We start from the raw sequence: 72089 nt of genomic DNA, 5'->3' as shown, positions 1-72089 counted from the left end.
CCCAGACTCAAGTCGGACCCGCGCAAGCCTCTCTCCCAACTGGGAATCACAACTTTGAGGGGCTCATCAGGCTCCCCTGCTTGTTTCCACTGAGGCAATGTTAATTCCAGAGCTGGGAGACAGCCGTCCTCAGACACGGAGAAGGCTGGTGCAGAAAGGCGGGAGATGAAGCAGATGCCAACGGGGCAGCAGTGACAAGAAACCCTAAGACCCAACAGCTCTGCACCGGGGGAGGCCCCTGCCCAGAGGAGGCCTTCACCTCTTTCAAAGGCCCCTCTTCCAGTCACAGGAGAAGGGCCGTCTGTTACCTGGAACCCTCATCACGCTCTGATGTTATCAAGTTTCTGCAGAAGGGGCTCACTCAGCCAGTCTCTGACAGGGGAAGTCCTTGGTTGTGCTTCGTGCAGAAGGAACCACACTCCAGAAGGGGGGCATGTGGTTGAAGAGGGGGAACTTTCTTCTCTTTCTCAAAGGGAGACCCTTGGCCTGGTGGTCTCAATTTGACTCAAGTTCCAGAAGGAATGGGACTCTGGAGAAGACCTTTTTTTTTTGGCTAAGTCCGTGGTGTGAATGGGAGAAGAAAGACCCCCAGTGGTCACTTCAGCCATTGGGCTAGGTCCTGGAGACCACAGACCAAATAAGAACTTCCAGCCTTGTGGTTAGTGACTGAGGCGGACATGTGAACAGAATTTCATAGCAATGGGAAGAGATGTCAATGCCGTGATAAAGAAATGTAACCGGGCAGGGACGGTCCTCCAAGAATAGCCAACACGGGGCATCAGAGAGGGTTTCCGGGCAGGGATGACAGCCAAACAGATGCCTAGGGGTGTGTAGGAGTTGGCCAGGTCAGCGGGGTAAGGGACAACCCAGAGGAAGCAACAAGAATAGAAGAGCAGAGTCGAGAAAGACAATGATGTCTGCCGAGAAGTACCAGTGAAGTACAGCTGGAAGGTGAAGTCCCCAGATTCTGGCCAGAAAGCTTGCTGGAAGGAGAATGACTTTTCAGGGGGAGCTGGGGCTTTGTTCTGCAGAACTGTGATCTCTGAACCTTCTTGCCACTGTGCTTCATCTGTTGATTTTTTTTTTGAACACCCAAAAAGTTTTATTTAGACAATTAGCTTATGTTAAATGGTTTGCAAAGTGATATTGTATATTTATTTACAAAAGAGATACTTGCTCTGGTACTAATATGTTAAAGATGACTGTAGCCAATTTCCTTCTGACCTTTTTTGGGGGGTAAAAATAAATAGACGTAGAAATTCTAAACTCCTCTCCACACCTGGGAGCGCACATGGGAGAACGGCTCTGCAGATGTGACCAGGAGCCCGTGGAGGGCTTCTCCTCAGAACCAGCCAGATGTGTGCCTGTGGCCGTCGCGGCCAGAGCTGACCACCTCTGTGCCAGGTGACTCAGATCAGGAAACCTTAGCCGTAGGCCCCAGCTCTGTGGTGCAGTCTAGACTTCTAGAAACCCTTGTGCCTGGATTTCCCAGTCTGAATTTCTGGACGTGCACACCACCATGACAGCCTTGTTTTCTTTTTTGAAAGCTAACTGAAAGCTGAACTTTACAGCTTGAGGGCTGACGGCAGAGAAGTGTGGAGGTCACCCGGCCTGCTGTCTTCCTGTCTGTGCTGTGCTGTTTGGTCGCTCTGTGTTGTGGGTGCTTAATTGCTCAGTCATGTCTGACTCTTTGCGACCCCATGGCCTGTAGCCCCCCAGGCTTCTCCGTCCATGGGCATTTCCCAGGCAAGAATACTGGAGTGGGTTGCCATGCCCTCCTCCAGGGGATCTTCCCAACTCAGGGATCTAAGTCAGGTCTCCCACATTGCAAGTGGATTCTTCACCTATTGAGCCATCTTTCATTAGCTTTTCTTGCCTCTGAGAGTAAAGGCTTTTTAAAAAATTTTTTTATGTATTTATTTGCTATTTCTATATTGTTTCTTGGTGAAATATTATTTCAAAACCTCAACTGCCACCTCTCTTTTATTTATTTATTTTTAGTATTTTTAATAATCAGTTTATTTTAATTGGAGAATAATTACTTTACAATATTGTGATGGGTTTTGCCATACATCAGTGAGAATCGGCCACAGGTATACACGTGTCCCCCCATCCTGAATCTCCCTCCCACCTTATCCCTCTGGGTTGGCCTAGAGCACTGTCTTTGGGTGCATCGAACTTACACTGGTCATCTACTTTACATATGGTAATGTACATGTTTCAATGCTATTCTCTCAAATCATCCCACCCTTGCCTTCTCCCACTGAGTCCAAAAGTCCATTCTTTACATCTGTGTCTCCTTTGCTGCCCTGCATGTAGGGTTGTTGGTACCATCTGTCTAAATTCCATATATATGTGTTAATATACAGTATTTGTTTTTCTCTTTCTGACTTAGTTCACTCTGTATAATAGGCTCCAGGTTCATCCACCTCTTTAGAACTGACTCAAATGTATTCCTTTTTATAGCTGAGTAATATTCCGTTGTGTGTGTGTACCACAACTTCCTTATCCATTCATCTGCTGATGGACATTGGGACCTCACTTTTTATTTGGGGTTGAGCTCCTTCATATGCAGAATGGCATCTCCCTGAGTTCTTTCTGGGGCTTCCCTGGTAGCTCAGCTGGTAAAGAATACATCTGCAATGCAGGAAACCCCGGTTTGATTCCTGGGTCGAGAATATCCACTGGAGAAGGGATAGGCTACCCACTCCAGTATTCTTGGGCTTCCATTGTGGTTCAGCTGGTAAAGAATCTGCCTGCAATGTGGGAGACCTGGGTTCGATCCTTGGGTTGGAAGATCCCCTGGAGAAGGGAAAGGCTATCCTCTCTGGTGTTATGGCCTAGAGAATTCCATGGACGGTACAGTCCATGGGGTTGCAAAGAGGCAGACACCACTGAGCAACTTTCACTTTGGGTTCTTTCTGAGGACTCCAGGAACAGCTGTGACAGCTAAACAAGAGCCTAGAGAAACCAACACCACCAACACAGGTGGCGTGCTGACCACGTGCGCGGTATGAATGCCTCTTTATGTGGCCATCATCTCATCTGCCTCTCCCACTAAATCTGCAAGTGGCTACTCTGACGAGCCCCACTCTGCAGACGAAGCAATGGGCCTGGGAGTGGCTGACTCCTTGAGTCTCTGTCTGTGGGGACCTGGGATAGTCAAGGTTCCTGACTCCCAGGCTCTGGGCACTCTTCCTATTGACAGGAAGTTCAAAGGGCTGGGCTTGGGAATCCTTGTTTTCTGTCCTCATGCTTTTACAAGTTCCTATCGTTTCAGGTTCTGCTAATCAAGCCAGGACTAAACCAAGTCAGATGAAAAGAGAACTCAGAAAAGGATGGTGATGGTATTTACTCAGAGCTATAGAACAAAATATTGTTAAATAAATTTAAAAATGAAATAGTAAATAGTTTTTAATTATAGATTTATTGTGGTATACTGATACACAAAATCGTACACATTTAAGATAAACATTTGAATGACTTTGGACATGTACCAACACCCATAGTACCATCAACCACAATCAAGATAATAAACATATGCATCACCTTCAAAAGACTCCTTGTGTCCATTGGCTTTGTGTGGTCTGTGTGTATGTTACGAACAATTAACATAAGACAACCTCTCAACAAGCTTTAAGTTCCCAGCACCCACTGTATCTTGTATCTTTCCCTATAAACTCTGGGTGGTACAGCAGGTTTCAGGAATCATTCATTGCATCTAGCTGTGACTTTATATCCACTGAACAACTCTCCATCCCACCATCCCTCTTCCCCTGACATCAATCTATCTTCATCTTAAGGAAATAAACAAATAAATAAAAAATTAAATTTAAAAAAGATTTTAAACTGAGGGCACCTTGTAAAGCCTGGTCATTGTATGCTTCCCTGGCAGTACCTTCTGACCAGGAAGGATGTGGGAGAGGCCACAGGATCAGTTCAACTGTTGGAAGGAGGTAAACAGAGAAACTTTTCCCTTGCAGTTCCTAAGGTAGGGTTAGAGGTTCCTATGGTGGAGTTTTTGCCCAGTCGCTCCTGTTTTTAATTACCATAAAAATGGCTCATATACGGGGTCATAACGTTTCAAACAATTTTAAAAAGGGTAAAGAAAACGTGCAAGTTCTCCACTTCTCCACGCCTATCCCTAGGCCTACTCTCTGGAGGTCAACATTTGAAATCACGAACAGGTTTTGTGCTGCCAGTGGTTACATTCAGAATTCAAAAATATGCTTATACTTCTCTTCCTCAATGTTATCTACTTTAAACATTACTTAAAGAGCCCCTCACTTTCAATAATGTGGATATTGAATATTGAAGAATTTAATTTGGTAACATATCACCTCATTTTTCCCCCTTCCAATTTTTACTTACATTTTTGTTTTTAGTCTGTTGGTAACCTTTAACACCTGAAACAATTTACTTAAATCTGTATTTCTTGGTCTGTCACCTTTTATAGTGTCCTTTTCACAATATCTCCCACTGATACTTAAAAGTCACTTAAAATTCATTTCAATGGGATTTTCCTGTCAAGCATCTGGGCTCAGTTCATCTTGGACCAGAGGTGTAAGGGCGTTTTGAAAGTAATCTTTAGATAATAACTGACTTGGAAAGCCCACTGGTACATCTATTTTATCAGCCCCTAAGCCTGACCCTACCATGTGGCCACATGGCCCTACTGACCAGTAGAATGAGAGAGAAATCATACTTTGTATCTTCATGGATGGATCCTTGAGGGTGATACGAGCACAGAGGGGCTGTTACATATTCGTTTTTAATCTTTTTGTGCACTTCTTTAATATTTTATCGCATGTTGCCTGTGGGGGTTAATTTTGGATGTCAACTTGACTGGATAGTGGGATTGGAGGGTGGGGGAGAATCTGATACCCAGTCAAACAATATTCTGGGTGGTTTTGTGAGGGTATGTCTGCGTGGGTTTAACAATTAAACCAATAGACTGAATAAAGCAGATTGCCCTCTGTTGAGAGTTTAGGTAAGTGTCTCCATAAAATTGCTGCCTCAACATTCTTGGCCAAGTGGCCTGTGGGGGCCTGGAACTAACACTAGCCCCTCAGGCAAGCGCATGCCCTAGAGAATAGCCCACCGAGTCAGAAGTAAATGTGAATTCCTGATATGACTCAACAGCCCTGTGAGTAACAGTCCCTCTCAACCCACCCCTACCCAGCAGCTTCCCTTTGTGTGCCCCCTTAGATAAGACCCCCATGCAGCTTACCAAAACCCTGCTCTTTTTGGTTTAAGTTGACCAATCAAGCATTAGCCTGGGGGCCCCAAAGCACTGCACCCAAGGACTCTAATATAGGCATGGGCACCAAGTTCTGCCACTGTCTGCTTGCACCTGCCTTGACCTCCCCTCCAGGTGTGCCCTGTGCTTCCTCCTGGACCTGTGAGTAATGAACTTCCCTATTTCAATTTCTCTTGTGGTCTTTTGTTGAACCAGGGCTAACCATCCTGCCCCCAGTGCTTCATTTAACAAATGTGAATTTAATAAAGTCCTAACACCTCCCTAGAGGCTTCCCAGGTGGCTCAGTGGCAAAGAATCTGTTTGTCAATGATGGAGATGTGGGTTCGATCCCTGGGTTGGGAAGATCCCCTGGAGTAGGAAATGGCAACCCTTTCTAGTATTCTCGCCTGGAAAATCCCATGAACAGAAAAGCCTGGTGGGCTACAGCCCCTGGGGCCTGAAAGAGTAGGACATGGACTGAGCCTTTGAGCATGCACGCATACAACACCTCCCTAATCTGGTGGCCCTCACCCAATCAGTTGAAAGCCTGAACAAATCCAAAATGTCGACCCATCATGAGTATGAGGAGTTCTTACTTGATTGCCTTCAAGTTAAGTCTTCCCCCGCCCCCCGCTTTCAGACTCACACTGAAATATCAGATTTTCCTGGGTCTGAGGCCTGCTGGCCTTTTGGCTGGAACCCTATCATTGGCTCTCTTAGATCTCCAACTTGCCAAATGCAGATTTTGAAACTTGGTGTCTATGATTGCGTGAGTCAGTTTCCTAATAATAATTCTCTCTCCCCTATATATATATATATATATATATATATATACACATATATATATATGTGTGTATATATATATATTGGTTCTGTTCTGTTTCTTTGACTAATACATTGTCCTCTTCCTTAAAAAAGAGATACAGACTGGAAAAGTGAAAGTGCTGGTACTAATCACAAGAAATGTAAATCTAACATACAGTAACTGAGATTAAAAAGTGAAAATCAAAAAAAAAAAAAAAGTGAAAATCACTGAGCATGCTGAGAGCAGCAAGTCTTTACCCAGTTAATGTAAATCAGTCCAGTGGATATTCCGTTATAAAGGGGGAAATACAAATAATTGAAGAATAGGATTGGAATGCTAGACATATAATGTTGAAGATATGCATAACAATCCAAAATTCTGTCAAGAATCAATGGATAAATAAATTAATGATACACATTCATTGGAACAGCAACCTCAGTTAGAAGGGTCAAACTACAACTACACTCAACAGACAAACAAACAGAGAAAATGAACAAAGAATAGAGAAAATCAATAAAGTTAAAAGATTATTCTTTTAAAAGACCAAATAGATCAACAAATAGGGACATCTATAGAGAAAGTAGACTAGCGGTTGCCTGGGCTTGAAGTGATGGAGGCATATGAGAGATTTGGGGAGTGATGGCTAAAGGGTACAAGGTTTCTTTCTGGAGTAAGGAAAATATTCTAAAGTTTACTATGGTGGTGGATGCACAGCTCTGTGAGCATGGTAAACATAATTTACTGTACATTTTAAATGGGTGGATTGTAGGTATGTAAAGTGAAACTGAAACTGGCTCAGTCATGTCCAACTCATTTCGACCCCATGGATTATACAGTCCATGGAATTCACCAGGCCAGAATACTGGAGTGGATAGCCTTTCCCTTTTCCAGGGGATCCTCCCAATCCAGGGATCAAACCCAGGTCTCCCACATTGCAGGTGAATTCTTTACCAGTTGAGCCTCAAGGGGAGTCCAAGAATTCTGGAGTGGATAGCCTAGCCCTTCTCCATGGAATCTTCCTGACCCAGGAATTGAAACAGGGTCTCCTGCATTGCAGGCAGGAGCTATCTGCCTACTAAGCTATCAGGGAATGTAAACTACATCTCAATAAAGCAGTTAAAATATAATGGCAAAATTAAGATAGTCACAGATAAACAAACACTGACACAACTTATTATTTGCAGACCTAACCTATAAGAAATACTAAAGTGAGTCCTTCAGGCTGAACTGAAAGGATGCGAGAGAGAGTGCCTGGAATCCATGTGAAGAAAATAAAGAACACTGGTAATGGTAACTACATAGGTTAAAAGAAAAAGGAAATTAAAATGGTATGTTAGAAAATGTCTATTTAACCCCAAAGCAGGAAATAATAAAGGAATAGAGGCACAAAAAAGACAGAAGAACATAAGATATGTAGAAAACAAGTAGCAAAATAGTAGACATAAATTCTACTTTATTGGCAATTCCATTAAATGCAAATGGATTAAACACTGCGGTCAAAAGGTAGCAATCGGCAGAATTGATTTTTTAAAATGTGATCCAACTGCATATGGTTTCTTAGAAATTCACTTTAGATTCAAAGAAATAAATAGATTGTATGTAAAAAGATGGGCAAACGTATGCCATGTAAACAATACCAAAAGAAAGCCAGAATAGTTGTGCTAATATCAGAAGGAGAAAAAAAAAAAGAATAACTCAAGACAAATACTAGCACAGGGGCAAACAAAGAAGGATATTTTACAATAATAATAGGATCAATCCCTCGAGAAGACAAGACAATTACAAACATATATGCACTAACAGCATACTCCTTAAAATACATGAAGCAAAACTGACAGAATTGAAGGGAGAAATAGACAATTCAACAATAATAGTTGAAGACTTTAACACCCCACTTTCATTAATAGATAGACCAACTGGACATAAGATTAGCAAGGAAATAGAAAATCTGAATAACATTCTAAACCGAGTAAACCAGACATTGACAGAAAATTCCACTCAAAAGCAGACGCACATTCTCTCAAGTATGTTCTCCAGGATAGATCATTTATTAGGCCATAAAACAAATCTCCGTAAAGCTATAAGGACTGAAATCATACAAAGTATGTTCTCCAACCACAATGGATGAAATTAGAAATATGTAAAAGAAAAAGAGGAAAATTCACATTCATGTTGATACTGAATAACACACTCCTAGAAGTGTTTAGATCAAAGAAGAAATCACAAGGGAAACTAAAAGCTAATTTAAGATGAATGAGGGAGAAGGCAATGGCACCCCACTCCAGTACTGTTGCCTGGAAAATCCCATGGATGGAGGAGCCTGGTAGGCTGCAGTCCATGGGGTCGCTAAGAGTCAGACACGACTGAGCGACTTCACTTTCACTTTCCACTTTCATGCATTGGAGAAGGAAATGGCAACCCACTCCAGTGTTCTTGCCTGGAGAATCCCAGGGACGGAGAAGCCTGGTAGGCTGCAGTCCATGGGGTTGCACAGAGTTGGACATTACTGAAGCGATGCAGCAGCAGCAGCAAGATGAATGAAAACAAAAACACAACATACCAAAACTTACTGGATGCAGCTAAATCATTACTTAGAGGGAATTTTCTAGCTGGATAATGTCTATATTGGGCTTCCCTGGTAGTAGCTAATCAAGAATCTATCCATCCCAGTATTCTTGGGCTTCCATGGTGGCTCAGACAGTAAAGAATCTGCCTGCAATGCAGGAGACCTTGGTTCAATCCCTGGGCTAGGAAGATCCCCTGGAGGAGGGCATGACAACCTACTTCAGTATTCTTGCCTGAAGAATCCCCATGGACAGAGAAGCCTGGCAGGCTACAGTCCATGGGTCACAAAGAGTCAGATAAAACTGAGCAATTAAGCACACACAGTACAGAGTAGGAGGTCTCCAAAATGCTGCTGGAGAAGAGCAGAGAAATAGCTCCAGAAGGAATGAAGAGACTAAGCCAAAGGGGAAACAATGCCCACTTGTGGATGTGACTGGTGGTGAAAGTAAAGTCCAATGCTGTAAAGAACCATATTGCATAGAAACCTGGAATGTTAGGTCCATGAATCAAGGTAAATTGGGAGTGGTCAAACAGGAGATGGCAAGAGTGAACATTGATATTTTAGGAATCAGTGAACTAAAAATGGACAAGAATGGGCAAATATAATTCAGATGACCATTGTATCTACTACTGTGGGCAAGTAACAGTAGCTGGTAAGAACTGGACATGGAACAACAGTCTGGTTCCAAATAGGAAAAGGAGTATGTCAAGGCTGTATAGTGTCACCCTGCTTATTTAACTTATATGCAGAGTACATCATGTGAAATACCAGGCTGGATGAAGCACGAGCTGGAATCAAGATTGCTGGGAGAAATATCAGTAACCTCAGATATACAGATGACACCATCCTCATGACAGAAAGTGAAGAATTAAAGAGCCTCTTGATGAAAGTGAAAGAAGAGAGTGAAAAAGTTGGCTTAAAACTCAACATTCAGAAAACTAAGATCATGACATCCAATTCCATCACTTCATGGCAAATAGATGGGGAAACAATGGAAACAGTGAGAGACTTTATTTTGGGGGGGGGGCGGCCTCCAAAATCACTGCAGATGGTGACTGCAGCCATGAAATTAAAAGACGCTTGCTCCTTGGAAGAAAAGCTATGACTAACCTAGACAGCATATTAAAAAGCAGAGACATTACTTTGCTGACAAAGATCTGTCTCGTCAAAGCTATTGTATTTCCAGTAGTCATGTACAGATGTGAGAGCTGGACACTAAAAAAGGTTGAGTGCCGAAGAATTGATGACTTTGAACTGTGGTATTGGAGAAAACTCTTGAGAGCCCCTTGGACAGCAAGGATATCAAAACAGTCAATTGTAAAGGAAATCAGTCCTGAATATTCATTGGAAGGACTGATGCTGAAGCTGAAGTTCCAATACTTTATCCACCTGATGCGAAGAGCCAACTCATTGGAAAAGACCCTGATGCTGGGAAAGATTGAAGGCAGGAGGAGAAGGGGATGACAGAGGATGATATGGTTAGATGGCATCACCGACCCAATGGACATGAGTTTGAGTGGACTCTGGGAGACGGTGAAGGACAGGGAAGCCTGGTGTTGCTGCAGTCCATGGGGTTGCAGAGAGTCAGACATGACTGAGTGACTGAATAACAACAATAGAGCAGAAGTAAACTATACAGAGAATAGAAAATAATAGAAAAATTCAAGAAAGCAAAAGTTGGTCCTTTGAAAAGATCAGCATAGTTGTATAACTTTTAACTGGTCTGACCAAGAAAAAAGAGAGAGAAGACTCAAATTACTAAAATCAGAAATGAAAGGGGCTTTACTATTGATCTTCAGTTCAGTTCTGTTCAGTTCAGCTGCTCAATCAGGTCCAGCTCTTTGCAACCCCATGGACTATAGCACGCCAGGCTTCCCTGTTCATCACCAACTCCCAGAGCTTGGTCAAACTCATGTTCATTGAGTTGGTGATGCCATCCAACTATCCAACTATTGATCTTACAAAAATAAAAAGGTTTAAAGAGAATACTAATATAATTTTTATAAAAACAAATTGGATAATCTAGATAAAATAGAAAATTCCTAGAAAGATACAAACTACCGAAACTTAATCAAGAAGAAATTTAAAAATCTGAATAGAATGAAAGCAAATAGAGAGATTGAATTAGTAGTCAAGAACTTGCCACCCAGAAAAGCCTAGGACTTAGGTTTCACTGGTGAATACAATACAATCAAATGTTTAAAGGGAATTAATATCAATCCTTTTCAAAACCTTCCAAAAATAGAACAACATATGAAAAGGATTATACACCATGACCAAGTGGAATTTAGTTCAGGAATGCAAGACTTGTTCAGCTTATAAAAATTAATCAACGTAACACATCATATTAGAATGTGGGCTTCCCTGGTGACTCAGTGGTAAAGACTGCCTACCAGTACAGGAGACGGGGGTTCAATCCCCAGATCGGGAAGATCTCTGGAGAAGGAAATGACACCCCACTCCAGTATTCTTGCCTGGGAAATCCCATAGACAAACGAACTTGGCTACGGTCTATGGGGTCGCTAAGTCGGATGAGACTTAGCGAATGAGCACCAGCATGGTTATTAGAATAATGAAAAAAACCCACAAGATCATCTCAGTAGATGCAGAGAAAGCATTTGACGAAATCCAACAGCTTTCTATGATAAACTCAACAAGCTAAGAGTAGAACTTCCCCAACATGATAAAACATATCTATTAAAAACCCATAGCTAATATTATGCTTAATCATGAAAGACTGATGGAAGGCTTTCCCACTAAGATCAGGAACAAGAAAAAGACATCTACTCTCACCATTACTATTCAACATTGGAATTTCTAGCAGTCAAATTAGGCTCAAAAGAGGAATAAAGGACATCCAGATTGGAAGGAAAAAAAAAATGATGTCTACAAAAGACATGATCACGTATATAGAAAATTCTAAGGAATTCACATACAGATACAAAATTGTTAGAGCTAATAAGTGAGTTCAGCAAGGCTGCAGGATACAAAATCAATTTATAAAAATCAGTTATATTGTTACACATCAGCAATGAATGATACAAAAATAAAATTAAGAAAATTCTACCTTTAGTTGCATCAAAGAGACATGTAAAAATTAACTCAAAATGGATCACAGACTTGAATGTAAGATCTGCAACTATAAAACTCTTATAAGAAAATGTACATGTAAATCTTTTTGACCTTGGTTTAGGCAATAGTTTCTTAGATATGACACCAAAAGCACAAGCAACTAAAAGGAAAAAAAAGGCAGGACTTGGACTTCATTAAAATTTTTGTGCTTAAAAAGACCCTATCAAGAAAGTAAAAGACATTAATTCAATAGAAAAGTAAGTCATCATCCAGGTTCAGTTTTAATGTCAACAAAAACACAGTAGTAGTTATAATTAAATTTGGAAGACAAGTTCAATTTATCTTTCTACAGATATGTGAACAAAACCACTCATTCCAAATTATTCCATAATCTTGTCCCAGCTAACATAAAAGGATTATGTCCTATTCAAGAACTCCCCAAACTGCACTAAAAATCCAGTCTAGAGTAAAGAACATTAACTGGGCAGGTCTTCTATACCCAAATTTGTAAGAATATAACATGTAACATAAATTAAAAGAAGAAAATGAAAGACAACTCACAAAAATATTTGCAAATCATATACCTAAGAAAGATCTAGTACCTGGAATATATAAAGAAGTTTCACTTGTAAATATTTTTTTAATCCATTCCTTAAATGAGTAAAGGATTGGAATGGGCACTTCTCCAAAGAAAATATGTAAATATTCAGTAAGTATATGAAAAGAAGGTTGACATCATTAGTCACGGGCAAATACAAATCAAAACCACATTGAGACACCACTTCATACCCAGTAGGATGACTATAATAAAGAAGATGATTAAACGAGTGTTGATGAAAATGTAGAGAAACTGAAGCCTTCATATGTGGCTGGAGAATGTAAAATGGGGAGCTGTTGTGGAAAACAGTATAGCAGTTTCTCAAAAGTTAAAAGTAGCATATGGCTCAGCAATCCCCTTCCAAGAGACTTGAATGTTCACACAAAAACATGTACACAGATGTTCCTAGCCACATTGTTTATAAAAGCCAAAATATAGAAACAATCCACATGCCCATCGACATGAATGATGAATGGACAAACAGCATGTAGCTTATCTACACAATGGGATTTTATTGGGTCGTAGAAAGGAATGAAATAGCAATACATGCTGCAGCATGGATGAACCTTGAAGAGACTGTGCCAAATGAAAGAAGCCAGTCATAAGGCTGCCTATTGTACAACTCCATCTATATAAAATGTCCAGTACAGGCAAATCCACAGAGATAGAAAGTGTATTAGTGATTGCCAGAAAACGGCGGGAGGAGGGAATGGACAGTGACTGCTAATAGGTACAGAGTTTCTTTTTGAGATGAGGAAAATGTTCTGCAATTAGATAGTGGTAATAGTTGCACGACTCTATGAATACAATGAATTTTGCACTTTAAAAGGGTAAATTTCATGCTGTGTGAATTATATCTCAATTTTAAAATATGCTAAGGAAATTCCCTGGCAGTCCAGTGGTTAAGACTCTACCTGCCAACGCAGGAGGTGCAAGTTCAATCCCTGGTCAGGGAACTAAGATCCCATGTGCACAGGCTGTGGTCAAAAAGTTAAAATCAATAAATAAATATGCTAAGAAGTATGAGCAAATAAAGTATATCCCAGGAATGCAAGGTTGGCTTAACATTCAAAAATCAATTAATGTAAATATTATAAAATGAAATAATGGGGACAGATCATGGAATTATATCAATAGATTAAGAAAAACCAAAATTCAAGAAACAGAAATTCAAGATGAAGGCTCTCAACAGGCTAGAAATAGAAGAGAATTTCCTCAACCTGATAGAAGAAAATCTATAAAATACAAAACCCTATAGCTTACTTTCTACTTGATGATAATAGATGTTTATTTCTTCAGATTAGAAACAAGGCAAGGATGTCAACTCTCAGTACTTTTATTTTACACAAAGACACTTGCAATAAGGCAAAACAACAAAAAAAAAGCAAATGGGTTGGAAAGGAAAATGTAAAACTGTATTCACAAAAATCATTATCATCGAAGAAAAGCCTAAGAAATCTACATAAAGTCTACTTGAATGAATAAGTGACTATAGCAAGGTTTCAGATATCCTCATTTATGTAGTCACCCAAGAAAAATGAAAGTATACACCCACCATTCATATGTATATTAATATGCAGAGACATTTTACTCAATAGTCAAAACTTGAGGACAGCTCAAATGTCCAACAGCAGGTGAATAAATAACAAACCGCCTGTGGAGGAGATATCTTTGTTCAGGGGCCAGTGGCTACTGAACCTTTGCCCTATGGATCCAGGAGAGAGTGAAGAGGAAGACAATGGGGCAAAAAGGTAAGTGATACGGACCTGGCCTGGAGATGTCTAGTCCAGGATCAAAGAACACTTGGTTGGGAGGTAGAGAGGAGAGTTGCTTAGCAAGAAAAGAGTGAAGGTCACAGAAAGCATGTGAGATTTGAGTAGAAACCTCAGAAAAGAAAGGTGAGCCTGGCACAGTAGCTTTGAGGAGGGTGACTTTGGGGAGAAACTGTGTCAGGAAGACTTCAGAAAGCTGACACGTGATTGCTTCCCTCTTCTTAATGCTTCTTGTGGATGAGACTGTTCCAAAATAAGACCAGATCTACTGGGGGCTATATAAAATGAGAATAACAACAGTACCAGCACAAAATGCTTACTAGGCACAATCACTGTGCTAAGTTATTTAAATATGTCCACTATTATGTGAAAGTCATTCAGTCATGTCCAACTCTTCATAGTCCATGGAGTTCTCTGGGCCAGAATACTGGAGTGGGTAGCTGCTTCCTTCTCCAGGGGTGTTCCCTTCTCCAGGGAATCTTCCCAACCCAGGAATCGAGCCCTGGTCTTCTGCATTGCAGGCAGATTCTTTACTATCTGAGCTACCAGGGAAGCCCATTAAGAAGCGGGTACTGTAATTCCCATTACGTAGATGAGGAAACCGAGGCACAGAGTTTTAAGTGCTCTGCCCAAGATCACATGGTTACTAAGCAACAGAGTCAGAACATTTGATTGTATATTCAAATTCAAAGCTAAGTAGCATTTCCCTTTTCTCATCTTCTTCCAAGGAACTCTCTCCACATCCTTTCAGGATTTGGTGGATGAGGCTGGTGGTGCTGAAAAGTGATTTGATAGGTCTCACGTTCTCAAAGCACCTTATGTCCAAGTGAACTCGTATATCCAGACAGAAGGACTCAGCCAGGCCAGAAAACAAGGGATCCACCCATTGTTGAAGTTACTTTCCACTGTCTGTCAGTACCACCTCCAGGGAGCCATGAACCAATAGTGTATAAACTCCATAATTATCTGATTTTAGTGCAAACATGCTGCTTTAAAAATACAACATTATTGGGACTTCCCTGGTGGTTAAGAGTCTGCCTTGCAGTGCATTGGGTGCAGGTTTGATCCCTGCTCAGGGAACTATGGGCTTCCCTGGTGGCTCAGACAGTAAAGCGTCTGAGCAACGTGGGGGACCTGGGTTCGATCCCTGGGTTGGGAAGATCCCCTGGAAAAGGAAATGGCAACCCACTCCAGTACTCTTGTCTGGAAAATCCCATGGACGGAGGAGCCTAGCAGGCTACAGTCCATGGGGTCGCAAAGAGTCGGACACAACTGAGACACTTCATTTTCTTTCTTTCTTTCAGGGAACTAAGATCCCACATGCCACAGAGCAACTAAGCTTGTGCACTTTGGAGTCCACGTGCCACAACTGGAGAGTCCGTGGGTCACACTGAAAGATTTTGCAGCCAAACAATTTTTTTTTTTTTAAAAGCAGCACTGTATTTGTTATCTTATCCTGATATAGCTGCATTTTTAAATATAGTCACCAACTAAAAACTGGAGTGGCCTCTCTCTTGACCTTGAGAGGTCATGCTCCTTTTTCACTGGTCTGCAAGGGGCAGGAAAGAAGGGAGCCTATCTGGAGCAGCTCTGATGCTCAGCTGCCCAAGGCTCTGAAGTCAGTATGGCTACACCCACTGGCTGAAGGAAGTCCAAAACCTAGGGACTGAGAAGTTGCATGGAATAGAGCAGATCTGTCTAGAGGTTTCCTGAACTTTGAAGGGTTTTTAAGGAAGTCTTCAGGTCCAGACTGATGGGGGGAATCATTGCCACGTTAAGGTGCATGGTCTTTAATTCAGTGGTTCTTATCTGGGGTAATTTTGATCCTCCTCCCAGGGGACATCTGGCAAGGTCTAGAAACTTTTTTAAAAATTTTATTTTATTGAGGGAATTCCCTGGCACTCCAGAGATTAGGATTCTGAACTCTCACACCCAGGTTTAATCCCTGTTGGGGAACTAAAAATCCCATAAGTTAATTAGCAAGGACAAAAAACATTGTTTTAAAATTCTATTTTATTGAAGTATAGTTGGTTTACAATGTGTTAATTTCTGCTGTATAGCAAAGTGATTCAGTTATACATTTATGTACATGCTTTTTCATATTCTTTTCTGTTGTGGTTTTCACAGAAAATTGAATATAGTTCCCTGTGCTATTCAGTAAGATCTTGTTATATATCCATTCTGTATATGCTATTAATAAGCTAGTGGATGCAATGGAATTCCAGTAGAGCTATTCAAAACCCTAAAGGATGATGCTATCAAAGTGTTGCACTTAATAGATCAGCAAATCTGGAAGACCCCAGCAGTGGCTACAGGACTAGAAAAGGTCAATCCTCATCCCAATTCCCAAGAATGGTAGTACTAAAGAATGTTCTAACCACTGGACAATTGAACTCATCTCCCATGCTAGTAAGATCATGCTTAAAATCTTGTATGATAGGTTTCAGCATTATGCAAACGAAGAACTTCCAGAAATCCAAGCTGGGTTTAGAAAGGGCAGAGGAACCAGAGATCAAATTGCCAACATTTGTTGGATCATAGAGAAGGCAAGGGAATTCCAAAAAAAATCTATCTCTGTTTCATTGACTACACTAAAGCCTTTGACTGTGTGGATCATAACAAACTGTGGAAAGCTCTTAAAGAGATAGGAATACCAGACCATCTTACCTGTCCCCTAAGAAACCTGTAGGCAGGCCAACAAGCAACAGTTAGAATAAGAACAGTTAGAACAGTATGGAACAACTGATTGGTTCAGGACTGAGAACGGAGTATGACAGAGCTGTCTGCTGTCACCCTGTTTATTTAGCCTATACGCTGAGCACATCATGAGAAATACAGGACTGGATGAGTTACAAGCTGGAATCAAGATAGGCAGGAGAAATATCAACAATCTCAGATATGCGGATGTGAAGTGAAGTGAAAGTTGCTCAGTCGTGCCTGTACTCTTTTCGATCCCATGAACTGTATATAGTCCATGGAATTCTCCAGGCCAGAATACTGGAGTGGGTAGCCTTTCCCTTCTCCAGGGGATCTTTCCAACCCAGGGATCGAACCCAGGTCCCCTTTATTGCAGGTGGATTCTTTACCAGCTGAGCCACAAGGGAAACCCCAGATACGTGAATGATACCACTCTAATGGCGGAAAGTGAAGAGGAACTAAAGAGTCTCTTGATGAGGGTGAAGGAGGAGAGTGAAAGAGCCAGCTTAAAATTAAATATTAAAAAAACTAAGATCATGGCATCCAGTCCCATTACTTCATGACAAATAAAAGGAGAAAAGGTGGAAGGAGTGACAGATTTCCTCTTCTTGGGCTCTGAAATCACTGCAGATGATGACTACAGTGAAATCAGATTACTGCTTCTTGGCAGGAAAGTTGTAACAAACCTAGACAGTGTGTTGAAAAGCAAAGACATTACTCTGCCAACAAAGGTCCATATAGTCAAGGCCATGGGCTTCCCAGTGGTCACATACGGTTGTGAGAGCTAGACCATAAAGAAGGCAGAGCGCCAAAAAATTGATGCCTTCGAACTGTGCTGGAGAGGACTCCTGAGAGTCCCTTGGCTAGCAAGGAGATCAAACAAGTCAATCTTAAGGGAAATCAACCCTGAACACTCATTGGAATGACTGATGCTGAAGCTCCAGTATTTTGGTTACTTGATGCAAACAGCTGACTCATTGGAAAAGTCCCTGATGCTGGGAAAGGTAGAAGGCAGAAGGAGAAGAGGGTGTCAAAGGATGAGATGGCTGGATGGAATCACCGATGCAATGGACATGAACTTGGGCAAACTTCAGGAGATGGTGAGGAGGGACAGGGAGGCCTTGCATGCTGCAGTCCATGGGGTCGCAAAGAGTCAGATAGGACTGGGTGACTGAACATATAATAGTTTACATCTGCTTAGCAAGATCTGCCAGCAAATTTGGAAAACTCAGCTGTAGCCACAGGACTGGAAAAGGTCAGTTTTCATTCCAATCCCAAAGAAAGGCAATGCCAAAGAATGCTCAAACTACCGCACAATTGCGCTCATCTCACACGCTTGTAAAGTAATGCTCAAAATTCTCCAAGCCAGGCTTCAGCAATATGTGAACCGTGAACTTCCAGATGTTCAAGCTAGTTTTAGAAAAGGCAGAAGAACCAGAGGTCAAATTGCCAACATCCGCTGGATCATCGAAAAAGCAAGAGACATGTATACCTGTGGTGGATTCATTTTGATATTTGGCAAATCTAATACAGTTATGTAAAGTTTAAAAATAAAATAAAATTTAAAAAAAAAAAAAAAAAAAAAAAAAAAAAAAAAAAAGAAAAAGCAAGAGAGTTCCAAAAAAATATCTATTTTTGATTTATTGACTATGCCAAAGCCTTTGTGTGGATCACAATAAACTGTGGAAAATTCTGAAAGAGATGGGAATACCAGACCACCTGACCTGCCTCTTGAGAAACCTGTATGCAGGTCAGGAAGAAACAGTTAGAACCGGACATAGAACAATAGACTGGTTCTAAATAGGAAAAGGAGTACATCAAAGCTGTATATTGTCACCCTGCTTATTTAACTTATATGCAGAGTACATCATGAGAAACACTGGGCTGGAAGAAGCACAAGCTGGAATCAAGATGGCCAGGAGAAATATCAATAACCTCAGATATACAGATGACACCACCCTTATGGCAGAAAGTGAAGAAGAACTAAAGAGCCTCTTGATGAAAGTGAAAGTGGAGAGTGAAAAAGTTGGCTTAAAACTCAACATTCAGAAAACTAAGATCATGGCATCTGGTCCCATCACTTCATGGGAAATAGATGGGGAAACAGTGGAAACAGTGTCAGACTTTATTTTTCTGGGCTCCAAAATCACTGCAGATGGTGACTGCAGCCATGAAATTAAAAGACGCTTACTCCTTGGAAGGAAAGTTATAACCAACCTAGATAGCATATTCAAAGGCAGAGACATTACCTTGCCAACAAAGGTCCGTCTAGTCAAGGCTATGGTTTTTCCTGTGGTCATGTATGGATGTGAGAGTTGGACTATAAAGAAAGTTGAGCACTGAAGAATTGATGCTTTTGAACTCTGGTGTTGGAAAAGACTTGAGAGTCCCTTGGACTGCAAGGAGATCCAACCAGTCCATCCTGAAGGAGATCAGTTCTGGGTGTTCATTGGAGGGATTGATGTTGAAGGTGAAACTCCAGTACTTTGGCCACCTGATGTGGAGAGCTGACTCATTTGAAAAGACTCTGATGCTGGGAAAGATTGAGGGCAGGAGAAGGGGATGACAGAAGATGAGATGGTTGGATGGCATCACCTACACAATGGACATGGGTTTGGGTGGAGTCCAGGAGTTGGTGATGGACAGGAAGGCCTGGTGTGCTGTGGTTCATGGGGTCGCAAAGAGTCGGACACGACTGAGCGACTGAACTGTACTGAACTGAACTGAAGCAAGATCTGGAAACATTTTTGGTTTTCATAACTGGGAAATTTTACTGGCATCTAATGCATAGGGATCAGAGATACAGCTATACAGCCTACAATAGCCCCCCACAGAAAAGATTAATCTGTCCAAATGTCAAAATGTGAGTTAAGAAATCTGATTTAACCCTTTGGGGCCGACATATTCAGGGCGGCCACTGCCTCCTAAGAGGCTTCCTACAAAGCCTATCTCGGCTTAAAGCTTAAAGCCCAGATAAGAAGAGGGTTGGACTACAGGCCCTGCCCATGCCTTCAGGGGGAATTTCCCTACCATCACCTGGCCACCCACTCTGGCCCCTTTGTTGGAGTGCTCTGCCTTCAGGTAAATATTTTCCCTGCTTGTTTGGGAAACTTTGAGAAAAATCCCCTTTAGCCATCTTGTAAGCATTGAAGATGTGCCATACTGTGCTTTGTGCCTTACCGCCAAAAAAAAATTTTTTTTTTAATAAGGCAGCTAGGGGATTTTTATTATTTTTACTCAAATAGCTAACAAGCAGCAGTCAGCTCTTAAGATTTCAAAGGTGGTACATCCAGCGAGGTGCTCAGAAAGAGCTCGGAAAAAAGAGTGGGTTTTTGGTGTCAGTGTTCCTGGTCTAGATGGGAGGGGTGACAACCCAGGAATTCTGACCTGGGTGGGGGTGGCCTGCAAGGGTGGGCAGCAGCTGACGAGAAGGCCTCCCGCCTAATCGCCACCAGTGAGGAGCCCTTGGGGGCCTGGGGGACATTTGCCTGCACTTGCAGAAGAGTCTTCGCTCCTCTTCCTGGGTTTCGTCTTTACTAACTAGACAGGGGGTATCAGGGAACGTGAGGCAGAGAGCTCTAGGAACGTGAAACTCCTCTCAGAGGAAAAGGCTCAGGGGCCTGAAAGTGCAGCCAGTGGTCCCAGGTGCTCACTGATGCCCCTCGAGCGCCTGCTAGGGGAGGGAGCTCCCCTAACCATCCCTGACTCTCATCCCCGTCCAGGGCCCACGACGCCCGCCCTCCCAACCCTTCTGCCTAATCTGCTTTGTGGACTGGACCCTGGGGCTCACACATATAGGCCCTGTGTCAGCTCAAATCAGGTGAGGAAAGTGGACTTGGAGCCGGTTAACCCCCGGGCATGGAGGCCTTTGTGTCCAGGGCCGGTGAGAGAGGATGAATAGAGATGAAAGAACTGGGCGGAGAAGCTTAACTGGACTCTGAGGCCATGATGGAACCCCTCCTGGAGAAATGGGCTCCACAATTTCCCCTCCATCCAATGGCTTCGTGTTAGAACCACGTGGGGAGCTTTTTAAAAAATACCCGAGCTGAGACCAGTTATATCAGAATAACTGAGGGGGGTCCCAAGCAAGTATTTCCTTCCTTTTTTTCGACTTTGGGAGATTTTGTACCTCCTCCCAGGTAGGGAAGCTTGATTTCTGAAATGACTATCCTGAAGGAAAAGTACCTAGTTGTTTGTTCAGCCCCTGACTCCCACCCCCAACCCCTGGGGGCACACCACCAACACTCAGAAAGGTTCTGCTTTGCTAGGTTCCGCAGTTTCAACCCATTTTCTCAACAATTTGGTCAGAGCATCTTAGCTTTCGTAAAACAGGGGTCTTGGAAATGAACTGATTCAGTAGGAGTTGGACTGAAGTCTATATTTGTGCTGGCACTGGAAACAGCAAAGGAATAGGAGAACTAGACTGGTGTGAATATAGCAAGCTTATGGTACTTAAAAAATATCTATTTTCAATTACCGTAAGAAGCCCATTTGCTTACAACATATCCTGCTAATTTTAAACAAGGCTCATCCGATAGGCACATGTGTTATGATTCTAGTTATTTACACACTGAAATAAATACATATTGGCAAATGGCTGCTGCCCTAAATTCTCAGAGTTGCCTTTCTTTCCGCTTCTCCCATCCTCTCCCTCAGCACCACCCCCTCTCCCACCTCTGTGATCCCACTACTCAAAAGTTATTTGCTTTCAAAAATTACACTACTTTTTAGTATCCAGTACTCTTGCCTGGAAAATCCCATGGACGGAGAAACCTGGTGGGCTGCAGTCCATGGGGTCGCTAAGAGTCGGACACGACTGAGCGACTTCACTTTCACTTTTCACTTTCATGCATTGGAGAAGGAAATGGCAACCCACTCCAGTGTTCTTGCCTGGAGAATCCCAGGGACGGGGGAGCCTGGGGGGCTGCCGTCTACGGGGTCGCACACAGTCGGACACGACTGAAGTGACTTAGCAGCAGCAGCAGCATAGGATGCCTCTCTCTCTGAAGTAACTGGAGAAGTGGCCAATCAGCCTATCAACATAGGTTTAAAAAAGTAACAGTGTTTCTCATACTGCATTATAAATATGACTGTAATACAGTATACCTTAAAAATTTTGTAACAGTTCACTCACTCATTAGAGTATAAGCTGCTGCTGCTGCTGCTGCTAAGTCGCTTCAGTTGTGTCTGACTCTGTGTGGCCCCATAGACAGCAGCCCACCAGGCCCGCTGTCCCTGGGATTCTCCAGGCAAGAACACTGGAGTGGGTTGCCATTTCCTCCTCCAATGCATGAAAGTGAAAAGTGAAAGTGAGGTCGCTCAGTCGTGTCCAACTCTTAGCGACCCCATGAACTGCAGCCTACCAGGCTCCTCTGTCCATGGGATTTTCCAGGCAAGAGTACTGGAGTGGGGTGCCATTGCCTTCTCCCAGAGTATAAGCTAGGCTACCATAAAACAGTCATATTGCTTGTTTGTTCGTTATCTGTGCATGAATCATCATACCTGTAATAAATATGAATTTTTCACATGGTCTTTCCATTTTTGATGTCCAGTATTAGTCACATGTATAACATCTTTGTATCACATAAAGCAATATTGAGGTAGGTACTGACAGATGATTCATCTTATAAACAGATGATGTAAACTTACAGTATTGATAAATGAAATATAGTCCTGTAAATGAATTTTCTCTTCCTTATGATTTTCTTAATAACATTTTCTTTCTTCTAGCTTACTTTATTATAAGAATACAGCATATAACACATATTACATACAAAATATGTGTTAATCATCTGTTTAGGTTATCAGTAAGTTTTCCAGTCAACAGTAGGCTATTAAGTCAAAGATTTGGGAGAGTTGAAAGTTATATGCGGCACCCCTAACCCCTGAGTTGTTCAAAGGTCAACTCTACTTAGCTTCTGTGTCTGTTGTGAGGATTAAATGAGTCATTTTATGTGCCTGACACATAGGAAGTGAGACACAGCAAGGGTACTGGACTGTTTACTGCACAAGAGCCCTGACGGTAAGTCAAATAGGGGTTCACCAGTCCCTGCCTTTTGGCCTGGGATTGCCTACCAAGAGGTGGCACTCTTTTCTAATTTGTACCGGGACCGTGAAAGAACCAGCAAATGTTCTGACTAACAGATGTTAGTTGTCAACATAAGGGATTTAAGTGTCTTGCAAATGCTTTGTTGTTGTTCAGTCACCTAGTCATGTCCAAGTCTTTTGTGACCCCGTGGACTGTAGCCTGCCAGGCCTCTCTGTCCATAGGATTTCTCAGGCAAAATACTGGAGTGGGTTGCCATTTCCTTCTTCAGTGGATCATCCCAACCCAGGGATTGAACCTGCGTCTCCTGCATTGCAGGCAGAGTCTTTACCACTGAGCCAGCAAGAAAGCTACCTTTAGTATTATCCTTAGGCTCTGGGCTGATGTTGATTGGGCTGTTTTACATCAGTCACTTGGTGGCTTTGTAGTGTTCTCCAGAATAACCTCCGTGGGAATGCCAGTATTCCAAGTCTTGCCGTGACCATTCAGATACTGTGTAGAATAACCTCAGTGGGAATGCCAATATTCCAAGTCTTGCTGTGACCATTCAGATACTGTGTAATAAAAACTAGAAATTAAATGTAAAAATATTGACAATGTAAGAAGTTAAAAATAATGCATGGCAGCACCATGTATTACATAGGTATACATACAGATATGGTTCAAATAAAGAGAAACATGTAAAAATGATAAGAACAACATTCTGGATAACCGTTATCTGGGTGGAGAGGGAACAGGATTAGGGAAGGATTTATAGGGGCCTTCAGTTCTAGTCATCTTATTTATTATTAAGCTTAATGGTAGATATCAAGTGTTTATTATTCTTTAATCTTAAATATTTAAAAATAATTGATAATCATTACTATTGAAGGAGACCATCTTTCTTCATGGGAGCTAATTTTTCATTTCTGTCATCGCTAGTCTCTGTTGAATATTAAAGCAGTATATTGATTTGGAACCACAGAATAAAGCAGTCATTCATATAACAAGTGTTTAAAACACTGTTGAATGGTAGAAAGTTTAAAGAGTTAAGAACTTCACCTGAGGGGTACTCTTTCTGCCCCCTTCTGATGCCTATGTCAGAAGCTTTCTCTATCTCCTTTATACTTTAATAAAACTTTATTACACAAAAGCTCTGAGCGATCAAGCCTTGTCTCTGGCCCCAGATTGAATTCTTCTCCTCCGGGGGCCAAGAATCCCGGTGTATTCGCGTGATTCAACAACAATCTTTCATCTTGGGGGCTCGTCCGGGATCCTTCAGGACAAGCTTGGGAGGATCTAAAAGATAAACTGCTGGGTCTGCGGAGCGCTCCCCTCTTCGTCAGTGGAAGGCTTCCCGTGGTGGACATCCCCACTTCAAAGAAAAGACTTTCTCCAAGTCTGTGAATACCTTCGACAACAATCACATGCGATGCCTCTTCTTCATCTGATGACATTTACTAACCCTAAAATGGACTGGTGCAACACTTTGCACTTTAACTATGGACATAATGTGACTTTTAATTATGATTCTGAATGTTGTGTTTTTGCTGTTTGCTCCCTGCACTGTAATTGTATAACTGGATTTGTTTCTAGCCGCATGAAAGCTTTTAAGTTACAAATGGTTGCTCAAACTCCTGCTACTGCTGTAGCTTCCTCCAGCTACTATTTGGGGCCCCTGGATCAGATATCCTCAATATGAGGATTAGGAGAATATGTTGCCTCACCAATTTAGGGACAATGCCCCTTGTCAGCTCGGAAGTAGTTATGGAATGAGAACGATGCCCCTTTTCCCTAGGCAACATAATTCTCCTAAAAGAAAAGGGGGGAATAAGAGAGTCAGTTCCTAGGCAAGTTGATAGGGAGTCTAGGGGTCCCCAAGGAGAGAGGGGTCTGGAATTCTCAAGGAGGAAGAAAGGACATGCTTTTTTTTTTTCTTTCTCCACATTCCTTAGGATTATTTAACAATAATGTATCCTGCCTAAGGACAGTCTTTGGATTCAACCTTTTGTTATCTTAAAATGTTAATTATGGGAATAGACCTGGTCTTTACAAGGATGTATCTTGCCTGAGGACAGTGTTACCTTAAGATGTAAATTATGGGAGTGGGTCTGATGAGGTCTTTGCAACCTCCAGACATTCTTTGGATTATATAACCTCATTGTTAACACTAGCAAGTGGGTACTCTTTCTGCCCCCTTCTGATGCCTATGTCAGAAGCTTTCTCTAGCTCCCTTATACTTTAATAAAACTTTATTACACACACACACACACACACACACAAAAAGAACTTCACCTGAACATTATTACAATTATTACATTATTATTATACTTCTGATAGCCTTTCTGGTTATTGGACTTCTTTCCCTTCTTACTATGGGGCTGGGGGGTCTCTGCCTTACTCAGACTTCCAATTTCTGCCATATGATAGGCATTGCGTGTGTGCTAGTCACTCAGTCATGTCTGACTCTGCGACCCCATGGACTGTAGTCCACCAGGCTGCTCTATCAGTGGGGATTCTCCATGCAAGAATACTGGAGTGGGTTGCTGTGCCTTCTTCCAGGGGATCTTCTAAACCCAGGGATAGAACCCTGGTCTCCTGCACTGCAGGCGGAGTCTTTACCATCTGAGTCACCAGGGAAGCCCCACAAGCGGCATTAATCATTGTTAAATTAAACTGAATAAAACACAAACATGCCAGCTTTTATCCTTACAGAGCTTTCAGTACACTAACCATGAGAAAAGATACAGGACAAGGTGGTCATGAGAAGAGCCATAAGTTATAGGCAAAGTTCTCTGGGAATTTATTCAGACATTAATTTCATTGACAGCTATTTCTTAGGCATCTACTACGCCCTGGGTGTGGGCTTCCCAGTTGGCGCAGTGGTAAAGAATCCATTTGCCAATGCAGGAGACGTGGGTTCAATCCCTGAGTTGGGAAGATCCCCTGGAGAAGGAAATGGCAACCCACTCCTGTATTCTTGCTGGGAAATCCCATGGACAGAGGAGCCTGGTGGGCTACAGTCCACGGGGTCACGAAAGAGCTGGACAAGACTGATTGACCCAGGAACACCCTGGGTATATAATTGTAAATAAGAGAGACACAGTCCTCGGTTATTACATGGCCCACTTCTCACCACCTTCATCACTACTTCACTGGTCACTGTCACCAATATTTTTTATTTGGATTCTTGCACTAATCCAATGCTGGAATCCTACCTGGTCTCCCTACTTCCATTTGTTCCTCTACACTACACTAAATCTCAACTGCTTCCAGAGAAATCCTGTTAAAACTCAAATTAGGGATTTCCCTGGTGGTTCAGTGGTTAAGAAACCATCTGCTAATGCAGGGGTCACAGGTTCAATCCCTGGTCCTGGACGATCTCACATGCCTCGGGGCAACTAATCCCGTGTCCCACAACTATTAAGCCTGCACTCTACAGCCCATGAGCTACAACTAGAGGAAGCCTGTGCATAGCAATGAAGACCCAGTGCAGCCAAAACTAAATAAACAGATTAAAAAAAAACCCGAAAAACCCTAAATTAGAGCTCATCACTCCTGCTCTAAAACCTCATCTGTGGGAGACCACAGACATGGCCACAATTCTTTAAATTCTTCCCATCGAGAGATGAAGTCTCTTTCTCAACCCAGAGCATCTGACCTGGCCTTGTAACTATCTTTGTCCAGTAGAATGTGGCAGAAGGACTGTGGTGGGAAATCTGGGCCCCAGGAGGCTTTGAATGCTTCTAGCCTTCCTCTTGGAATCTGAATGGCTGTGTTAACAAGCCTGGGAGAGCCTGTTGAGGGATGAGAAGCCATGTGAAGCAGAACTGTCCTGGACAAGTTTGTCCTAGACCAGCCGATAATCAGCCAACCTACTGGGTATATGAGGACACATGATGAGGTCCTGTTGAGACCCCCCAGCTCCCGGGGGGAATATTCCAGATGATCCTCTCACTCGAAAGCTGACTAAATGGCTGTTGTTTTAAGCCACTGAGATTTCTTTTTTTGTGTGTGGTTTTTCATGCAGCAAAACAAACGGATTCACCATCTCATTCAGAGAAACAGTCAAAATACTAACTATATCCTTACTTAGAACTGGGGACAGCGTAGGTGCTCAATAAACACTTGTTGAATGAAACTCACAAATGGCACTCACCTTCCAAAGAGGGAACACCTGGAGAAAACAAAGTAAATAATTACTAAGTTAGATGAGTGCTGGGAACAGACAGTGGCTGAGGTAGAGAATCACAGCGTCCAAGTGGGAGGGAAGGTCCTCTGGGAGCTCCCCATCTCTTTCAGAACAAAAGCCAAAATCCTTACAGTGGCCTCTGAGGCCGATGTAAATGCTTGGTACCTCACTGACTTCACCTCCTACCACTCACAGCTCTTCACTCCAGCTCCCCTGGCCTCCCTGCTGTTCCTCTCCCACCTCAGGTCCTTGCTGGAATGTTCTTCCCCTAGACACCCACACCATTCACTCCCTCCTTCCCTTCAGGGCTCTGCTCACTTGTCTCCCTTTCAGGAAGGCCTTTTCCAACCACCCTGCAGAAAGAGCAACCCACTGACCCCCTGAATTCCCCACCCCATACCTGCTTTATTTTCTTCCATGCCCCTTGTCACCTTCTGCTGTGTTAAATATTAATTGCTTTGTTTATAGTCTGCTCCCCCCACTCAAATACAACTTCCATGGGGGAAGGGATTTTGTTTTGCTCAATTTACCTCTAGGACAGTATTGTCTTAGGGCAGAAATTCAGCCAGTGGACACAACATCCCTCAGGGGCCATACTTCCTTTCAGTGAGGACTAAGCAAGGCAAATATTTAGCTTGGAGCCGTATGGGGAATAAGACAAGACATTTTTTGAAAGCTCGAATGCCTAGGTGTGTGGGGAATTGCTTATTGAGAACTTATCAAACATGTATGTAACAGGTCAAGTGGCACTACAACTAACAATTGTCTTCATGGCATAGTTTACAGTCTGCTGGGGCTTTGTAATCCATTTTTATTTGCTTCTTGAAACAGCCCTGAGAGGTAGGCAGAGAAGATTTTATCACCCTTATTTACAGATAAATGAGTAAGCTATCCAAGGCCACAGACATACTAAGGGATAGAGGGAGATTTCAAATCCTGATTATTTCAACTCCAAGTACAGTGCTCATTTCTGTGGCTGTGTGTGTGTTCAGCTGTTCCTACACTTTGGGCTCTGACCTTGGGACCTTCATGAATCACTAAGATTCCAGGCTGACCCGGATCCCCTGAAAGACCTTCAACACAGGAAGCATCTTTCCTCTAGAGAGAGCACCTGCCAAGAGGCATAAGCGATGAATAAATGCTTAGAACATCGATTCCAGGCTAGCCCCTGTGGCTTTCAGACCTACCACCACCCCTTCTGTCTGTCTGGAAAGGTCTGAGCCCTTGGGGCCCTTCACCCCAGCCCACCCCAAGGCAGGAGAAACAGAGAAGGCCCCCCCGCAAGACAGGACAGGCAGCCGCTTTGCTGAAAAACCAGAAAGAAATCCCAGCCCGTTGCTTTCATTTCAGTTTAAAAATCAAGTCGGGTGACAATGGAAACTCTTTCCTTGCTGTCCTCTCCTTTCTGCCCATGTTGACAGAAGACGGACTTGCTAATTCTGGCTAGGGTTTTTCCCTCCCTGGGCTGTTTTTCTCTTTTTATCTTCATCAATTGAAGTGAGCTGTTCTGCCTTTCAAACTGTCGGAAGGCATCTGGGGTTTTGTGTATCTTTTTTTTTTTTGTCTTTTCTTTCTTTCAAATAATTCTGTGGGTCTTTTCCCAGATATGTATTTTCTCTCAATTTAACTTCTAACTTAAGTTTCCGCCCATGTGACTTCCAGGCGTTACCAGAAACCACAAGAGAGAGGGCGCGAGCCCCAAGGCAAGCGACATGTCCCTGTGGGGAGCAGAGCCTCTGCACCCCGGAGCGAGGAGGACGCAGGGGTCAGGGGCAGCGGCAAGGCGGGCAGAGGAGGGCCCTGAGGAGGGGGGTGGGCTGCTGGCCTGGGGGGAGCAGTCAGGAAGGGAGGCCAGCTGGTGACAGGAGAGCCCCGAGGCGCCTGGGGCTGCGTGGAGAGCCCGGAAGACTGCGGCCATGCCTCACAGCTCCGACAGCAGCGATTCCAGCTTCAGCCGCTCTCCACCCCCCGGCAAACAGGTAGGGTCCTGCCTTTCCCTCCTCCTCCCTCCTGATTCTCCGGGGCAGCAGGAAGAGGGCCAGGCTTCCTGGGCCTCTGCCCAGGGACGCTGAGGGGCCAGGAGATGGCTGGAGCATCCTGTTAGACTCAAGGGCTGCAAGGAAGCTGTGCGTCTCAGGCGGAGACCCTCAACCTTCCGCCCCTCCTGCAAGAGGATGCTCTCCGTGTCCCCTAATGGTACCCATCGCCTTCACCTCACCTGGGGTCCCATCCCAGGAAGCTTTCTAGGAAGCCCAGGGGAATGGGCACCAAAGAACTCTGGTCTCTCAGAAGAGAGAGTCTACCTCTCTCCAAGGCTGTAGCAGAGTGAGTGGGGTGGAGCGTTGATGCGGGCTGAGGGCACGCACACCCTGAAAGCTAGATGGTTGCCCAGGAGACAGCCAGCAGAAGAGGAGAGGAAAGGGATGGGGTGGGGGGAGGCAAGTTAGAAGGAGGAGGACCCCAGGCCAGCTCGGAAGGATCTATCTTACCTCCTAGCACAGAACCTGTTGCTGGCACAGGATGGGGGAAGGGGGGCTGGAGGAGGAAAGAAATGAATCAGGAGATGGTTCTGGGCACTTGAAATTATTCCCTTGTAGCTCAGCTCTGGGGAAACTAGAGAGGTGAGGGTGGAGATTCTGGGTGTCTAAGATTGTAACTTCCAACTCAAAAATTTTCAACTTGAGGGTTACTCAAAGAAAAGAAAAACAAAACAAAACACCACGAGCATACTGGCTGCTTCCCATCTCCCGGGGCTTTCTCCTCATCACATTGCTTGACAGCCCTCTCCCCAGGAAGCCCTCTCCCTGCTCATCCAGTACAACGGTGGAGGACAATGTCTTCTCCAACTCGGGGTTTAAAAACTGCCTTCTTTCCTTCGCACGGGTGTCCGAGAGGGCCTTGAAAAAGCTGCAGCCCGAATACAAGTATACAAACATATACCACAGCTTCTGTCATCAGTACTTGACAGAAGAGAGGCAGGTAGGAAGGAGCCTTCGTGGAGACCTCTAGAGGACAGACAAGCCAGTCCTCGGCTCGAGACCAAATCGAGCTGTTCAGACCGCCTGGAAGTCTGTGCTCTTCTTAGGAAGGAAATTACTCACAGCTTTCATGGTAACCCGGCTCCCCAAACCCCTGAGAGGAAGAGCACTTCCTTCCTATCTAACCCACTGCCCTCTGACTGCAATGGCCTGGAAGTACTGGGCCCGTTGGTGAGACATATGCTTGGGAGGGCAGACTCTTGTCCTGGGAACTGTGTCCCACTAGCCTGCAGGGATGTGAGACGGCACAGAACTGGGGGTGCAGGAGGGCTTCGGTCAAACTTCTACACTTACCCTGTAGCGTCTGGGCAAAGCTAGAGCTAACCTCTCTGCCCAAGTAGAGCACATGCCCATCTGTGGGAGGCACTCAGATGACACCAAAGGTCCCCAGGTCCTTCTAAGCACCCGTCTCCTATCTGCCAGGGCCAGGTCATCTCCATCATTAAAACTGTTCCTGGTCTCCAATTTGTACTAGGGCTTGTGCTCAGGGCACCCTGGGGGATGTCAGGGACACTGAGCATAAGGAAGGGAATGCAGGGGACAAAGAGGCAGATCTGGGATGGGGACCTCATACTGGGGCGGGGGCGGGGGTGTAGGAAACAGAAGCCCCAAGGGGTCACACCAGGGAAGAAGTAGTTGGTAGTGGGTGAGGGAGTGGCTTGGAGAGGCATCAGACAGCACTCGAGGATGCAACTTGCCAGAGTACTGTGAGCTCCTGGGCAAGCTCTTTGAGCCTTCGCTCCCCCATGTAAGATGCAAATACTCACATCAACTTCACCAAATCAGGGGGTTCAACAAGAGCACCTCAGGGAAAAACACTTGCACAGAAGCAAGCACATAGCGAGTGCTCAACAACATTTTAGGAAAAAACAAAAATAAAAACAAGAAGGTTCTAGGCCAGAAGTAACAGAGTAAGGGTGGAGCAGCCCTGAACAGGAGAGGTGATGAAACATACTTCATCGCCTTAACCATCTTTTTCCAAATACAGCCCTCCTGAGGCCTCAAGCTCTTTTGCCCTCTTCCTGTATCTTCTGGCCAAAGCTACAGAGACACAAGAGAGTTTCACAGAGTGTGGGGAAGAGTTCCCTTTTGGGTTCAGCGTTTTGGTCACCAGGGTGTGGACAGGCAAATAATGATGAAGAAATGGAAGAGTGGACGGCAGGATACCAAACACCATGAGAGGCGGCTTCAGCTCAGAAGAGAGGAGTAGACTCCCCTAATTTTCATCATCTCTGCTCCCCAGGACTCATCTGATGATGTGAGAAAGGTTCAGAGAAGGGAGAAAAATCGCATCGCCGCCCAGAAGAGCCGGCAGAGGCAGACACAGAAAGCCGACACCCTCCACCTGGTGAGTGTTCAGACCTCTCTTCATCCTCTTGGGCTGTAGGCTTTGCTCCCCACCAACCTGGGGATGCCGGGACGGAGCCTTGAGTCTGCCTGTGTGGAGATGTGTATGTGGGGTGTCAGTGGAGGGGTGAGGGATGCAGGTGGAGTGGGTGTGTGAAGATTCTGTCGCAGGAAATGGGCCAGGAGGCTGAAAGAGAAATGAGCCCCAGGATGGCATGTGGAGGAAAGGTGCTGAGTGTGGCAGCCCAGAGGCTGGTGGAAGGCAGATCCACCTGCTCAGGGATGGGACAACCTCAGAGAGCTCCATCCTGCGTGGACCCAGGCAGCAGAAGTCACGATTGCTTTTGGGAGCAGTTCAGAAGGTGTTATGTGCTTTGGGGGGGTCTATCATCTCACAGTGCTAGGAACACATGTATATAGTCCCATCCCCTGGGAGGCCAGCGGGGTGGCCACTCCGGGCCCTGCATTTGGGACAATGAGGTCCACAGGGTGCTGCACCCCACAACTTCTTTTCTGAACATTATTAAGGTTTGATTTCAAAATTTCTATTTTGATGGTATCCCACGATGGCCTGTGAATGATAACAGTTCCAAGTGCACGTGTCTGGCACAGTTATCATCCTGACTGAGTTGCCTCCAGTCTTGCACTTTCTAGGGAAGCCCTGACCCCTGGCTTGAGCAGGGGCCTTGGGTGATCAGAACTGCATTTCTTTCAGCAGCACAAGATTCTGGTCAGTGTTTACAAATCGTGGCTGTGTGCTTCTTACAGAAAAGTCTTCTCCTCATCTCCCTCACCTTACCACCTTGCCTCTCTTCACCCTGCCCTTTAATTTGCTCCTTTTCAATCAACCCTTATTCCACTAGCTCCTTTCTCTTCTATCCCATCAGCCCTTCCTCTAGCAACACTGTCCTTTCTCATCCTTCCCCGTGCTTCCGCCAACCCCACACCATTCCCAGACCCCTAGCATCCTGGGAATTCATTCCAATGATAAAAAGGGGAATTGGCATCAAAAATGAATATGCTTATGTTTACTTGAAAGATTAGCCTGGTAACTGGTCAGTTAAAGAATAAATGTGTTAATCCCATCAAGGAAAAGTAAGGTGCAGTTTTAGGTAAAAAGATACCCTTTTTAACTTTGTAAGGAAGCAGAGAGCAGGTAGTGTGAAGATCTCTGATTGGTTGCTCGTGTTTTATTTGAAACGTATTCAACATGTCTTCCAATGCATACTAACGTGGTTTTACACTCATGAATAATTGTTGAAAGAAAGAATGAATGAACACTAAGCCTGTTCTCTTTGGTAATTGTGATCAGTAGTCTAAATGTTAACCTGGTGGTGGCCCTGCTGCTGATATGTTCTCCATGATTTCACCATGGCTTAGGGGCTCATGACACTCCAATTTACTCTTTTAGGCTTGAAAAATCTATGATTGCTCACTTTGCCTCCATCAGCGTCTGATTCTTATTCAATATTCTTTAGAACAAGCAAATGAACAAATAAATAAAATTAGTAAGGATAAAGTCTATCTTTTGGTATAAGTAGACAATGTTCTGAAACTGGAAATCTGCTATAGGCTTTATAAGTTTGAAATATTTTTTAAAAAGGAAATTATGTATTGCTTAGCAGTGCCGCCGTCATGAGGACATGGTGTGAGTCCCAGTTCTGCCATTCAGTGTCTGTATGACCCACCTTAGGCTGCAGAGATGTCCTTTACTTCCCTTAGTTGCGGTTCCCTTATCAGGAAAATGGGACGATGACTACCTCATAGATGGAGTGCATATAAACAGCTCAAGCTCAGTCCTCCTAGGCATATCATAACTATTCAAAAATTTTAAGTATAATAAGAGTAATATTAATGATAGTTATCATTATAAGAAATAAGATGACTACAGCTAAAGTTTTATGCACCTGGACTTATATTTATATATAAACCACAGGATCTCAGGGCTGAAAGATTTTTTAAAGGCTGGAAAGTTCGGACACACTTTTGATGCTCAAGAATCTCTACAACACCCTCTGGACATGATCCCCAAAGTATGCCTGTCATGCCTAGTGATGGAGAGCCCTCTACCTCCCGATAGGAGCAGAGGAGTCTTCCCTAACTCGAGCTGTGCCACTGTCTCCCTGGGAACTCAACCCTCTGGGCTTTTTTCAACTCGCTGGGGACATATCAGTGAGGGTGATATGCATGCTTCCTTGCTATGGCCAGGTTTTCAACACTGACTCTGCTGCCTCTCTTTGCAAGAAAAGAGTTTGAGCCAGAAGATATATAGCCCATCTGATTATACTAGTCAGGACTATACCAAGATACGCTCTCGGGTTTGGGGGTCCATGGAGACCCAAGTCATGTAGTCACCATGTCCACACTCAAAACCCTGGCCTCAGTCTCTAGAATGTTCTCATCTTTGCCATACCTGGACACAGACTCCTCCCCACTCCTTTCTTCTGAGCACCATGGCATTCACCTTCACTTTTTGACCAGTGAGTAGAACACCTCAGAGTTTATACAGCAAGCCTGAGTGTTGCAACCAGTGTGACTTATGTTTCTTGACTTTGGGCAGAAACTTTTGGTAGCAACATATAAATCTGCCACCATCAAGCAGAGGGTTTGGCTGTGATCTGAAATTTGGCAGCAACATACAAATCTGCCACCGTCAAACAGAGAGCTTGATTGTGATCTGAAATGTTCATTTCCTCTCAGACAATAATCACCCATCCTCTGCATCCATTATCCCCTTAATCATGTTTGTGATTCAGGTAGAAAGCCTTCTATTTATCACCAGCATTCTTAGGGTTGGGTGGGTGGTTTGCCCTTGATTCCTTTCCATGCTTGTCTCCACATGTTGAGGCTCTGGACCCATTCTCTGGCCCAAAGACACAGCCATAGGACTCACCTAACAAGATGTAAAAGACCAGGGTTTAGAAAGTACTGTGGTCCTAAATAAGGACCACCTTTGTATTAGTATGCTAGCCTCTTAGATGCTGGGGTAACAACTGATTTCTTGGTTTCAACTTTGTCACTAGTATTTCTCTTAAAATAGCAAAAAAATTATTCTGTTTCTCCAGTGAGAGAGAGGAATACCTATTATTTAGCATTTTCAGTATCTATCCTATAAGTGGTTTGCATCAACACTCTGTGTGTAGATTGCTTTTAAAATAGCAGAGTAGGGAAGCTGATGCTTTCAACAAGCAGTTTAACCTCATGCCAATGTGATAACATCTCTGGCCTTGACTACCACTCATATAAGCCAGATCAGGAGGAGCTCCTTTTCATAAGCTTAATATCAACAGTATCCACGTTCTGTCTTTTTGTTTGTTTTGCTGCACCTCGTGGCATGTGGGATTCTAGTTCCCTGACCAGGGATTGAACCTGTGCCCCCTGCAGTTGAAGCTCAGAGTTCTAACCCCTGGACTACCAAGGAATTCCCCCACATTCTGTTTTAATTCTCATTTGGTTGGTGTCTCACACAGCACTCCGCACACTCAGTTCATTTTCTCCCGCAGTCAAGTATAGAGTCCGTTAGGCATAGAATAGGTATTGATTAAAAAGGAGAAAGTCATATCTTGAGCCATTCACTTTCAAAAGTAATAAGTGAATCTAAGATAATCAGCTAAAAACTATTAAAAATAACAAGAACCCAGTCAGCTTTCAAAGTTAACACAAAAAGTAATAACTTTTCTTATGCAAATTAGATTAAAAAATTTAATAGAAAGAAAGATTCTATTTACAATACCAAGAACAGCAAATGGAAAGAAGGAATAAATTTAACAAAAAAATACAGGGTTTAATTGTTTTAAGCTTCAAAATTATTCTAGGTGATTTTTAAAATTTCAAATAATTGAAAAAATATGTCTTATATAAAGATAGCAATTTTCCTTAAGTTAATTTAGAAATTTATCTAATTTAATGTGATCTCAATAAAATAGGATTTTCTGAGTATTGGAGGAAATTAAATTAGATATTGTAAATACCTTGTGAAAAATAACCATGTGAGAATTTCTAGGAAAATTCTAAAAAAAGAGGGTAATTAGAGACAATTAGCTGAATAAAATATTAAAATGAATTATAAATATAGAAATCAAAACAATGTGGAAAAGATAGAATATTGGACAGAACAGAACATAGAAGTAGACCTCCAAACAAACTCAAATTTGAGACCCAAATACAAATAGACTCAAAGACAAATAGACTCAAATTTGTGTTAGTTCCTAAGACACAAGTAAAAATGCAAAATGTCTAAGATGGCACTTGAAACAAGAGAAAAATGAAGTACTCAATAAATTGTGTTGGGAAAACTGGTTGGTCATCTGAAAAAAAAAAAAAAAGCTAGAGTCTTCACTTCTTTTACAATGCATATAGATTAAATATAGAAAAAAATTAAATAAATTTGAAGAATTAGCATTAAAAACATTTATCTTGGAATTAAGTCTTCCAGGTAAAATGAAAAACCCTGAAGCCATAAAGGGAAAGATTGATACACATTTATCAATAAAAAGTGTATTTTATACATAAGTGAAAATGTCTATACAGTTCAAAGTACCTAATATGCAAAATCAAAAGCAAGTGAAGACTGAGAAAAATACCTGCAACACATATGACCAAAAAAGGGCATATTTGCTTAATATACGAGAGCCTTTATGAATAAGAAAATGATCTACAAACAAAAGAAAAAATGAATAATAAGAAGAATAGGCAATTTATAGAAAGAGAAAAATAAATGGCAAATAAATACAGAAAAGCTGCTAGACCTCAGTTAGGAAAATGACAGTTAAAGCAACAGTTACATTCTCTGCCAGACTGACAAAGACAGAAAATGTTGCTAAAAGACCATGTTGCCAAGATGATGGTGAAGCAGGTATTGGAAGCATAAATTGGTGCAACTCCATTAGGGAGCAATTTGACCATGTTCAAAGTTACTAGTGCGCACACACGGTAAGTTGGCGATTTTACATCTAGGAATCTGTTTACAAACATATTCACGGATTACACAATTATGTACATGTAGATATAATCCTCACTGCATTGCTTGTCATAGCAAAGACAGGAAACAAGCTAAATGGTCATCAGTAAGAGACTCATTCAATAAACTAGAGTTGGTTTATTCGGTGGAATACCACGAAGGTATTAAAATAACAAGTTAAATCTGAATGTGCTACTCTGAAAAGATTATCAAGCTTCTATACTCTTAAGTGAATAAGTATGAATCTGGAGTATAGTTTTCTTCCATGCATATTTTTAACGAAAATAAAAACATATATGTACATATGCATATAAGCTTAAAAATTTTCAAGTAGGTTTTCCCCCAAAATTGCTAATGATACATATTTCTGAAAGTAGGACAAAAGGTCTAAAGCAGAAGAGAGATACTTTGTGTTTTTCTACTTTTTTATATAGTTTGGATGTTTTTATTATGTGCTTTTATTTATATAATATAGATATTAAATTCCCAATATAGATCATTATTACATGTGCATTAGAATGATTTCTTTTCTAATTTGATCTCAAACATTGAAAAGTCTTCCACTGTGATGTTTTATCCCTGAACATCGTGCATAAATATCTCAGTCCTTCGGGACAACAGTCAATTGGGATTTCTAATGAGGAATCTTTAGGTCTCCAGCACTAAACAAGCCACTGTAAGGGACAGCGAATCAGTTTCATTTGTGTGGTTATCTTGGTAATTGTCGGATACTCTGGTGCCTTGTAGCAGGAAGGATTTTGAGCCTGTGTCCCAGGTCAGTGGGAAAGAGCATTGAGATCAGTTGAGAAGCTGTGTTCACGAAAAGGCTGAGAGTAGAAGAGGCGATGGAGAGGCAGTAATATTAGCCCAGAGCTATGATGTTGACAAGTCAGATCTGGCCTTGAGGATGGAGCTGGAAGCAAAGCAGAGTTACAGGGTCAGATCTGGAAGCTGGAACTTCAGATACTTAGATTGGAGGAGGGATGGGTGTTTGCCTGGGGCAGCCTCTAGTGTGGAAGATCTCACACTAGTCTAAAAAAAAGAGAAAGATTTACAGGTCCAGGGTAGATCTTTAATGTCATATATAGCAAATATCAGGGGGGTAAATTATGTCTGAAATTAAGCTGATGCTATGAGAAATAAAGTTTTTATAATTGGAGGAAAATTAAGTAATGGAAGAAGCAAAGCTCAGCAGAGATGCTCACTTCCCGGGCCTCCTTAGATGAAGAGTGTTGTTCTTGGTCTTCTGGTAAGGCCTGGGCAAGAAGGCTGTTTATGGTTCTTTTTCATTCTATCAGTTTTTTTTTTTTTTTTCCTCCCTCTAGGAGATTATACCATAAGTTCTATTGGTATAGAGAAGTCATAGGTAAAAAAAAATAAAGCAAAATGAAAACCACAGAAAGAATGTTCTTGCTGGTTCCAGCCTAAAGAAGTTCAGTGTAAAATCAGTGAACTATCCATGGAGAGGACATTTCTCTTATGCCTTTACTGCTCTGAACTTCTTTTTATTAAAAACATATTAATTGAACACACAACTATATACCAGGCACTGTGCGTTATGTGCTCTACCTGCAGTTGTCTCATTTAATCTGCACAAAAACCTTATTTTGTCATTCCTGTATTAGGTTAAGTAACTTGTCCAAGGTCACACATTTTGTAACTAGGTCTGTCTGACTTCAGAACCCATCTTCCTAACCACTAGGCAACACAGCCTCTTCCTTTGGACTCTTGTGAAGACTGATCCTCCTTGAACCCCTTCCTGAATTTTTTTCTTTTGTTCTTTAAGCACCATCCTCCAAAGTTGACACTTTTTCTCCTCCACCATTAGGTAGGCCTAGCTGAGAAAGTAAGCACTAGATCAAAGCCATTGAGACCATTTTTAAAGAAAGCTGTGTAGCAATAAATATTAACATCCTGCTCTTTGGTGGAGCAATTCCACCTACAGGAGTTTGAAGAAACAATGATGCACAAAGATGGCCAATTCATCATTATTTGTGAACAGTATACACTTTATCACCCACTCCAGTGTTCTTGCCTGGAGAATCCCAGGGACGGGGGAGCCTGGTGGGCTGCCGTCTCTGGGGTCGCACAGAGTCAGACACGACTGGAGAGACTTAGCAGCAGCAGCATACACTTTATCAATACTCTAAAATTGGACATATGCCCAGCTATGGAGATAAGTATATTATGACACATTCATACACTAGAATTCTATGCTAGCACTAAAAATGACTAAGTGGATCTGTATTTATCAACACAGAAAGATGTTAATGACATGGCATTGAGTGACAAAGCAAGTGACAAAGAATATGCAGAGTATAATCCTCTTGATGTAAAAGTTGTGGTTTGGGGGCATGTTTGCATGCATAAAGAGATGTCTGGAAGAACAGTCTTTAAAATGCTAACCGTGGATTCTTCTATGTGGTTGAGATTTGAATAAGTCACCTTACTCCTGGTACTTTTCTGTAGTTCTTTTTATTATAATAAATGTGTACCATTTAAAAAATCTGCAATAAAAATTTGACGATTCTCATTTGGGAAGGAAAAACACATGGAGGAATTCACACCCCGCTAACTTCTTGTCCTACTAATCAGCGGTCAGTGTGGTTATGGTCAGCAGGCGTATTCGGCAGTATAAGGAATTTCTGTCTGAAAGCGATTACATGTCCCAGTCAGAAATTGGTGGCAGCCACTCAGCTGAAGTCTTCATGAAGCTGTTTTCAGTGGCTACCAGACTACTTTCTCTTGGAAAGGATGAGGGAGTCTCACCAAACCCCAAGCTGCTCTGGGGTTTTCTCCATTTCCTCTGTAGGACTCAGTCAGGCCCCCCGAGTCCTAGGGGGATTCCATAGACTGGTTCCACAGGACAAAGTCCCCTTCAGAATGCGGAGTACCTGTAGGGGACCCTGCCATGGTCCATACGGGAGTTTGTAGAGGGACTAACCATAACTGTGGTCATGCCCCCTTCTTGATGGAATCGCAGAATTAAAAAGAAACTCAGAGTTGCTCCAGGTCACCCTGCTGTGTGTATTACTGTTGACGCTGCTGTTTTCCTCAAGGACACCCAAGAAACGAAACCTCTTGCCTTCCCACCACTTGCTTTTGTTTTTGTGCCACTTTGCTGAGCAGGACTTTGCTCTGCAGATGGTGTTGCTCTCACACGTCCTTTTGCAACGGGTGAGTTAAGAAGTAGGCCATTAACCAGGACATGTGAACAGTCCAGACACTGTTCAGCAACAGAGCCCAACCACATAGTAAGAGACCAGAAAGGCAGAGAGTCCCAGGTTGAAAGGGGCTAAATTGAAAAGTTCCATTATTTTATTTATGTATTTGGCTGTGCTGGGTCTTAGGGATCTAGTTCCCTGACCAGGGACTGGACACGGGTCTCCTGCATTGGGAGCTCAGAGTCTTAGCCACTCGACCACAAGGGAAGTCAAGGTTCATTTATTTTAAAAAAGATCTTAAAGGTGTAATCCGAAATCAAAAGGACAATGACATACTAGGGGAATATTTCTGTCAAATTAAATAAATTCAGATTTAATACTTACAGTATAGAAAGAACAGCCTTTTTAAGAAAAACCTCAAGATGCCAGTAGGTAAGTGGGCACAGGCTATGAACAGAAAGCTTACGTAATGCTTTTTCCTACTGAAATGAACATAGCCCAATTTTCTATTCTGATTGTGAAAACAATACACACCATGGGTTTCCCAGCCTCGGCAATATTGACGTTTTGAGTTGGACAGTTCTTTGTTGTGTGTGTGGGAGGGGGTTGGTCTCCAGGATTGTAAAATCTAAAACCTACCCACTAGATGCCAGTAGCACCACCTTGCCCCTCTGCTTATGAAAATCAGAAATATTTCTAAATCTTCCCAAATGTTCCTTGGGGGGTCAAAATTTTCCTTGGTTGAGAATGCTATACTAGGGAATACATATATAGAAATTTATTTCTTCTTAGTAATCAATAACCTGTAACATTATAATGAAATTAAGAAACTTTCCAAAAGTTTGTTAGCAAAATAAATTATTTAAAATTACAACACTTGGGACTTTCTCTGTAGTCCAGTGGTTAAGACTCTGAACTTTCACTGCAGGGGGCATGGGTTTGATCCCTGATTGGGGAACTAAGGTCCCCAGTGCCATGCAGAAAGGCCAAAAAAAAACCCAAAAACAAAAACACCTAAAATTACAACACCTAAATCCTGACAATGTCGTTGTAATAATTAATATATACATTCAAGGCCGATGACACTGTATATCTTACACAACCTTTTATAAAAATACTAACCAAGGACTGCAAGATGTTCACTACACCATTATTTACAACAGCAACCAAAATCTCCAGCATTAGAAAACCACATAAGGTAAACTGTGGACCATCCTTTTGTTGATGTAGCCATTAAAATAATAATTATGGTGATTTTGTAAGTATACTCTAAGTATATATACAAATTTGTCTTTTCTTTTCTGTCATAATAGTTTTGTCACACTTCCAAAAATCACCATAATTATTATTGTAATGGTTGTATCAACAAACAGATGATCAACTGTTTGCCTTACATGGCTTTCTAATTGCTGGACATTTTGGCTGCTATTATTTGTTAAAAAGGACAAGATGGCAACATGTACAAATGAAAAGGGTTGTGTTTAGAGGACTAGAATCATGGGTGGGTATACTTTTTAAAAATATATCTTTAATATATTTATATTGTATGTTTTTTTATTAAAAAACGTAAGAAAATGATCAAATAGACCCTGAGTGAATTCTGGTGGACAGAGGATGAGAACAGTGAGGGTATCCCTGAGTTAGAATTTAGGAGAAAGCCTTTGGCAGAAGATCTCATAATTTATCTTCCAAACAGGGACATTTTTGAGAGTGAAAAGAGCCACTAGTAAAAAATTACATGAGGACAATACTATGAACTGGGAGTGTCCCAGTAAACATCTGGTCACACTAGAATGAAGGGAACCAAGGAGGATGACCTAAGGCTCTTAGGAAATTCACGAGTAAAGATTAAGTTCAGAGCCAACTAGAGGGGGCTAGATTCCTGGTGCTAGAAGGCAATTACCTGCACGAGATGACCCTGTTACTAAAATATTTTCCAGTTACTCAGCGGACACAAAAATATGCCTATTGCTAAGAGGGTGCGGTAGTCCAGAAAATGACAAAAACAAAGGCCATATTCCTAGTACTGGAGCTCATGTCGACAGAAATGATTCTTTCTGCTGTATAAGTATATATGAAATGCCTCCTATGGGCATTTTTTTTTTTCCTAGGTGATGAGAGTTCAGCAGGGACAAGACAGACTAAGTCCCTGATTTCAGGGACCTTACATTCAATCAGAAGTCACACTGGAAAATCAACTGACCAATTGTTATTTACTATCTCACTAATCACACACAGTGAGGAGGGCTTCAAAGGAAAGCAAATGGTGCAGTGTTAACAGTGACTTAAGGACTGGGCTGGGAATGGTGTCAAGGAAGGTCCTTCTGAGGGCCTGACATCTGAAATCAAATATGAGTCATTGTAAGGAGCCCGGGAAGATCTCGGGAGAGAGTGCTATCTGCAGAGCCTTCAGGTCAAACTCTGTGGGGCCTGTCAAGGGTCAGAAAGATGCCTTGTGGGGCCCAGGACTGTGAGCTCAAGAAGAGGAAGGAACTCAGGAAAAAAGGCCATTGTGCCCCAGGGAGCAGGAACCAGATGGGGTGGGGGTGGGGGTGGGGGCCTCAGTAAAATGAATTCAAATCCAGTGGGGACAGGGAGAGGGCAGATATATCTGAACCTAAATTCTAATCCACAAATGTAAAGCAATTACACTTCACTGGGCTGTTTGAGAAATAATTCGAGCGCAAATGTCAAAAGAAAGCAATAGCGCATTTGTCAGTTTTGCATTGGAGAGAAGATTTTATTTGTTTAATGCAGAGAGGCCAGTATTTTCCTATAAATCAATCACATGAAGATATCAGAAGTAGATCATATGTGAAAACGTATGCCCTTCTTTCCAGTTGGTTATACAAACTTTAAGAACGCTGTTTCCCTGGCTGGGTTTTTCACTACAGTTGGTCAGGTCTCCTTTGCTTCGTTTGGTTGGGACAGGTCAAGTTGAGGCCAGGGAAACTGCATGCAGGGTTCTGATAGTGCTGTAATTCAGCTGCCTCCACTCCACAGCTTCAGTCTGGGGAACAACAATGTGGCTAAGCAGGCCTTAAAAAAAAAAAAAAAGAATCTGCTTCCCTGATGGCTCAGTTGATAAAGAATCCACCTGCAATGCAGCATACCAGAGTTCGATCCCTGGGTCGGGAAGATTCCCTGGTGAAGGAAATGGCAATCCACTCCAGCATTCTTGCCTGGGAAATCCAATGGACAGAGGAGCCTGGCGGGCTACAGTCCATGGGGTCACAGGAGTCAGAAATAACTTACCGGCTAAACCACCACCAAACACTCATTTGTAACTCTTCTAGAGTTAAATGCAAAAGCAATAAAAGTACTTAAATGCTTGGTTAAACACTCCCTGGAAAATTTCATGGATATCACAAATTTAGCAGACTCTTCAAATGCAGGTCTCAGATTTTGGTAAATTCTTACAGACTCCAAGTTGGCAATCAAGAAACATGATTTTACTGATCACTTCACTGTGTGCCAGGCACAGTCCCAGGACAAAACACTGTCTTTCACTCCAGACCGTGTTTTGTCCTTCACTGAGAATGAAACAGTGAAGACAAGGATGGCTCCTGTCCTCACCGAGCTTAACAATCCATAGGACAAATAATTTGATGAAGTTATCATTAATGAGATTCCAATAAGTCCTCTACCTCTTGCCTTTCTATAAGAGTGAACTATTTTGGGCCACTTGAAATTTTCACCAACTATAAGACTCTTTGCCTTAAATAGCCATTTACTTTTAGAAAAAATTTTGACTTAGAAATATCCTCTTCCTTCTTTAAAGTTCTTTATATTATTTATACTATGTTACACAATAAATACATTTAATAAAACAAAATATAAGTAAATATATAAATATGATATCATAAATTTAACAACATCAAACTGTATATATTTATATTGTTTTATTATTTTCAAGAAGAATCTACTATGAACATACGTCTCAAGCTAGTTGTTCATTAAGCTCACCTGGCAAGTACTGGAACAACTAAATTGGAACCTCTCAGTGGTAAAATCCAGGAATCAAGATTTAAAAAAAAAAAAAAGCTCTCCAGGAAACTGCAGTGTGCAGCTAGGGCTGAGAATTGGGGAGTGGTGACATTTAGAAGCCTGTCTGATGCATGTGGTAGAATGTGTGGAGTGAATCTGGGGCAATTTTGTGAGTAGATACCCAGACGCTCTGTCCCAGAGACCTGGAGCTTAAAACAAAACCAAAGAAAACAGTTCAGACCTTGATGTTGATGGAAATTATTAGTTTGTTTTTCAAAACTGGACGATATCCTTTCTAACTTGAGGTGTCAGGAGTTATAGAAAAACTATCCAGCAGAGGCATCAACAAGTCACCACTTGTATTTTAGATTTTTCTCAAATAAGAAGTTCAGAAGTAGACAGACCAGAGATAGTACAAGAATGTCATCAAAGAACCAACCTCCTTCTCTCTCTTGGGCAGTCATTCTCAGGATGGGGGGTTTCATCCCGAAGGCTGCAAGATGGCTCCTGAATCTCCAGGCATCAATCTGTGTCCAGAGAGGTTAGCGTTTTTCTGGTGAGGCTTTCCGTTTTATCCCCGGGGAAGCGAAGCTTCATCCTCTCCCTCCCTGTATTTCTGCTTATGTCTCATTGGTCAGAATCTGTCACATGGTCCTATCTAGCTGCAGGGGAAGCTGGGTAATTGAGGAATTCTTTTCCTAGCCTCTCTAGAGGAAAGCAGGGGTAAGGAGTTCAGGATAGATGTTGAGTGAGCCATCTTATAGTGTTTCTCATATATGAGATCAATGAAGTCATGGTCCTGAAAGCCAAGGAACAGAAGAGAGGGCAGGGCCCTGAGGGGCGTGGCTGATGTGGTTAAGTGCCAGTGGATGACCAGGTGCTGACAGTCCTGGAGCTTCAGCTTTAAGGCTCAAAAGTATAGATTTCTCCAGAATTCAATGCAAAGACCTGTGGTTTAGTGATTCTTCTCTCCTCCTCAGGTGAGGAACAGGAGTGGGGCTATTTTCCCAGGATTGGTGGGAGACATAGCACAGATCCCACTATGGCTTGGGACGTGCCCTGCCTCTCCGTTCATGGACTTCTCCAGGAATGGTGGGCTCCAGCCTAGTTCTGCCTGGGAGGGCGGGGGGGTTGCAGACTGCTGGGGATTGAGACAAGAGCTGGGTGTGAGCTTCACACACCACTCTCGTATTGAAGTGTGGGTGGGAGCTGAAAGGTCACCCTACCAATAACTGTAGGTTCTGTTGAGGAGAAAAACACAGGGACTATTTTCACCCTTCTGGAAAGTGTGATTAGAAAACTCAAGGAGAAGGTCAAGGCACTAAACCAGACCTGGCAGGAAGACGCTCCAAGCCCTGCAAAGGAGGCCTGGAGAGTCCCCGCTAGAGCCTTGGGTTAGAGTTAGTCCTTAGCCTCAGTCCCAACTGGCTTCCCTGTGGGGAAGGGACCTGCCTGGGGATTCCCCATCATTGAAGCACTCTACAGTGACCCCCTGCTTGGCCCCTCCACTAGGGAATTTCCCAGAATGTTCCCACACCCCCAAGAAGCCTCCTCCTTAGCCACCCCCAAACTGCTTGTGGTTCATGGTAAGGGCAGCGCCAAGTAACCTCACAGGTGAGGGTGAATTGTGAATATTAGCATCTCAATTTGCATGAGGCGGGAAGAGAGGGAAGATGAAATAGGAAAGTCAACCAGGCTGAGGCCTCACAGGAGATAATTACCAGGTATCATAAGATTTAAACAGACTTCAAAGGCAACAGCGGATGGTGGGCACAGGCTCTGAAGGCAGACAGTCTCAGTTCAAGTACTGGTGCTACAGCTGACAAGCTGTGTGACCTTGAACAAGTTACTGAACTTCTCTCTACCTTAGATTTCCCTCTTCTGTACAATGTGGCTAGTAACATTATCTACCACATAGGGTTGTTGCAAAGATTAAATGTAATGGTAACTGTAATGTACTTGGCACATGGTATCGCCCAAGAAATGTTAGTCATTATTAATTCAAACTGGATTAGTCTTTTAAATTTTTGGTTTCTACTACCTATCTCATATACATTGAGCCTACATACCTCTGGTTCCAACACACAACTACTCTTTCCAAACAGTTAGAGGCTCTAGTTGGCTAATACACAGGTAGTCAATTTAAAATCTGAAATATTTGAAAGTTAGAGAGGGCTTGGGCTTCTAGTCCTCTGGTTTTCAACATTCACTGAACATTAGACTCCCCTGGGGAGCCTTTAACAACTCAATGCCCAGGTGCACCACAGCCTGATTAAATCAGAATCAGGCATCAGTAAAACTTTCCAGGGATCCCACTGATCCTAGTGTGTGACCAAGATTGAGAATCACTGTGTTGGTCCAGTCTTCCTAGTTTAAAGTGAGGCAACTGCCGCTCAGAGAGGAAAAGGATGTCACCGAGAGTCACCCAGCCAGAGCCAGGACCAAGACCCCTGTCCACTGTTACCTGATGGAGCCCTCCCACTCCCCCACCCCCATTGCCATGTATTCCAGACCATGCTGTGGTCTGGGGATGGTCTGGCCCCAAGTCAACCCTCTCATAGAGTAGCTGCACATTAGACTCCATCCCAGCTCAGGGCAGGAGGTGATGATTAGCTCTGTGTTTGGAAGAGTATGACTGACCCAGGGTTCTTGTGTTGTCTTGAAGGATCACCAAACCAAGACCCAGTTTTCTCTTAGAAGGCTAGTGATCTTAGTGACTCCAGAGACCCTGAGTCGTCAAGTCTCTCAGGAGAAGCAGTGGGTGGGCTAAAAGGAGCACAGGACTGAAGATGGAGAAGCCGAGAGCCCAGCCCTGTTCTGCATCTGCCTGGTTCTGGGCCTTTGGATCAGTCACCCACTCAAACTTTCTGGACCTCCGAGAAAAATGTGTCTTTTTATTTTTATTTTTTTACTTTTTATTTTGTATTGGACTAGAGCTGATAAATAATGTTTAGTTGATAGTTTCAGGTGGACAGCAAAGGGACTCAGCCATACATATACATGTATCCATTCTCCCCCAAACTCCCCTCCCATCCAGGCTGCCTCATAACACTGAGCAGAGTTCCTTGTGCTATATGGTAGGGCCTTGTTGGTTATCCATTTTAAATATAGCAGTGTGTACATGTCGATGATACGAATGAATTTATTTACAAAACATAAACAGATTCACAGACTTAGAGAACGAATTTATGGGTGTCGGGGGTCGGGGGTGGGGTGGGGGAAGGGATAGTTAGAAAATAAGTGTCTCTAGGTGGATCTAGAGCTCTTTGTTTCAGCAGCTGCTGCCACCAGCCTGTACTCCTTTAGGGATGGGAGTAGGGGGTTTGTGCAATAGGTTTCTCCCAGGGTCTCAGTTGGCCTCATCTGTAAAATGGAGACAATGATAAGGGCTGGCCTTACATAGCCACCTCAGAGGGTTATTGCAAGGAGCCTAAAGGATCTAAATGTATCCCCAAAAGTAAAAAGCAGGTTATGTGGAAGCCCAAGAGCAGCTCTGCCCCCCCACCTTAGGAGAAGACACACACATTAGAAGCTAAAATTTACTTTCTAAATGTTACTTTCCTTTCCCCTTGTTGAGTTCTCGGTTTCCAGGCCCTATTGGGAATTCAGGGGGAAGTTAGGGGGGCTGTGATCATGGTACTTCTGGGTGGAGAGCTGCTCTCAGGTGTCCCTCAGCCAGGTGTCCCTGTGTGAACCCTTTGCAGGGCATGCTGGGACCCAGGGAGGGTCAGAGTGGACCTAGGCCGGGCAGGGGTAGGTGGGGATGAGAGCCCTAGATCAGCTGCTCGCTTCTGCGAGGGAAGCCAGGCTCTTCTTCTGCGAAGCTTCTGGCTGGCTGCAGGGCCCCTGGGCTGGCAGTGCAGGTTTCTCTGGGGCCCTGGCAGGAAACAGTCTTGCTTCCCAAGGTAAAGACGAGTTTCTTGTCGCAGCTGGTTGTTTTCTAGTTAGAGGCCATGGTGGTTTTGAACACTCCCCTGGAGCTCCGGGATCTCCCAGGGGGCAGGGAGAAGGAAAGGACGAAGCTGGAGCTCAGCAGGGTGGCTTAGGGAGGAAGAGCCCGCTGTCACTTCCCGAAAGCCGCCGGCCTCTGGGCGGAGAGAAGGTCAGAGCGGTTGGTCCCTGCGGCCCGCCTACCCCGCCCCTCCCTTCTGCCTCGGGGTTTGCCCAGGCTCTTCGGAGCGCAGAACTTACAGTAAATGTTGTCACCGGTGGAAACTCTCAGAGGGGGCGAGGAAAAGGGCCAGAGGAAGGGGCCAGGACTCCCGGCCCCCAGTTCCCGTCTTGCCAACGCCCCCCAGTCTCATGTGTTGCTTTATCTTACCTTTTGGTAAAGAGAGGGGACGCCCTTTCTCTGGGATGTGCCCGGAAATAACCAAATGGTGAGATGAATGAGCCGGTCACACCTTGCAGAAGCAGCAGCCAGTGCCCCTGTCTCTACCATCGTGGCTCTTGGTATCCCATCTCCCCACCCTGTTTTAGAGATGGGGTTTTCCTTTGTATCGACCTGGACACATTTTCTAGCCCCGGGCCACACACAGGAAATGCCAGGCTGAGGTTGAGCACGCTAGCGTCTGTCCTGTACAAACCGCCGGAAGCTGCCTTGATGGATAAGGCCACGTTCTCCTTACCACTTCAAAAGAACTCCCATTTGCAGGGCTTAGGGCAGTTGGCAGAGTAACTAACTCTCTCATTAACCTGAAGCTGGTTTTCTAAAGCAAATTTTAAATGTCAAGTTATCACACATCTGCTCACTGCCTACTGTAATTCTGAGTCAACTTCTGATCCATCGGTTGATGTCATCAGGCGGCCAATCAACAAGCACTTGAGTTCATACTCCACGCCAAGCACTTAATAAGTGCTTGGATAGTTAGAACACATTTATTATCACATTTAACATTACTAGCTATTATTTTCAAACTTGTTTGGTGATTAGAATAATCTGGGGCATTTGTTAAAAATTCAGATTCCCAGAATTCAAACCCCAAATCCCAAACTCACTGAGTTCAAACCTCTAGATTTCAGGAAGTGCCTGGAACTATATTTTTATCAGGCCTTCAGATTAGTTCTAATGTCATGGCAAGCTTGGAAAACAAGCTAAGTGAAACAGAACAAGAAAAATAAGACCTAGAATCCAAATATTAGGTCACTTTTTGAACAGAAATGTAATTTATTTGCATCTCCAGTGCCATTTTTTCTTCCTCTGTGGGTACCAATGATTAGCAAAGACGATCTATCTGAGTCAAAGAATGTGAACATTAAAATCACATTGGAAATGCAATTCCCCTGGTTTTCTGAAGGTGGGATTGTTTTCCAGTAAATGCTAATTACCAGGGTGTAATTGTTGATTAATTAATGATGTGATCGGTAGTCAGAGCTCTTTACCCTGAGTCTTTCTTTTTAAAATTGCTGTGGCTGCGCTGAGTCTTTGTTTTGGCACATGTGGGCTTCTCTCTAGTGGCCGTGCACAGGCTTCTCTAGTTGCGGCATGCAGACTTAGGGGTTTTGCAGCATCTTAGTTTTCCAACCAGGGACTGAATTCACATCCCCTGTATTGGGGGGCGGATTCTTAACCACTGGACCACCAGGGGTGTCCTGAGGTTTTCTGATTAGCATATATCTGATGGTTCCCTGAAGCAAGGGGTAAAGATGTTTCTGGAAAAAAAGAAAGCACAGGTGCTGGGTCACACCCAGAGTTCCACAGGACAAGCTGCTGGGAGAGAGAACTCTGCTGGAGATTGACCATTTATCATTTAGAAGACCCCAAACATTTTAGAATCTGGGTGAAGTAGACAGTTAACCAAGGACTCCATTCATAAGACTAAATGCAAATGCTGGGAACCTTAGGCAAACACACCAGTGTAACAGAGCAGAAAAGAGTGAAATTAGTATAAGTCAGTCTCACAAACTCTTTTCCATTTTTTCCAGCTCTAGCTGGTCATGCACTGGCCTGGACATGCACTTGCCACTCTCAACTCTCATATACACTTATGGAGACCTATGCATGTACCTGCACGCAAAGGAGCACACTAATGCAATTCACACATGCCTTCACACACACACACACACACACACATATCTCTGTTAGTTGGGACCGAATGCAACTGCCATTTTCCGAGGTCAAAATAAATATCAGCAATTTCATATGGTTTGATCTAAACAGCTATGCATATACATGTACAAATATACATGTATTTATACAGATGCATGGGCTTCCCTGGTGGCTCAGATGGTAAAGAATCTGCCTGCAACGCCGGAGACCTGGGTTCGATCCCTGGGTTGGGAAGATCCCCTGGAGCAGGGCATGGTAACCCACTCCAGTATTCTCGCCTGGAGAATCTCCATGGACAGAGGAGCCTGAGGGGCTGCAGTCCATGGGTCTCCAAGAGTCGGGTGCGACTGAGCACAGCACAGGACTAAGCACAGCACACAGCACCGCACCCATCCACACACATGACACATGCAAATACACACGCACGCGTGCACACACTCGCATGTGCAGAAAAAGTCACCGATGCCCTGCCTGGCCGTGCTAGTGGAAATCTAATGCGGAACTCCCATTGCCTCCTCCACGCCCCCCAATCTTCCCCTGCGCCCTGAGAGTAACCTGCAGTGTCCATCCTTTCTGCTCACAGGAGAGTGAAGACTTGGAGAAGCAGAACGCGGCACTGCGCAAGGAGATCAAGCAGCTCACGGAAGAGATGAAGTACTTCACGTCGGTGCTGAGCAGCCACGAGCCCCTGTGCTCTGTGCTGGCCCCCGGCACGCCCTCACCCCCCGAGGTGGTGTACAGCACCCACGCCTTCCACCAGCCTCACGTCAGCTCCCCGCGCTTCCAGCCCTGAGCTCCCCCGAGGGAGGGCGAGCAGAGAGCAGAGCCTCCGTCTCCAGCTGCTCCCGGGGTCTCGGGAGGGGCACACAGACTGTAGCCAGGCAGCCGTCCTCCGTCAGCATCCTCTTGCCAGCCAGAAAGCCAGAGGCAGAGGCCGGAACCCAGGATCGAGAGCCCGGGGACGGGAACGCGCGGCAACTGAAGTGTGTGCAGCCGCCTGCAGCATGGCCACACGCCGCTAGGGGCCCGGACCTTCAACTGGCTGGGAGGCCCGACCCAGAGATGGGTCAAGCATGACGCCCAAGTCTCGTGACCCAGAGGGAGCAGGGTACGGTATTTTTCTAAATAAATGTCTTAAAAGAAACCAATCTGGCAAGGGCTTGAAACCCAAAGTTCTGTCATTTTTTTGGTTCTTGGGCTCAGGAACCTTTAAAGGTCTGGAGACGCTGCTCATTCGGCTCTTTCCCACGGCTTGTTCATCTACTTGGGAAGCTGGGTTTTCTCAAAGCATCTTCAATTCCCCCTCTATGTATCTCCATCATTTCCCTCCCCAAATCGCCTCTATGTCATCTCCCACTTTCCATGCCTCATTGTATGATGCTTTCTAGATTGTCAGCTCTAGACAGTTCTAGGGTCATTCTCTGCAGGAGAGAAGGGCTGGTGCGGTGGAGTGGAATGGTCATTCAGGCTGGTACTCACCTCTCACAGGACTGCGCAGACTCAGCCCCTTCCAGACGGCCAGCCCTGGGGACTGCTGCATGCCTGGCCCCACGCCAGGAGCACTAGTAACTCAAGGAGCACCTCACAGGAAGGCAAGGCTTTCCTCTCTGCGGGGCAACCTGTGGTTCAGAGACACAGGCACCAGTGTCCTGCTGAGGACTCCACCTCCCCTGGGAAGCTGGGATAGTGCACACACAGCTTTGCTGTCTCCTCGAGGCTCCACGGTTTGAGGGCAGCAGCGGCTCAGATTAGTTCAGTCGCTCAGTTGTGTCCAACTCTTTGCGGCCCCATGGACTGCAGCACGCCAGGCCTCCCTGTCCATCACCAGCTCCCAGAACTCACTCAAACTCATGTCCATCAACTCGGTGATGCCATCCAACCATCTCATCCTCTGTCATCCCCTTCTCCTCCTGCCTTCAATCTTTCCTAGCATCGGGGTCTTTTCCAATGAGTCGGTTGTTTGTATCAGTTGGCCAAAGTATTGGAGCTTCAGCTTCAGCATCAGTCCTGTTATGTGGCTGAGATAACAGGATTATCTTCAGGGCTTCGAACCCACAAAATTTTGGCAGAGCTGAAACCAGTGTGCTCTGGTTTTCCTGCTCGGATGTCCACTTGCTCCTCAGAAATCCCCAGGCCAAGTGCCCTCTGGCCTTATCCATACCACTGCCCAAGAGCCATGGCAGGACCTGTCTCCACCGCTCCCCCCACCCCGACAGACACACACATGGCCCCTGATGAGCCAGCTGGGGCCCAAAATGACAGGGAGTGGCATGGAAGGTATCAGATGCAGCCCCTTAGCAGCCTCTGCAGCCCACCCCGTGGTCCTTCAGAGCCACTGCCTGTGGCCTCCCTGCTGGTAGCCGTCTTGGGATGCAGCGAGCATGGGGGGAAGGGAGGAACAAGCTTGCTCCCCGTGCCAGCATCTCGTGGGCCTGCCCGCTGACAGCTCTGGTTGACTTGAGGCAAGGTTTCAGGGCCCTTCCCTGTCCGTCTCTCCTACCCGCTGGGATTATGCCAGTGCTGGACTAGTGTGACTACTAAACTCTGCAGAGGCCTGCAAGTGCTGCGTCCTAGCACGTGGCCACCTGACCTCCCTGTGGCCTAACTGTGGGAGATGTGCAGCCCAAGGGCCTCTGAAGGTGCATTGCCTCCATTCAGCTCTCATCCCTGAAGTCGATTCCCCATGGAGGCCCAGCATGTGGGAAGGGGGCTTGGAGCTTGTTGGAGACAGGCCGGAAGACCTCTCCCAAGGATCAGCATTGCTTGCAGAATCCTGCATTTTAACCTTTGGTGTCCCAACAGAACTTGGTAAATGAGACTCCTCTTCCAGTGCACGAACTTGGTGTAGCCTGGGATGAGGGGCTATGGCAAGAAGGAACTCTCCTCCATTTCCTTCAGGGCTTGGTTTCTGGTAGCTCTGATACTTTGGGTAGCTCCTTCCCACACCTGTGTTAACAGGCAAAGCAAAGCCGCCAATGGCCCCTTGAGATATGGCCTGCATTGACTAGAATTTGATTTTTCTCTCTCAGTCTCAGGAAGCAGAACTTTCCAGCTAGCCCTTCCTGGACCAGACCTCTCTTGGGCCTCCCTCCAGTCAGAGATGTTGTCCCCACCCCTGCTCTAGCTCTGTGATTTCCCCCCAGAAACCCCCCGCAGGAGGCACATGACCAGTGCTGGGCACCTTCTGAATGACACTCAGAGCCATAACCAGAAATGCAGGGCTCACGTGTGCCACTCCTGTCTCTCGGCAAGGACTTCTCTTCCCCTTTCATTCGCTACTTTCTAATGAGCCTGGGAAGTTCCACTTCTCCTTTCTGATCAGTCTGACAGAGACCACAGAAGGCTAGGGTGAGTGTCAAAGCTGACTTCATTGCCACACAGGGAAATTGGAGGGGCAGCTACAGAGAGGTCTCAACTACCAGTGCCCTGACTTCGGATGTCTCACCATCCAGGCTCTGTCTCAGCCTCCTACCCATGACAGAGATAGTCCCTCAGGTGGGTGGCCCAGTCACGTATAAATCCCTCCAGGGCCCAGGGAGGCACTGTAAGTACATGAAACTCACTGGACGCAGGACAATTGGGAGTGGCTGGGAATGTGGCAGGCTGAACAATGAGCGCTTACCTGCTGAAAGCAAACAGCTGCCCCTCGGTCCCATTCCATGCTGCCCTGGAATTCAGGGCCAGTGTGGCCAGAGCTTCCTCTCCAAGAAAAGCCCCAAATCAGAATTTCTACATGAATTCCTCCAGTTTTTAAAACCCTCTGCCGATCAAACAAAATGTGTGTGTGGAGGAGGTTTGCCTCTCATATTTGCAGGGCTTGTAGCAAGAGTACAGAGGCCATGTACCCTATGGCTAAATATTTACTGGTATCAAACTTATAAAATATGTTAACTGTGTTAGACAAAATATGCTCTTTTCTCTTGCCTTGATAAATGGACCTTCCTCACAACCTGGAAGGTGGGGTTTGACTATAAAGTCCTGCGATGCTTCAGAACTTCGTATTAGCACAAGGCAGCACAGGGAGAAACAGCCTTGAGACTGCAACCTGTTCTCTTCTCGTCTCTCCTCCGGCTCCTCCACAGAGGCCTCGTGCGAATGTCGGTGGACATAACCAGCCTATGAGACCGGTCCACCCACAGCCCTCCTCCATAGAAGCCATCCGTGGGCCATTCCCTCAGGTCCAGGGGGGCACCTACCAGGGTCTGATCTACTCTGGTGAAGAGTTATCCGGGGAAGAAGGTTACAGCTGCTGGAAGACAGCTAGGGACGCTGACAGGGGATTCCAATGTGCTGAGAATATGGAGCGTGGTCTAAAGGGATAGAGGGCTCTGGGTAGGCACATCCCTTCAGTCCTCAGGACTCAGGGCCCCATGAGAAGGGGTATAGCAGGAGGAGGGGAGTTACCATAATGGGGGGAGTCCAGAGCAGGGACCTCTTGTGCCCGGGTCTGAGGGTGGCCCTGCAGAGGCCTGCCAATGTGTCAGTCTGATCTGGGTTAACCATGTCTCCGCGGAACACCCCGGCGAGGTGAATGCCCTATGCAGCAAGAAATGGGCACATTGTCATCTGTCAGTTTGACAGAGGGTTCCTGTTGTCCTTAGTGTTCGTCTCTTGCTTGCAGCGCTCTTCCCTGAGATAGTGTCAAAACAAATTACAGGAAAGCCAGAATTTTGGTCTTCGGGCTGAGAAGCGTGGGTGGGGAGAGAGAGGGAGGTAAAGTCAGCTCAGAGGTCACGGGGTTGCCATCTGCTGGACTCAAACTTCCCAGCAGTGTTTATTCATACCTCCAGTCAATGTCCCAGCTGCAGCTGCGGCTTCGCATGCAGCTTCCCCAGCCAGATGGGGACTCCATGTCTCTCTGGGACAGACAGGCCGGCTCTCTTTGCTGCCCTGGCCTCCTTCTGCCTCACGGGAGTCAGTGCTCCCAAGCGGCCCAGGAATTCCAAGGGGGAAAACGAAGGCTATGTGAACTAAGACCAACACTAAGGTGGGACAGACGAAATCATCTTTACTCTGTCTCAGGGGATTAGCATTTTAAGAGGTACCCAAGGTTCCTAGGCTGAGGGAACGATGCCCAATGGTGCATTTTAGACTTGGTGGCCAGTATGTATGTAATGGAATCCTCACCATGTGGATGACTGGCTACTATTGTGCGTACCAGGGGACTGGAAAGGAATAGAGACATATTCCTCTTGAAAATCTTTTTTTAAAAACATTTTTTGATGTGGACTATTTTTAAAGTCTTTATTGAATTTGTTACTATACTGCTTCCGTTTTGTGTTTTCTTTTTTTGGCTGCAAGGCTTGTGAGATCTTAGCCCCTTGACCAGGGATTGAACCCTCACCCTCTGCGTTGGAAGGCAAAGTCTTAACCAATGGACTGCCAGAGAAGTCCCTTCCTCCTGAAAATCTTGTTTCTCAACTGCTTGATATGTGATTTGAGTTAATCTACTTCCAGGAAAATGGAATAAAAAGTTGATTCTGGTTTAAAGAATCTACCAGCAGGCACAGCTAAAGAGCCCCCTCTTTAGAGGAGAAATTTACAGAGACAAATTTCACTGATGCCTAGGAGGTTTGTCTGGCTTCTTCTGGAGGATTCCTGATGAAAAGACCAAGGTTAGGAACAGTGGCAGAGACTGATGATTGACCTCTCAAGGCCATTCTCCCCTCCCACCTAACTGCAGAACCCTCGCTTTGTCCAGGACGGCCTACTAACCCACCCTGACACTCCTGTCCACCTCTCGTCTCTTGGAAGCAAACCCTGTGGACCGGCCAGGCTGTTCACAGTCCTCGTTCATGTCCTTGTCCACATCTCAAACTTCCCTTTCATCAAGCCTTTGCTCATCTAGCTATTGTCTCTTCAGTAAGTCTGGAAGTGGGACCCAGGAATCCTCATTTTTAATAAGATTCCCTATCCTTTCTGATTTAAGTAGCATGAGGTGAATCTGATCTAAATGGCAGATGCCTCACTTTATTATGCCACCTTAGCTTTTTAAAATTCTATCCATTTTTCAAAGTTCCACTCAATCGCCACAGTGCCTGCTTAGAATGCAGGATGATTTTAGATGATACTCAAGTAAAACTTATTTAGTCAGTGTATATTTATTTCAATAAGTTTAGTGGTTTTCCATTTTTTATGATGATATACATCTTCCTTTACAAATTAATATACTTTCATAAAAAGTGAAATGATCTAAAGAAATATGCTAAAAACTACAGTCGATTAAGAAACACGACTCATTAATGTACATGTTGTGAAGTTGCTCAGTGGTGCCCGACTCTTTGTGACCCCATGGACTGTAGCCCACTAGGTTCCTCTGTCCATGGGATTTTCCAGGCAAGAGTGCTGGAGTGGGTTGCCATTCCCTTCTCCAGGGGATCTTCCCAACCCAAGGATTAAACCCAGGTCTCCTGCATTGCAGGCAGACGCTTTATGTCTGAGACACCAGGAGGAAAGTTGGGATGTATTGTTATGTACGTGTTATGTATTAATAAATATTTGCTCTGTTTTCTATGTCATTACTTTTTTTTTTGTCATTACTTTTTAATATGCATTGAACACAAGAATAAAGGGGTAAGAGAGAGATGAATAAAACTTCTGTGCTGGCCAAAACTGAATACATATATATATTTATATAAAATCAATAGATTTAAATTTTCAAAACCAGCAAATATATAGTATAAATACTAAAGTTTAGAAGCCCAGTAGCATCTCTGAAATTTTCCCTTTCTACTTTATCTAGAGACACATCCAAGTCTGAAAAGTGAAAAGCAACATATCTCATTTCCTCATCTCGAGGCATTTTAAGATACTGACGCTAAACTTTCGGAACCATCTTGCTATGTGCAGTCAGTGATCAACTTTGGAGATCGGCTGTTCATAGCTGTGCTGTTGGAAAAGTGAAATTAGGTTGTCTCATCAGCAGCAGGTCCTGCCCATCTCTATTTGTGCATCTTCTCTGAGTGAAGTCAGCATTATTCACATCAATTGCTTATCAACTGCCCGCTGGCACAGGGCATGATTAGAGGGTCAAAGTTATTCCAGATGACTATTAAGGTGAAGACTCAAATCTTTGATGGGACCTTGGACACCTTGCATCCTCTACCCCTCAGCTCACACAGTGCCTGCCTTTTAGGGGTGTATAATCCAAAACATTGAAGGTAGAAGGAGAAGGGGACGACAGAGGATGAGATGGTTGGATGGCATCACCGACTCGATGGACATGAGTTTGAGTAAGCTCCAGAAGTTGGTGATGGACAGGGAGGCCTAGTGTGTTGCAGTCCATGGGGTCGCAAAAAGTTGGACATGACTGAGTAACTGAACTGTACTGAATCCAAGACAATTCTTATTCTGACAATAGAATGCAAGCAACAAAATTCCATTCAACTAACATATGGAGAGTAGCCACAAGTCAGATCTTTAAAGAAAAGGAATCAAGAGAAGGGACTCATTCCTGTAGAGTCGGTAGAAACTGGGGACAGGAGCCCCAGACGGGGCCACAGGAAGCATAGGTGAGCTGTGTCTCTTGAGGCACACCGCCATCTAGCTCTCTGTCTTGTATTTAGATGTCATCCGTCAGACAGAGCCAAGGACCAGGATCAAAGCAAAAGCAAGCTGGCCTCCTGAGCAGGACTCTCCAAAAGGACATTTGCCCTGTCAACCCTCCTTGGTTTCTGTTTTGCTCCTCAAAGTCCATGATAATATACAGGGGAAGTCGGCATGCCTCCCTGCTCAGCTGGCTCTCCATCCCCTCATCCCCTACACAGACACACACAGACACACAGACACACAAAGACAGACACACACACACACAGACACAGACACACACACACAGACACATACACACAGACACACACACACAGACACACACACACACAGACACACACACACAGACATACACAAAGACTTACACACACACACACAGACACACACACACACAGACACACACACACAGACACACACACACAGACACACACACACAGACACACACAGACACACACACAGATACACACACAGACACACAGAGACACACACACACAGACATACACACAGACTTACACACACAGACACACACAGACACACACACAGACACACACACAGACACACACACACAGACACACATACACACAGACACACACACACAGACATACACATAGACTTACACACACACACAGACACACACACACAGACACACACAGACACACACACACAGATACACACACAGACACAGACACAGACACACACAGACACACACACACAGACACACACACACCCCCTCTCTATAAACCAGTCCTCTGACAGAAAGAAAGAGGACACATCCCCAGGCAGCATCTTCCATTGGAGCCTCAAACATGATAGCCACGTTGGTGTCTCCTGAGAGAGAATGATAGAGACAAGTCCATATCATGGACAAAGCCACCAGTGATGACTAATGGTGGACAGGCAAATGGCTGTCTACATAGGCCATTCAGGGCCCATAAGCAAAAGCAGAGACTGTCTCTGTCTTAGTTTCTTCCGTGTCCCTAGTACCCAGCACAGGAGACCCTTATTATTTGTTTGACAAATGAAGGAAGGGAAAAAGGAAGGAGGGAAGGAAGGAAGGAGTTCTGATAGTCTTAAAGTTTGTCTACTTCAGGTAAAAATTCCTTATGGCCCCCTCAGATGCTGGCCTATTGTTTATCCCCAGGGAGGTAGGAAGCACAAGGCTGTAGGAACCCAGGCTGACTGGCTTGATCTGGTGGCCTCTAGAAGTTTAAAGTACCATTAGTATGGGGATCTAGTTCTGCCTGGATCTAACCCCTGGGAGCTGAAGACAGGGTGTCACTTGAACTGTGACATAGAATTGAGAAGTGGGTGATTAGCAGGGTCATTTTTCACCACCCAGAATCCATGCCTCCTTCCTTTGGTAAATTACCCTAATTTCCTCTTAAAGCATTGCTTCTTTCCCATGTGTAGAGCTATCAATCAGGCGCCTTGCCTTATTTGGCCAGGTGCAATGGTGTGACCCAGGCTGGACCAATCAGACTGTGTCCTGGGAATGACTTTTGAGTAGAACAAAGGAAGACCCAAAAGACAGTGAGTGTTTAGCTCTCCACTTCCACTGCGAACCCTGACTAGAGAATTCTGTGTTGGAGAACTAACCTGAATCCTGCCTTATTCTGAGTCTTTTCTTCAGCCTTCCTTTGGATTTTATGAGCCACACAATCTCCTTTCAACAAATTCACTTTCTCCTAAAAATCAGCCAGTGCATGCATGCTAAGTCGCTTCAGTTGTGCCTGACTCTTTTGTGACCCTATGGACCGTGGCCCACCAGGCTCCTCTGTCTATGGGATTCTCCAGGCAAGAATACAGGAGTGGGTAGCCATAGCCTCCTCTAGGGAGTCTTTCCCACCCAGGAATCAAACGCAGGTCTCCTGAATTGCAGGTGAATTCTTTATCATCTAAGCCCCTAAATCAGCTAAAGTCAGCTTCTATTAAGAAACCCTAAACTCAGAAACGATGTCTCATACCTGGGTTTCCCAGGAAGGCAGCAAGTACTGGATCCTAATTCTCAGGGGCCAATAGGAATAGATTATTTTCTGAGAGGGTTCTGGGATGCCCCGTGCTCCATGAGAAATGGGCGTTCAGCCAGCACTGCACCAGCCACTGGTGTGCCTGACCTGAATTCAGACCCATCACTGCCTCTGGTGAGAACCCCAGTGTCTGATTTTAAAACTATGACTGGCATGGGACTTGGCAGCTCAGCCTCCAGGCTGCATTCTCCATCCTCCGTAGTTCATTCTGTGTGGAGTCCAACCAACCTGCTCAGGGGCAATATTCAAAATTCAGGCCAGGCACCGGCCAATCAGCATGGACGTTGGTGCTGGAGCAGAGGGGAGCCTTCTCTGCTCTGCAGCAAGGAAGGCACTAGGGCAGGGACTACTGACTTGCAACTATGTAAATATTTTAATAATTAGTTCAGCTGTGCTGGGTGCCCACCACCTAGTGATTGGTTCAGTGCCTACAGCACTGGGAACACTTCTGAAGGAGGACTCTGTCTTCAGTGTATATAATTCTGTTCCCATCCGGGACTTCCCTGGCGATCCAGTGGCTAGGACTCCATGCTTCCAAGGCAGGGGGATGTGGGTTTGATCCCCAGTCAGGGAACTAAGATCCTGCATGCTTTGAGAAGTAGTAAAAAAAAAAAAAAAATTGTCCTCTCTGCTCCCTTTGCACACCCCACCCCTACTTGTCCCACCTAGCCCAGGGCTTTACAGTTGCCCAGAGCAAGTGGTTAACATATATTTGTAAGTAAAATATAAAAATCCCAAGGTAGAAGAAAGATAATGAAGAGAAAGGGTAGAGGGATGGAAGGGGAAAAGCTGAGTCTGTTCTAGGAAAGTCACAGTGGACCTTCCCCTGCCTTCCCCCAGCCCAGTGTTTATCTACATGCTCATTTGAAATAAGCATCAGGGGTGCTCTTGAAAGAGGGGGGAAAAGGCACAAAATAAGAGTGATAAAAGAATAAGGGAACTATGCTGTTTAATCTTCTCACCGAGGGCAGGGACATCAGTGTCTGCCACTTATCAAGCATTTACCTTATTGTAGGGACTATTATTACAGGTAAAGAAACAGACTCAAAAGAGCTTAAATGGTTTGCTCAAGGTCACACAGCTAAGGGCAGATACGGGACTCAAACCTGCCCTTGTTGCCTCCAAAGCTGGAGCTGTTTACCAGGCTTGAGTGCTCATGATGGAATTTCTCAAGTCCCAGGTTACGGGATCTGGACAGCAGTCCTGTGTTGGTGCTGCCACCTAGTGACAAGACGGAGAACTGTGGCAACCCCCCCCTCCACCCCGCCACGCCCCACCCCCGACCCCCGCTCCGTCTCCTTCCTTCCCTTTCCTGGATCCATCCCCACTTCCCAGCTTAGGAGAGACCCAGACAGTTTGCATTCTACCTCTGGCAGCCGACCATTTCTGTATTCCCAGGATATGCAGAAGTGACCTCTAGATGCAAGCTGGTGCCTCATTGGGCTTCAGCATAGCTGTGTGGAAACATCTGTAGAATAAATGGTTAGGGATGCAAATCTCTACAGATCAGGGGACCAACCTGGTTTCCATAAGACAAGCTATGAAGACACTTTCCTGTGAGGAACCAGGAGGATCATAGCCTGGTGTAGGGCCAAGACTTCTGCCTCAGAGTGCTGCACAATCCATCTCACTGAGCACCTTCCACTTCCTGGGAAGTTCATGCACCATGTCTTGCATTATCTAATTGCATCCGACAGCCAAGAGATCAACGTGGTAGGCCCACCCAAGTTCACAGGGCAGGGGCTGGAGTCCAGGTCCTTGGACTCCAGGGGCAGTGCTTTCCTACTCCGCCACTCTGCCCTACCGCCCTGCTTCCCACCAATTCTACTCAGCCCCTGAAACCTTGTTTTTGTCAGCCTAGTCATCCAGACGTGATGACTCAAGAGCTGTGGGGTAGACTGCCAGGGAGAGGAGGCCTCTGTCAGCACAGCGGCTGTCCTGACCTTTAAGGTAGCGGGGAGTTACCTCAATTTGAAACGTGTGGCTGCTGAGCGATTTCGGTCTTAACCGTAGTAGGACATCTTAGCTGGCCAGGTAAGCACTTCCTGCACTTCCCATGGCTCTTTCTGGGTCTTCTCCCAAACTCAAAGTCACCTGAAACATGGAAGCCAGAATCCACATTCTCCTTTTAGACCTGGTTCTTGGAATCTTGGTGCAAAGTGGAGCGGGAATAAAAGGGTCACCTTCCAGAAGGCAGGAATGGCTTCATGAAACACGTGCTTCTCTCTGCCCAGAATTAACCCAGCTTAGTCCTTCTCTGTTTAGTCCTCAAAGGTTACCTCCAAAGTGCATCATTTGTATTAAGAAATTCACTTAATATTTGGGCTACATGATCCAGTTGCCCATAGCGACAAAAAAAACCTAACAGAAGGATGAGGCCCGAACACGGTGTATCTAGTGAGGGCAGATATTAGGTGGCATACTCAAAAGTTGACTGTTTTTGTTTTTTACCTGAAATATCTGAGTACCCATCTAAACTGATGATTTTGATCTCAGAGAGACAGCGGTGAACGGTCCTAAAGAGAGATCTTAGTTCCCTGCCCAGGAATTGAATCTGGGTCAGTCAGTTAGTTCAGTCACTCAGTCGTACCCGACTCTTTGCAACCCCATGGACTGCAGCACACCAGGCTTCCCTGTCCTTCACCAACTCCCGGAGCTTGCTCAAACTCATGTCCATCAAGTTGGTGATGTCATCCAACCATCTCATCCTGGATGATGGGAATGGCAAACCACTTCAGTATTCTTGCTTTGAGAACCCCATGAACAGTATGAATCTGGGTAGCTTGGGTGAAAATCAGGAATCCTAGCTACTAGACCAGCAGGGGCTAGAGTCTAGAAGCAAAGTTCCCATGACCCTTACCCCCACTGAAAGCAAGAATGTTTCAAGGAGGCAAACACTGTAAAGATAGATACAAAGTTTACTGTTAGACATCCAGCATAACAGGTGGGAGAGCACACAGAGAAGCGGTTTCTTTATTTAAGACAGAAGCAAAGCAGAAATACACACCCTGAGAGAAAGGGCCTGGGTGTCCTCTCTAACAAGGAGGTGGGTAATAAAGAGGTGATTTAAATCACTTGTATAGGGCAGCTCTTCTGGGGCTTCATTTACCTTCGGCCAGTTATCTTATTTCTTTTTTCACTCCCGACTATTCGTAGGACACTCCCCAAGATGCGTGTTCAACTTTTTGCTAAGATGGATCCCACTGTTGAGGCCTGTGAGGGTGTGTCTGCACTTATTATGCCTTGGCACCCCTCCCTTTTTGACCCCCAAGGAGCCTTCTTGCACATGTGCAGACAGGGAAGTCTTCCTTGACCTCAGGAGTGGGCACCTTATCTCTTTACTTCAACAGAGCTCAGCTTCTGCCACTAGCTTTGTCCTTGGAGTGTCTGGATGAGAACAAAGCTTCAGTTTTACTCCACTTGACAAACACCGGCTGTCCAGCCCACGGGCCCATCTGTCTCCTAATTTCTCACATTTGGTGGCCGTTGGATTTCTTTGCTCCCCTTTGTATTTATGTACTCACCAAATCTAGATTATATGATTTCAGGGGTTCACAGACTCTTGAAACCTATTTGTAGACCCTCTCCAAGGTAAAAACAACTCATCAGTTGACATAGCAAGTACCGAAGCCTCAAGAAACGGCTGCTGGTAGACAGGGTGGTCAAGGGCAGGGAGCGCCCCGCTGGCAGTCACAAGCTCTCATCAGTCATCACCAAGTCAACCAACTTGAAGTAAAGCAGAACATTTGACTCAAGGGCCATTTTGACCTGGCAAGTCTGACACAGTGGATCATAAATGGACTGAAGGAAAGAATGGAGGATGAGGATGGGATGAGGTTCAAGGATGGATTGAAGATGCACATTGAGTTTGAGAATTTTAAAACAGTTAGAAGCTTAATGGGTTTTAAAGTAATATATAAAAAAATATCCTTTTGGAAAAAAAAATATCCCTTTGAAAAAATGCTCTTGTGCTTAAACAGTCAAGTATCTTCCAACTACGGTGAATGAAAGATTAGGACAACTTTTGTGAGACAGGTGGCTGTTGATAGAATATAATCACAAAGGCGGAAGAACACTAGACTTTGTTCTTGTGGCTTAAGGCACTTATTACATCCGAAGTGCAAATGTTCCCAGTATGAGCAATAGTTTGTCTTATCAGTCATTTACACTGTAGACAGAATTTTTGCCTCTTCCTTCTCTGAAGGTCTCTTTTGATTGACAAGAGGGTAGGGAGGGATAAGAATACTAGAGATTGGAGGACGGGTTATGGCAGGTGCCGCTGCTGCTGCTGCTGTCGCTTCAGTCGTGTCCGACTCTGTGCAACCCCATAGACGGCAGCCCACCAGGCTCCCCCGTCCCTGGGATTCTCCAGGCAAGAACACTGGAGTGGGGTGCCATTTCCTTCTCCAATGCATGAAAGTGAAAGGAAGGTGAAGTCGCTCAGTCGTGTCCAACTCTTTGCGACCCCATGGACTGTAGCCTATCAGGCCCCTCCGTCATGGGATTTTCCAGGCAAGAGTGCTGGAGTGGATTGCCATTTCCTTCTCCAAGGGATCTTCCCGACCCAGGAATCGAACCCGGGTCTCCCGCATTGCAGGCAGACGCTTTACCGTCTGAGCCACCAGGGAATGCATGAAAGTGAAAAGTAAAAGTAAAGTCGTTCAGTCGTTTCCAACTCTCAGCGACCCCATGGACTGCAGCCTACCAGGCTCCTCCGCCCATGGTATTTTCCAGGCAAGAGTACTGGAGTGGGGTGCCATTGTCTTCTCCCATGGCAGGTGCTAGAGGTGTTGAAACTAAATTGAACATGCCATACTACCTATCAGGATTGATTCTGGTTTCAACTGTTGCTCTGAAGATTGACTTGATTGACTCATTTGCCTCAAGAGCAAATTGTGGCCATCTAAATATTAGTCTCTGTTTTTGCTTCAATTTGAGTAAATGTCCTGAGTGGAGATTTTATATTATCAATGTATCTTTAGGCTTCATAGCGAGAGACTCTGCTGTTACTGCTGTGTGTATATGTGTGGTTATATATGTGTGTGTATATGTGTGTATGTGTGTGTGTCTATATGTTTGTGTGTGTGTATATCTGTGTGTGTATATATCTGGGTGTGTATATGTGTGTGTGTGTGTGGCTTGAGACACCCAAATAGCTGAAGACATGACTCTTCTGTGCTGAGTTACATTTTCACAGAGGGATCCCCCATTTTGACAGTTGGTGCCATGATCCACCCAGCCCACCATCAATACCTCTTACCCCAAAGCATATATATCTACTTGCCTCATTTATCCCTTGCTAGCATTCCCCAGCTGCTCCCTTGCTTCTACTTTTGGTCCCCTGACTACTCAACACTGCAGCCAGAATGATCCTTTTACAGTGCAAGTCAACCACATCGCTCCTCCACTTAAAACCCTCTCTAGCTTCTTACCTCAACCAAAGCCCAAGTCCTCACCAGAGCCCACAAGACTCCATGCAAAGCAGCCCCTGCCTACACGAACATCTGTCCCCCACTCTCTCTTTCCTCTCTCTCTCTCTGCTTCAGCCACACGACCTCCTTGCTGTGCCTTGAATGTACCAACCAAGTTCCCAGCACAGGGCCTTTGCACCTGCCAATTCCTGTGTCTGAGTTTGCCTGATACACATATTGGGCTTGTGGCTTGTCTCCTCACTTCTGCTGAAACTTACCCTCTGCAGCCAGGCCTTCCCTACCTGCACCTCACTCTGTCTTGCTGTCTTCCGTGCTGTTACACTCATTGTTTACCCACTGAGTGTCTTCCCCACAGGACTGTGAGCCTCAGCAGTTTGAAGACCTTGTGAGTGAGTCCACCATCTCTTCCTCAGTGCTTGGACCAGTGGCTTATAGTCAGGGTTCTAAATGCACTTGTTGAAGGAAGAAATGAGTGAGTGGATATCACCAGCCCCAGACCACCCTCCATCCCTGCCTCCTCCCACCTCTCACTGACTTTCACGAAGGAGAGGAAAGAATTCCTGGATCTCTAGACCCCACAGAGTCCTTGTGATGTCTCAGACTTTCCCAGAACCCTGGCTGGATGCTGGGTTTTGATGACTGCAGAGAGGCTGGGGACGTGTCAGATTCCAAGGGAGTGAGTGTCTGGGAGACAGAGGGCAGCAAGCTCCGTGACGGGCTTGGGGTCAGGCTCTGCGGGGACGCTGAGTCCTGGCTCTTGTACCATGAGGGCTGCGGGGATGGAAGCAGGGTGTGTCAGTCATTTCACGTGTGGTTACTGATTCACAGAGAGGAGGTGTGCCAACACGGAAACGACACGGTATTATCACTGTGTGTGTCCCCTGGATGCTTGCCATCTGAGTCTGTGCCCATTCCTCTCCCTCGGTACTCCCCACACTGCAGTCACCCAGGCGCCACCACCGCCATGTCTGTAGCGTCCATGAGCTAGCTACCAGGAGGCGCTGGCGGTAAAGAACCTGCCTGCCAACGCAGGAGACAACGTAAGAGATGCAGGTTCGATCCCTGGGTTAGGAAGTTCCTCTGAAGGAGGGCAAGGCAACCCACTCCAGTATTCCTGCCTGGAGAATCCCATGGACAGACGAGACTGGAAGGCTACAGTCCATAGTTCAGTTGGGCACAACTGAAGCTACTTAGCATAGTTGATTTACAATGTTGTATTACTTTCTGCTGTATAGCAAACCGATTCAGTTTTGTGTGTGTGTATATATATATATATATATATATATATATATGTTCGTCTAAATAATTTTTCATTATGGTTTGTCACAGGATACTGGATATAGTTCTCGGTGCTGTGCAATAGGACCTTGCTATTTATCTATTCTCTATATAATGCCTTACATCCGCTAGCCCCCGCCTCCTGCTCCAGCCCTCCCCCAAACCCCTCTCCTTCGGCAACCACAAGTCTATTCCCTATGAGACTCTTTCTATTTCATAGATAGGTTTATTTGTATCATATTTTATATTCCACATATAAGAGATACAATATGGTATTTGTCTTTTTCTGACTGACTTTACTCAGTATGATAATCTCTAGTTGCATCCACGTTGCCGCAAATGGCATTGTTTCATTCCTTTCCATCACTGAGTGGTACTCCATTGCATGTGTGCACTGCATCTTCTCTGTCCACTCTTCTGTTGATGGGCATTTAGGTGGTTGCCATGTCTTGGCTTCTGTGAATAGTGCTGCTCTGAACAGCATGGACTGCAAGGAGATCCAACCAGTCCATTCTGAAGGAGATCAGCCCCGGGATTTCTTTGGAAGGAATGATGCTAAAGCTGAAACTCCAGTACTTTGGCCACCTCATGCGAAGAGTTGCCTCATTGGAAAAGACTCTGATGCTGGGAGGGATTGGGGGCAGGAGGAGAAGGGGACGACAGAGGATGAGATGGCTGGATGGCATCACTGACTCGGACGTGAGTCGGAGTGAACTCCAGGAGTTGGTGATGGACAGGGAGGCCTGGAGTGCTGCGATTCATGGGGTCGCAAAGAGTCGGACACGAGTGAGCGACTGAACTGAACTGAATTGAACTGACTGAACAGCATGGATCTTTCTGAATTAGAGTGTAGTCTGGTTATATGCCCAGGGTAGAATTGCTGGGTCATATAGTAGTGGTTCTATTTGTAGTTTTCTGAGGAACCTCCATATTGCTTTCTGTAGCAGCTGCACCGATTTACACTCTCACCAACAGTGTTAAGAGAGTTCCTTTTTTTCCACATCGTCTTCAGCATTTGTTATTTGCAGACTTTTATGATCGCCATTCTGATGTAAGGTGGTACCTCATTGCAGTTTTGATTTGCATTTTTCTAATAATTAAGGATGTTGAGCGTCTTTTCTTGTACCTTTGTATTTCTTCTTTGGAGAAATGTTTAATTAGGTCTTCTGCTCATTTTTCAATTGGGTTGTCTGTTTTATGTTGTTGTTGAGTTGTATAAGCTATTTGTATGTTTTGGAAATTGAGCCCATGTCTGTTAGACCGTTTGCAAATATCTTCTCCCATTCTGTAGGTTGTCTTTCCATTTTGGTCTATGATTTCCTTTATTGTGCAAAAGCTTGTATGTTTAATTGGGTCCCATTTGTTTATTTTTGTTTTAATTTCAATTGCCTTTGGAGACTCAGCTTAAAAAAAAAAAAGTATGATTTATGTCATGGGAATTCCCAGGTTGCTCAATGGTAAAGAATTTGCCTGCCAATGAAGGAGATGTAGGAAATGCGGGTCTGATCCCTGGGGGGGTGGGGGGGGAGGTGGCAGGGGAGATCCTCTTGAGGAGGAACTGGCAATCCACTCCAGTATTCTTGCCTGGAAAATTCCATGGACAGAAGAACCTGGTGGGCTCTTTATCAGTTTACATGCAGGTGTCCAGCTATCCCAATACCACTTCCCGAAGAGACGGTGTGACTTCATTTTTAAAAACCCACTCGCTTTTCTTGAATCCATGGATCTGAAAAGGAAACTCGCAGACAAGGGAGGCCAAACAGGAAAGGTGGGAGCAGCCTGACGGCAGGAGGAACTGTCTGCCCAGTGGAGGCAGAGGGGCCTTGGCAGGGCAGGCAGGGAGGGGCTGGGGGTGGGGGGCAGGTCCCAGGGGCAGAGCAGAGCTGGGGAGGAGGTGGACGGGGAGGGGCCCTGGACCCTGGGAGGAGGGGCAGGAGAGGGGGTGGCCTGGGACTGGGAGCTGGGCTGGGGAGGCCGCCAGGGAAGCTGAGGGACAGGGAGGTGGGGGTTGACATTGAGGTGTTGCGCTTGTGGGGTTGGGGGGTGAGATGTGAGTGAGAGACAGGGTGGAGGCTGCGGGGGGGCCTGGGCAGGGTGTTGGGGTGGGGGAGCCTGTGGGGGAGGCTGAGACAAGAGCAGGCAGAGGAGGGGGCAGCGGGGAGGGGGCACAGTGAGGGTGGCCCTAAGAGTTAAGGGAGGAACGCAGAGGAGCAAGCTGCCTATAAGAGATCCCGGTGGGGCGGGCCTGAAAAGAGGCTGGAGGAAGGGCAGTGATGGGGAGAGACGGGGCTGGGTGCCCCCTTCCTGATGGGCCTGGCTGTCCTCCTGGGACTGGACAGGGAGCGTGCTGGCCTCAACTGGGCGGCTGCCCTTGTGTCGCTCGTGTCTGAAATGAGCTCACTCACCCCTGGTACATGGCTCCTACTTGTCCCTTCCCTGGTGGCTCAGATGGTAGAGAATCTGCCTGCAATGTGGGACCTGGGTTCAATCCCTGGGTTGGGAAGATCCCCCGGAGAAGGAAATGGCAACCCACTCCAGTAGTCTTGCCTGGAAAACCCCATGGACGGAGGAGCCTGGCAGGATACAGTCCATTGGGTTGCAAAGAGTCGGACACGACTGAGCGACTCTGCTTTTACTTGCATTCTAAAGGAGATCAGTCAGCGAGTTTGTGGGCCAGAAAGCCGTTTGTGCTCTTCCTGCTGGGCAGGTTAAGGAGATTTTGCGTGCACTGGGGACTAAGAAGCACGTTAAGGAGTGAGAAAGGAGAGGGGGAAGGACCAGGAAGGTGAGTTGTCATGGGGACATCCATAACAGCAGAGACTCGGGGCTGTGCTTGGACTCTGGAGGCGTCTGCAGTATCCACAAGGTATCGTGCATGAGAAATTGACACAGGCAGCCTGCAACGTGGTTGTGGTCCCAGTCATTACTCTGGAGTTTGTATTTAGTCAGAAGATCAGGGCAGCCTTTCTCAGGCAGCTGAAAAGGTTAAGGGGTGAGACAGCACAATGCAGAAAACTAGTCTTCAAGAAGAGAGACAGAGAAAGCCGACGTGCAGGATGCTGTGAATTTTGTGTCTCCCAAATGTACATGCTGAAACCTAAACCAGAATGTGATGGTGTTGGGGGCTGGGCCCTTTAGTGGGTAACTGTGACATGAAGGTGGCACCCCCAGTAATGGGATTAGTGCCCTTATTTAAAAAAAAAAAAAAAAAAGACCCCAGAGACACAGCAAGAGAAGCCTTCTAGGAACAGGAATTAGGCCTCAGCAGACATCGATTCTTCTGGCACCTAGAACCTGGGACCTCCCAGCCTGTAGAACTAACTGTGAGAAATAAGTTTCTGCCATGTGTAAGGTATTTAGGTTACAGCAGCTCAGAGGGACTGAGACACAGGGAGACAGAGAGAAGGAAAGAGTCCTGAGTGTGGTCCAGCTCTGGCTGGGGCAGTTCCCAGGGCATCAGCAGGTCTGACCTTTCCGCCACTTGCCTGGTCACCTCCTCCTTGAAGTCTGTGATCTCCCCTACTGCAGCTGAAACACATTCTCCCTGGGCCTAAGCTGGTTCAAGTTGGGTGTTTGTCACGTGCAGTCAATGTAACAGTAAGAGAAAAAGGTGATTGGAAAAAGTGAGATGCAGTCAGCATTCTTGGTCTCCGCGCTTGAAACACTAGGAGGCACTTTCAAGGCTGCTCGGAGCTCAGGTCAGCTGATGGCATCAACTGCAGGCACGTCACCCAGCTGTCGACTTGGGAGAACTGCGGGGAATCCGTAAATCCTTGGGTTTCATCTTGGACTTGATTGTTTCTTTCTAATTATTCATTTACTCACAGAATTAAAGTGAACCTGAGCCAAGCATCCCACCCTGAAGCCTTGAGGGCGTGTGACACTAAAGAGTGAAAAAGGAGAGGATTTACTTTCCATAAAATTTGATTATTGGCTTTTCATGGGAATTATACTCTGAACTTAGAGCAGCTGCAGAAAGGGGTGGGAGGCCCAGTAGGGAAGCAGGAGAAACAGGAGGCGGGGGGTATAATGCAGGCGCTTTAACTGTACAACTTGTCTCTGCAAGATTTCCAGGAGGAGGCCGTTCCCCTGTCTCCCAGGGCATCATCCTGAGTCCTCCCTGTGCCTCCCCTTCCCCATCCAATCCCGTCCATCCCTCGCTCTCACTGCCCACTGCGCCCCACCCTCCTGCCATGGCCTGTGCTCAGTTCACAAACTCCATTCTCACCTGGGTGACACAGCGGCCTCATGAGAGGTCTCTCTGTCTCTTTGCTCATCGCCCCCTTCTCCAACTGGCTTCTCCAGGAAGCAGCCAGAGAAGCCTATCCCAATGACAAATCTGACCCTCCCCTGCTTGAATCCTCTCGGTGGCTGCCCTCTGCTCTCAGGGTAAAATGAAAAGCCTGTGATGGCTCCTGCACCAGGAGCTGCTGCCTCTCTCTCCAGTGTTATCTTCACCCTCTCTCTGCTCCAGACACACAGACACACAGTGTAACTCCTTGAAAGGCCCTGCCTCTTCCTGCCTCAGGGCCTCTGCATGTACTGTTTCCTCTGCCTGGAATGCCTTTCCTCTTTCTTTCTCTTAATTAGTCCCCACTCTTTCTTAAGACCTGCTTTAAGATCTAGCCCATCCATTCTTTATAAATTCTTACAAATAACCCTCATAGTACTTATCCTAGTTTTACTTATAGGCGTGACTGACTGGTGGCTGTCCTCCCAACTAGACCGTCAATTCTGTGCAGGGAGGGAGGGAACACATGTGTTTTGCTCACCACTGAACCCCAACTCTGCTACAGAGTCTGGCCAAGTCCTACCTGCCCCTCAAGATTCTGTTGGAACATCTCCTAGAAGCCCCCTTCTGGCTCCCTGCTTTGTCAACTGTGAACCAGCATGGATCTCCACCACACGTTCACTGCATTGCCCCACAATGATGGGTTCACAGATGAGTCTCGTGAATCTGTGGATTCCCCAAGGGTAAGTACCACAGTCTTTTTGTTGTTGTTCATTTGTTTTGTTTTCTTTAAAGACTTTTTTGTTGTTGTTGAGAATCATTTTTAAAGTCCTGTCCAACTCTTTGCAACCCCATAGACGGTATAGTCCATGGAGTTCTCCAGGCCAGAATACTGGAGCGGGTAGATCTCTCCCTTCTCCAGCAGACCTTCCCAACCCTGGAGAAGGGATAGGCTACCCACTCCAGTATTCTTGGGCTTCCCTTGTGGCTCAGCTGGTAAAGAATCCATCTGCAATGCAGGAGACCTGGGTTTGATCCCTGGGTTGGGAAGATCCCCTGGAGAAGGGAAAGGCTATCCACGCTGGTATTCTGGCCTGGGGGGTCGCAAAGAGTCAGACACGAGTGAGCGACGTAATTACCACTTTTAAAGTCTTTATTGAATTTATTACCATATTGCTTCTGTTTTATGTTTTAGTTTCTTGGCTGCAAGGCATATGGGATCTTCAATCCCTGACCAGGGACTGAACCCACACCCCCTGCATTGGAAGGCCAAGTCTTAACCACTGGGCCCCCTGGGAAGTCCCCTAGAACCATGGTCTTTGTTGTGTCGGTTTCCCTGACACCCAGCACAGCACGGGGTCCGTGGTGACGACTGTGAAAATGAATGAATGACTGTGAAGACAGCTCCACAAGCCAGAGAGGATCTTTATACAGCACGGGGCTGGACCACATGATTCTATCTCTTGTCTACACTGCAGTTCCAACATCACATAACCCTGCCGGGTCAGCACCCCTCTGCTTTGTCACCCATGGGCTGTTAACTGTTGCCCAGGCAGCAACAACTCTCACTGCTAATGCAGTTCCTCTATTTCAATATGCAAAGAAAGCTTCACACCTCTGGGCTTTCTATAGATTATGCAAAAAAAAAAAAAAAAAAAAAAGCCATTTTAATATCTCCTTCCTCTTTGACTCGTGTTTTTTTTAGTTAGGGCTTTCCATGTTTATGGAGTAACTTTTTTTTAATTTTCTAATTATTAAGAAGCACTCAAGACATAAAGAGGTATGAAGAACAACAGAGTGGATACCCATGGACACAACCCAGTTGGTACAGTTGAAAATAAAATGGGCACAAGGGCCTTCCCTTAAAGAAGGGCTGGTACCATTTCCAGCCCCTCTAGTTGCAGTCTTGTGTTTCCAAGGAACTGAAAAATCGATTTCGAACCTTGCGCCCAGGGCAGAGCCTGGTATCTCCATATCCAGACACGAAGCTCTCATGCCACCCTCTTCTAAGGAGAAGGTATCTCCCTCCTGCCTTGGGCCTCAGCAGGCTCTGCCTACACCCCTT

At 45.1% G+C, this 72089-nt stretch overlaps 1 protein-coding gene and 1 long non-coding RNA gene across 3 annotated transcripts; one reads left to right on the top strand and one right to left on the bottom strand.

Annotated features, from left to right (window-relative positions):
• The first annotated feature begins 28532 nt into the window (after positions 1 to 28532).
• On the top strand, positions 28533 to 71700 carry BATF (basic leucine zipper ATF-like transcription factor). 2 transcript variants are annotated; one of them, XM_044924730.2, is made up of 4 exons: positions 28533 to 28945; positions 31248 to 31352; positions 70590 to 70767; positions 71220 to 71700. In XM_044924730.2, the coding sequence occupies exons 1-3, from the start codon at positions 28883 to 28885 to the stop codon at positions 70722 to 70724; spliced, it is 303 nt and encodes a 100-aa protein (XP_044780665.1). In that variant the 5' UTR covers positions 28533 to 28882; the 3' UTR covers positions 70725 to 70767; positions 71220 to 71700. The 2 variants fall into 2 exon arrangements, with proteins under 2 accessions (XP_044780665.1, XP_006053960.1); XM_006053898.4 differs by lacking the exons at positions 70590 to 70767; positions 71220 to 71700 and adding an exon at positions 50095 to 50659 and having other exon boundaries at positions 28582 to 28945.
• On the bottom strand, positions 42194 to 44056 carry LOC102394978. Its single transcript, XR_327156.3, has 2 exons — positions 43902 to 44056; positions 42194 to 42514 (listed from the first exon to the last, which is right to left on the bottom strand). It is a non-coding gene; the product is annotated as an uncharacterized LOC102394978 (long non-coding RNA).
• Positions 71701 to 72089: the final 389 nt, after the last annotated feature.

The sequence above is a fragment of the Bubalus bubalis genome, chromosome 11 (genome assembly GCF_019923935.1).
Source record: "Bubalus bubalis isolate 160015118507 breed Murrah chromosome 11, NDDB_SH_1, whole genome shotgun sequence".
NCBI classification, from domain to species: domain Eukaryota; kingdom Metazoa; phylum Chordata; class Mammalia; order Artiodactyla; family Bovidae; genus Bubalus; species Bubalus bubalis.
Note: the sequence above shows the minus strand (reverse complement) of the source record. Positions and strands in the feature narration are given on the sequence as shown.

Coding starts and splice junctions, on each gene's coding strand:
- BATF (XM_006053898.4), top strand. CDS start 28,883: ATGCCTCACAGCTCCGACAGCAGCGATTCCAGCTTCAGCCGCTCTCCA. Junction 28,946..31,247: donor CTCCACCCCCCGGCAAACAG/GTAGGGTCCTGC, acceptor TCTGCTCCCCAG/GACTCATCTGATGATGTGAG. Junction 31,353..50,094: donor AAGCCGACACCCTCCACCTG/GTGAGTGTTCAG, acceptor TTCTGCTCACAG/GAGAGTGAAGACTTGGAGAA.